Genomic DNA, 67,389 nt, shown 5'->3' with positions numbered 1-67,389 from the left:
TCGTGGTCTCAATGTCCTCCAAGTGAAACGATACCTCTGGGGGTGCTAGCACTAGGTAGCTATTAGCTCCTGGACTAGTTCTAAATTCTCATTAACTGTTCGATCCGGTGATGGTGCTGCCATCTATCGGTATATAAAATAATGGATGCAAGGCACTTAGTATGCAGTCCTCGACATAAATACAGTTGTAGTCAGTTGTGACTCTGAATAGGAATAGTCCCATACTATGGCTATGGTTCATGAATAATTATGTAAACAACCATGGTTGATAACATAAAAGTTGTAGATACTTTTTGCTTTTAATGTTAAGTAATGTTTCTCTTTATTATTGTGTAATCTATGTCTGATTGGTTGTTATTTAATGAAAAATAAATAATGCGTTTTAGAATGAAAATATTTTTAAAAAAATTAAATCATAACAGCCTTCTTATGGGTCCGTTCTTCGTATGGCCAAAATGTTCCTAAGAAGGCCAAACTAACAATTACCATCTATGACAAGCTTTTTTTTTAATTTAAAAACTAATACTTAATAAATGGTTACGCTACTTAATAAATGGTTTCTAACAGAGCGTCTTGGAATATTGAATGTTAACGCTGCAGCATTTGTATGAAGTTGATTATTTTGTACCGTTTCCATGGCACGTTTTAAACTATCTCCATCTCATGTACCTACTTCCTCTTTTTTTTTGGGTGTTGATCCTGACATTCTTGAAATCTGAAATTATGCGTAAAAAATTTAATCATCTATATCCATACTATTATCGACTTATTCTAATGACTACACTTAAAGAAATAATCTTTCCATAAAAGAAATTTAAAGATATATCTGTAATAAAATAATTTTAAAAAATATATCTATTCAGTCTGAGTTAAAAAGTTGAATAACCCTTATAAAAATAATACTATGCAGGGCGTTCCATTTTAACCTGAAAGACCTTTCAATAGCAAAAAAGTTCAAAATCAGATGCAGAGTTTAGATATAGAAAATTTGAAGTAATAATAGAAATAAATAAATAAAAAAAAATTAACTTTTTATACAGGCCCCAGGTCCCCTAACTTATGTCTAGAGACATAATCTCCATTGAAAAAAAATTCCAACACAAGAAGTTTGAAATTAGTACGACCAATATTCACCGAGATATGAAACACAGCTATTTGTGACTTACACCACTTTTCACTCACCGTCAATAACATTTTTTGGGGGGAAAATATAGCTGTTAACAAGTGTTTAAAAATATATGTATAGAATGTGGTTTTTCAAACTGTACGAGGCTTTGTAGTATGTTTCTGCGTATCATGGCATAACATTTGCATTTATTTTTGAATAACAATGAAAAATATGAATACCTTGTTTTTCTTACTTTGACGACCTGTTATTCTTCTGAAAGGGCGATAAGTTCCAATCTCATCTTCTGTATGGGCCCTTAAAATTTTGAACTGGAATATCTCCTTGAGTTTTGGTCGCACAAATGTCAAGTTTTTAGCATCAGTAATAGTTTTCAATTCAGATTATTTCCCTAAACATAAGTTAGGGGACCTAGGGCCTGTATAAAAAGTTAAATTTTGTATTTTTTTTATTCATTTGCTTCAAACTTTCAATATCTTAGCTCTGCATCTGATTTTGAACATCTTTGCAATTGGAAGTATACATCTAGAACTAACGGTTGCAAAAATAAAGGTCTTGCAAAGGTTAAAACGGAACACCCTGTATACATAAAACATTTTTTCAACTTTCCCAGTACGTATTTATAACCAAAAACTAAGTATTCATATTTCAATGATTTGTAAATGTTCCTAGCAAGGCCCATGTACCCTAGCAAAGCCAACTGTCAAATTTTTGATTGGCCTTACAAGGAATCACCGGCTTTCATAGGAACACTACCAATACTTTAAACTTGAAACAAAATTAATTTTTTCTTTAGTACGATAGCAAATCCTTATATGACAATTTACAGTTTTTTAAAAAATGATAATAGTTTATTTACACAAAAAAGGACCGTTTGGCGAGTGTGCGAATTACAATTTTGACGTCGACGATTGAAGTCTATGAAGCGAGGGACTGCACTAGCAAAATAGCGAAGCGAGAGACTCTCCGCCGCGTCTGTGTCTTTGAGTTTGATGGAGCTAGGTACGAGGGGAAGGAATTTGTCATCGCATGACAATAATTATAATTTTTTTAGTTGGCCTTCAAATGAGCATGGCCTTCCATGATCCACCCACCTTATCTTTAACCATATAGTCCTTCAAACCTTGTGAGAAATGTAGCCCAGGAAAAACTATATAATACAAGGAGCAGATTTCTTAAGAATTCAATCCATTCGGAAACTGGAGGGAAGAGGGCATTTTTGAACTAAGAAAAAACTTCCTGAGTTACACTTTCGATCCATTAAACGCGTTTACACGAGTCTTTTGTATCTTGCATTTCCCTGCTCCAACTCCGAAAAAAAACGGCTGGAAAATATGCTGTTCACATGCAAAAAAAACTTGCACCCAGGGGCGGGCAGAGAATTTTTGGGGCCCATCACAAATGACTTACGCCCCCCCCCCCTCCCCCAATATATATTTTACCCTTACCTCCTACACAGATTTCACTCATCCTTCTGAAAATTTTGATCCTTCTTCAGGCTCGAGCCGACAGGTGTCCCTTCTCATCCCCCCCCCATGAACGCCCCTGCTTGTACCCTGTATCCGAGAAAGTGGTTTTACCCAGTATCTTTCACTGCTATACCCAGCTAGTGCACCAACTCGTTTTGCGAAGTGCATTCTTGGTAAAACCCCGTTTTGACTCCAGTCAATAGCAGGAGGAAGAAAACTACACATTTCCCGGCAAATAACCGGAATGTAGTTAAAAGCAGGTTTTTTTCAGAGTAGAAAATGTCCATGCAAACGCGGCTATTGAATAGTTATTTTATTGTGCTTTCTGGGTTTACGTCCTTCTAATCTTTTAATTGTCACAATAGAGGAAAAGTAAAAATCTGAAAATAATTAGACGACATTTCTTGAAAGATAATTTTCATCTTTAAAGGTATGTATAAACTTGCAATCGATATACAGTAGAGTCTTGAAAATCCGAGTCCCAAAAGTCTGAGGTTTCACTTAATTCGAGGCGTTTGACAATTTTAGGGTATACTTTTTACAGATAAAAAATACTTTAATCTGAAAATCGAAATATTTTGCGATGTAAAACTTTCCGAACAACATACAATAAGGTAATAACATGATATTGAAAAGTTTATGTCAATAACAGTTGCCAAGAAATATTCATTGACTGTTAGAAATGGATTAAGAGATGCCTTGGAGAAAGTAAGAAGTTGGTTGATTCAAAAAATAACTTGAAATCAAAACATTGTTTTGCTTAAAAGAACAAACAAACATCTCTTTTAGAATATCCAATTGCAATTAAAAAGGGAAGTGCAAAACGGCGCTGTACGATTTGTATACACGAAATTTTCTCCCTTTATAACTAACGTTTTTGTGTTATGTGAGGTACTTACGCACGCTCACACATAGACACACGTCATGACAAAACTCATCAAGCGTTATTTGAGGACGATAAAGGGCATTTTTTGGTTTCCTGAAAATTTACACACACGTACATGCAGACATCAAGAAAGAAAAAACAATCAAGACTCGTTTAGGGTCAATTAAAACATCAATTTATCTTGAAATTTGAGTGATAAATTTTTCGAGGAGACAATATTTCCTTTTCATAGCAGCAGGAGTAACCAGCGTATGTCCTTATGTTGTCCATACTGTATCTCGAAACTTCCGAATCTCAAATTGTTCTTTTCTCCCATGAAATTCGAGACAGATAGGTTCGACTACTTCGCTTCAAAAGGATACCCCAAACCTCCTCTGCTACGTTCACCAAAAATGGGCTGAATTTGCGTTTTTAAAGATTTCAGTTTCGAATTTTTCTCCAGAAAGCCATCCCTCCTACATCAACAAAGACAACTTGACTTTTACGATTAAAATTTTGAGTGTTTTTCGGGAATGAGCCTCCGAATCCCCTAAACCCTTGAGTCACACAAAGATGGCCAAAAATATCTTTTTAATAGCACTGTTAAACAAAAATTTAGATTTTATTTAGTTCTAGTGGCACCCGCACGGCTTCGCCCGTAATAGAAAAATTAAAGGTCTTTTGGTTCGCTTGTATATTTACAAATAATGTATGGTGAATTTTCTCGCCAATTGGCTTGTACCGACATTACAGTTCCACGTTATGATAATTTCGTATCTCGCCAATTGGCTTGTGCCCATGTTACGGTTCCACGTTATGATAATTTCGTAATTTACAATAGTTTTTTTCTTAAAATTGGAATAAAAAAAGAACCACATCGAATTTTCGAAAAATCGCTTCGAGGTGCACACCTCCATGCTACATACTAACTTTGTGCCAAATTTCATGAAAATCGGCCGAACGGTTTAGCCGCTATGCGCGTCACAGACATCCTACAGACATCCAGACATCCTCCGGACAGAGAGACTTTCAGCTTTATTATTAGTAAAGATGTTTACTTCCTTTTACATAGTAAAAGTTAATATTGTATTCACAAAAAAAATTTCCCCCAATTATCAACCTAAATTTCCATTTTGTCACCCCTGAATGAATATTGAGTAGCTATTTCAACGAAGTAATTGGAATCTTTCCAGGAGCGGCTCGTCGCTATGGGCCAGGTGGTCTGGGCTCTCCCGGAAAAAGAAAAAATCCCAGACCCCCCCCCCCCCCCCATTACGCCACTGGCATTGATGTTTAATATGGGGTTCATGTTCAAAATATGACCAAAATGTGTCTTGCTACTTTATGACATTTACAAACTTGCAACACATAAAACCCAATGAGCTTATAAAAATTTATCTAATCAGCAAGGAAACACTTTTTATTGAACCTAATCATCTCCTAAATTATGAGCACACTTTTTGTTAGTACAAATGTTCATGGCATAAATTTATTCGGAGCTTGTTAAATGTCTATAAATCCTTTGAACATATTGCAAGTAAACATAGCAAGTTTTAATCTTCTACTTTTTTGCAATTAACCCCTTTTTGTTTGAACTTGATTAAAAAAAAAAGATTCTTCAGTATAGATAAAGTCTTTAATGCAGTAGAACCTCGATGATTATCCAAACCTCTATTAATCGAAACTCTTCATTAACTAAAGTCGGTTCCTTCCCCATTCCCCTCCCCCTCCCAATTTCTACTATCATCTAAAATATTTCTCTTAACAAACATGCATTTTTTCCTCTGAACTCAAGCTTTTTTAGAAAACTTTATAGAACTGCACAGCAAAGGATGGCCAATTTACACCAGATGAAGCTTCCATTTAAACCATTGCAAGGTTTTTGTTTCAGAATTAAATTTAAATTCATTCATAATTTTACTTTATTTAACAGTTAAAATAGTCATAATAACAATTCAATGACTGTGTTACATATTTAACCAGATGATGAATTCTTGATTATCAAAAAAATTCGATTATCTGAAGTAGGTTCGGTCCCAATTACTTCGGATAATCCAGATTCTACTGTATTTAGAAACTCCATTTTTTTTTTTTAATGGTGCAAAGATTAATATGTTTGAAAGAATGAACACAATGTGTAATAAACTAAAAAACGGAGAAGTAATAGATGAAAAATAAAGAATAGTCTGTTTTTGCATTAGCAATTTTTGTTCAGCTATTATATTTAAAATGAGCTATAATTTCAAAGTACTCAATGCTCAAAATTTGGAGTTACTTTGATTTTTATCATAATCTGGCTCTTACTCAACGAATTAATCAATTTGGGTAACTGTTAATTGATCGATGGCTATAAGTGTAGGGTAAGTCAAAATGTAGAAGTGAATCGGTAAGGAAAAATATAGTCAATAGGAAAGGATTCAATTTTGGCAAAATCAGGATTTTGAAAATATCTCTTAAAGTTATTTCAGCAGTGGCGTAGCCAAGGGAAAGGGGGGGGGGGGGTTAACCAGCACATACAAACGAATGAAAAAATTGAAAATGTTTTATTCTTAACAGTGATGAAAAAATACACATAAAAAACATATGAAGTTCAAGTGATTCACTTATTGCGGACATAGTTACGGCTAAAAATCCACTTTTTTTAAAAAGTAAAACGCGTTACAGTAGACCCTCGTTTTACGCGGGTTTATTTTATGCGGTTGCGATTATTTGCGGTTTAAGATTTGAAACCATTATTTTATTTTACGCGGATGAGTTTCGGTTTTACATGGATGCGCCAATGCAAAAAGATAAAATTTTCCCCTCTTTCAAAATCCAAACTTCTAAAAATTGCAGATAACAAGCAATAAACTGCATTTTTGGAGTTCTAATAATTGAGCTTGAGCCCTTGGAGACATTTTATGCGATTGGTTCCAGAAATAATTAAACTCACTGGAAGAAGAGCTTTTAGGAGTGACAAAGGAGGCCAAAACCAACGAGGATACAGACGTCGGTGATGCACAACCTAAAAGGTGAAAATTTTGAGCCATTCCTAGACAATAGAAATGATCCTTCCGATTTGTTAATGAAGGAAGATTCTATCACGAAATGACGCAAGTGATCATGGATGCATTAATGCTCTGCAAAGAACAACAGAGAAAAATTCTTGACTGCCGAAATACTATCATAGCCAGCTCCTTTTTATAAACAGAACACGAAATTAATTTGTTTTCTTTAAGCATGTTGTGCACAGCAGGGGCGGATCCAGAAATTTTTGTAAGGGGGATCAAGTTTTAATGGCCAACGTTATACCTCAACATAAAAATTTAGTATCAGTTCAGCAGGAGTGCCTACCCCCCCCCCCCCCCCAGAGGGATGGCGCACATCTGATATGCTACGGAGTATCCCCTCTCCACAAATAAGATCAAAACCCTTTGAAATGAACTCTCGTGAAGGATCATATTCTCTCAAATTTTCATCAAAAGTCATATTTCTTTAGGTAAATAAGCTGAACACATTGCTATAAGGTTTGAATACATTGTTCTTTTGAAAATGAACAAAAATATCAAAACAGCAACAGACCAGTAAACAAACCCAGTCAATCTTTAGAATTAAGATGCGCTAAGAGAAAATACCTTACAGAACCAAGCAAAAAAAAAGGGCTAAAATTGACTCTATGTACTTTTTTTTTGAATCTAAAATATTGAAATTTGAAAATTAACATAAACTTCATGCCATAGGAGGGTCAGTCGACCCTTTGACCCTCCCCTGAATCCGCCCTTGGTGCACAGAAATCGATATAAGTACACATTAAACTTATTATACAATTAGTCATCACTAGAATTAAGTTTTTTTTATCTACGGAACCTAACCCCTATTTTAACACTAATATTAGGTCTTAATTTATGCAGTTTTGATTTAAGCAGCATTTCCGAGGAACGTAACCCCCGCGTAAAACGAGGGTCTACTGTATATCCTTTTCTTTGGATGTTTACACACATAGTTTTTCATCCTTAAAGTTTTCGAAGTGTTTAAAACATGCAAAGTTTTCGCAAAGGATATTTTGCAGTTATACTTTTATATATATTCTAAAAGTAAGATTAAAAGGAAAAAACCTTGAAAAAAGACTTATTCCAGAAAAAAGAAGCAACATTTTTCTATTCAGAAAAAAAAAAGAATAAGCATTTCCTTTCTACTAAAGTTACTAATTTCCATTTTTGAGATAAGGGTACCATAAAATTCTAAATATGCTTAGATATAATGAAAATGACAATGCGTGTCGGTCTTTCCATATCATTAGTAATTGAATGCATGGTAAATTATTGACAAGGGCCGTGATGGCCTGATCGGTAAGGCATTGGACTTGGGGCCGGAGGGTCTCGGGTTCGATCCTTGCTGGTCGAAGAACCACCGTCGTCATTAACGACGACTGGGCGACATTAAATATGCTCGTGGTCACAATGTCCTCCAAGTGAAACGATACCTCTGGGGGTGCCGGACCAGAAAGTTATTCGGCTCCTCGGCTGGTTCTAAATTCTCGAACTGTCCATAGATGGCACCACCATCTATTGTGTTGTCTTTTTAAGGCAAGGCACCTGGCATGCAGTCCTTCATTGTTTGAGGGCCAGAAGTCCCTTGATAGTTGGTAGTTGAAATTAATGACAGGTAACTTATAGCCCTATTCCTTTGAACAATTAGACTGTTGTGTAAATTTAAAAGTGTTTTTAGACTGAAACTAATATTACTTTTCTCATGAAAATTTTACCAATTTTGACAATTAAGAGTAGGGTAACGGCACCAGTAAGACGTGCTTAAGAATCGCTCTCAGATTAACTCGATTTTCTAAGCCTTTTAATGTATTTAGTGTTTTTAAACAATTTTTATCTCTTGCAACTACTTCTCATCTAATGTTTGGCTGCTTCTGGACCATCTGAATTAGTTAATTCTGTTTTTATTTGCTCAATTTTGAAAAAAAGTCTGACCCCCAGTAACAGACACCGAAAAACTAATGATACTCAGTAACAGATAGGATGAGGAAAGAATGAGTAATGAAGAAAATTCCCTTTTTCTTTTCAAAATGTGCAAAAGTTCTTTATTTTTAGAACTAAATCCTTATTTAATTCAAAGTTACAAGCACCGACAGACCTCGTGGCGGCTATTCATAACCGTCCTCCACTACCTTGTAAATACTAACTTTCTCATAAAATTCACTCTGATAACACTAGATGGTTCCATCAAATTCATGAGCCACAACAACATCAGCTTTACTCGCCCAAAATTCTTATTATTTAAATCCAAACGACTGTCTGTTATTGGACCCTTGTCGGTTACTGGTGCTGTTACGCTATGTTGAGAATGACCATTCAGCTTTTCAAAATATTTTTGTTGATATGAAGTAAAAACTTCTTTGTTAGCAGCATTGTTATTCAATAATGCAAACTTCATTAGCTACGCAAGAGTATTCATACTTCAGATGAGTCAAAAAACTCGAAATTCCTACACTAAATGATGCAGGAAATGTATAACTATAGAAACAAATACAATACATTTTTGCAGACTAGTTTTTATTTTCTGCAAGTCTTTACAACATTTGAATAAAAATGTCAGCTTCAAAAAACAAAATACTTTTTTTTTGCACATAAAATAGAAAAATTAGATAAGTACTGACTGAAATACAATAAGCAAAAATTGCCATAATTATATTCTCAAAACTTAACCATAAAAAGAAAAGCAAAACAAACATCAGATTCATAATTGTTTTCAGAATGCATACAGCCATAAATTTACATTTTTTTTCCTTAATACATTAGCTGTCTAATTCACATATTTCTTTACATCCCAATGGTCTCATTCATACTTTGTTAGAGGATTAAATTGAGATTTGTTCTAATATATACATGTCTGAGGATGATGTAATTCCATTTCAAAGCAGTGAAATATAGTAAGCATAAAACACCAAAATTATAACTTATAAAGCCTAATGTTGTAGACCAATTATCTTAAAGTTTTCCAAATAAATAAATAGCAACAGAAAACCACACACTTTTTTCATACTAAGAGAAATCTTACTCATGTTGTTACCTGACAACTCCCCCTTCGCTCTGATTCATTAATTTATAGAATGCATCGTAAAAGTTCCCTAATTTTAGGAAAATCACGTTTCAAAACACCGTTTCACTCATTATTACACTATTACTTGTAATAAATTCCAAACAGCTTCAAGAAATTCAACCTAAAGATTTAGTACCCTAAATGTTTTACAACGATTGCACTGAAAATCATGTGAATCCGTAAGTGAATCATGTGAATCCTTATGAGAACCTGAGCTCTTATTTTGAATAAATGATTTATATTGTAGAATAAATTTTTGTGTAATGTAATAGAAAAAAAAAGACATGAAATTTACGTCTACAGAAAAAGATATGTTTCAAAATCTGATCCATTTAAATCAGATTTGATATGTATTAATTTTTTTCCTGGCAACAAATGTGCACTTCAAAAACATCTTTGGTAACTTAATTTCTTTATTACTATAAAAACCTATAGTGAATTTGTTTTTGCTTGAAACCCTGATTTCCTAATCACTTCAAAATTCTGGATGTAAAAATTTTATAAGAAAGGACTTAGATAATTGGCCCACTATTGAATATAAAAAAACAACAAAAATATTTTTTCAAAAAATTCTGCAGCTTAGAAATGCACAAACATTAAACTTAAAGCAAAATGTTACGACTGAAAGGAAATATTCATTCTTTAAATCCTGGGCTTGAACCAGCACCCCAAGGAATGAGCCAAGTTTTGACGTACAATTAACACTGGAGCACACCAAACCAATGTTATATGAAAATGGTTTCTTTCTTATTTCAAACCTGAATAAAATATAGATGAATATAAAGAAGGTCCGCTCTCAAAAAACGCCATCTTCTCAACTTCTGATGAGATGTGCACAAGTTACTGATGCAAACGTAAATTTCAGTTTTATGCCGGCAGCTTCAAGGCTTTGCCTTTAATGACTAGAAGAAAAAAATAATTAATTAAAGCTAATGCAAAAAAGCAAAATTATTCTTTAAGGAATATAAAGCTCAACTATCAGTGATTGGATGTGTTGGAACACATTGCAATTTCTTGTTAAATGTATACGAAAGATAATTTCCTTACAGAGCTGCCAACCTTATGAAAGGAAAAAAAAGGAGATCTACTCAAAGCTTTAAGGGAGAAAAAGGGAGATTTTAAACGATGCTATAATGAATAAAAAACACTGTTACATCAAGTATTTCTAGTTTAAAGTAGATTAATGTTACACAATGTGTTAATTTAGTACCATTCCAGTGCAGTTCTTTAAAAATTCATGTACTGTAGATTGAAAACGGTTGACAGACAGTTTGAAAAAATATAATGAATACAGATATAATCAATTGCTTAAGTTTTATTTTATTTTTTAAATATTCGCGACACTTATTCAAAATACAATATCATATTCTATTATAAGTTATTATTTTTCTCAATATCAGATAAAAGTTACAAAAATCAACCTTTTTTTTCCCTGTTAATGCAATTTCTATATATTATATTACATGTTGAATCTCAAGTTAATTTTTTTAAAGAATTTTTTTTTTAAAAATGTTTAATTTTTAAAAAAAAAGAAAAAAAAAAGAATTTAAAAAAAAAAACGGGAGAAATGGATACTCAAACGTACAACCGGGAGAATGGAGTAAAAAACGGGAGTCTCCCGTGAAAAACGGGAGAGTTGGCAGGTCTGTCCTTAAATACCCTTCTCTATATACTATTACTTTTGCGCGGGGGGGGGGGGGACTCAAACCCATTCTGGTATATTTTTTAAGTCGATATTTTATATTAGAAATTGCACTATCAAGTGGTTTGACAGAGATCATATTTCATTTGCGTCTGGGAGGTAAAAAATGCATTAGGACAAGCTGATTTTTACTTGTTTTACAAAGAATGAATAGTGTAAAATATAATAAAAGAATTTCACCATATATGGCATGTTCTTTTCTTAATTAGTATCAAATCACATAAAAACACATTGAAAAATCACATTGAAAAATAAAAATCTTCAATTTACGTCAAACTGGGAGTTTTAGTGTAACTGATCCTTTTCAAACAACATTTTATTATTTTTAAAAACAAAATGGTATCTTAATTAAGAATAGCGGAAGGGGTTTGAAAAATCTTACATACCCTTACATGGGGGTGAGGGTGGGGGCCAAAAATTGCCAAAATCATCCTTAAATAAGTAAGGAATTGCCCCTCATATTATTTGTAAACATGCAATGAGAGTTAAGAGATTAAGGGAAAGTAATTTATAATTATACATATTGCCAAACATAATTTTTAAACTCTGAACATAATATATGTTGTAGAGCTTAGAACACAAAAATAGTCAATATTAGGTTGAGCAAATTATCGTTAAATACTATTAAAATTATAACACCTAATTAATAATGGTTATACTTTACAGTAAGGAAAGAGCAAGGTCAATTACAGGGGCCGAAATTTTACCTCTAACATGAAAGTACAGTAGAACCGCTAGTGCCTTGGAGGTTAGAAATCTCGGTTAATAAAAGTTTTGTATAAAATCTTGTCAGGATTGCAAATTTTTAGAATGTATTAATTGAAAACACAATAGAATATTTTTAAAAGATGAAAATGAACATACAAAAAGCAACGTTTTACAGTAAATAAACTAAAATAGGAAAATAACTTGTAGTAAGTTAAACTAAAGTCAGACCAAACAACGTAAGTAGAAGCACAAATTTGTAAATTACAGCAGACACGTGTTTCGGCGTTACAGGGAACGCCTTTTTCAATGCAAAAAATAATAAGCTTATGGATGAAAAGACATCCGACAAAAGCCAAGAGCAGATAAGCATGCAGCTTAAAAGATAAAAACAGCGGATTAGCCAAACACCAATGACAAAGTTATAAACCGATCAGGAACCAATAGGAATGCAAGCAAAGGCTAGGAGCTTTCTCTTAGGTACGACCCAGAAAGAAAGAATTCAATTGGACAAGGATTAAGCCGAAGCTTCAACAAAAGGAAAAGAAATTGTCAGTAACCGTGAACCGCAAGAAAGGAAAAGCAGAATGGAAAACCATGAAATAAAATAAACAGAAACAAAAAATATTCGAAAAAAGGAAAAATAAAGATAAATAGAAGAAAATTGGGGGGGGGGGGGGGTCAATCAAGACAAAAAGGTAAAAATAAACAAAGGAAGATAAAAAAAAAAAAAGGGGGGGGGGGGGAATGGGGAAAGGACAGTATTAAAGATATGGGAGCCAAATGTTAGAAAAATATGGAACTGCACTAAGATCGTTAACTAAGTTAGAACTGTTCCTCAAAATATGAAAGGATTCCCAAAAGTCAAGATCTGATATCTCCCATATCTTTAATACTGTCCTTCCTTCCCCATTCCCCCCCCCCCCCTCCTTTTTTTTTTTTTTTTTTTCTATCTTCCTTTGTTTATTTTTACCTTTTTGTCTTGATTGACCCCCCCCCCCCCCCAATTTTCTTCTATTTATCTTTATTTTTCCTTTTTTCGAATATTTTTTGTTTCTGTTTATTTTATTTCATGGTTTTCCATTCTGCTTTTCCTTTCTTGCGGTTCACGGTTACTGACAATTTCTTTTCCTTTTGTTGAAGCTTCGGCTTAATCCTTGTCCAATTGAATTCTTTCTTTCTGGGTCGTACCTAAGAGAAAGCTCCTAGCCTTTGCTTGCATTCCTATTGGTTCCTGATCGGTTTATAACTTTGTCATTGGTGTTTGGCTAATCCGCTGTTTTTATCTTTTAAGCTGCATGCTTATCTGCTCTTGGCTTTTGTCGGATGTCTTTTCATCCATAAGCTTATTATTTTTTGCATTGAAAAAGGCGTTCCCTGTAACGCCGAAACACGTGTCTGCTGTAATTTACAAATTTGTGCTTCTACTTACGTTGTTTGGTCTGACTTTACTATTCAGCACAAAGGTATTTATTTATTTTATCTTAAGTTAAACTAATCTAATTTTTTTTTTACACTGGCAAGTTAAACATTGAAAGTTGCATTAAGAGAACCAAATTTTCCACAAAATATTTTTGTTTTTAATTTGAAAATCCATCATTTTTTTATTGAATTTACATTATTTAAAAAAGAAAAAAGACTTCATTATATGCTTGGTAAACAAAAACCTCCGTTAATCGAGGTTCTAATGTACTTATTGAAATAAAATCAGAATATTTTTCCTGTTCAACATTTTTCCATTTCATCTACAACAGCATATACAAAATGAGGAATGCTTTTTTTTTTTCTGCTTTATTAACAGTAATTTAAATATTCTTTTTCAAAGTATAAAACAACCCATAAAATGTGGACAAATCTGAGGTATTATTTTACGCTAGTTTTTTGAGTAAAATTTCACAAATTTCCAAAAATCTTAAATACTAATTGTTCTTTTTTGTATCATTCTACTAAAAATATAATTTATAATCTATTAATAACTATTAGTGACATTTCTAGCAAGGGGTCAGTCATCATAATGGGAGATTTTAATTTTCCAGGAATTGATTGGAATAATTTTTACCATAGTAATAGCAGAGAAGAGGAATTTTTGAAAATAATTGGTGACTGTTTCTTAGATCAAATTGTAACTCGGGGTACTCGACAGGACGCGATTTTGGATCTAGTTTTCAGCGACATGGAAGGCTCCGTTCTGGGGTTATGTGTAGGGGAACACATTGGAGATAGTGACCACAACAGTATTAGGTTTGGGATTAAATTTGATATGCACAAAGTAGAGAATTTTAGGTTTGTGCCCAATTTCAGAAATACTGACTTTGTGGCACTTCGGCAGAGTTTGAATGCAGTTTTTTCTTCTGGATTGGACAATAGTGATGTGAATCTTCAGTGGGCAGAGTTTAAGGAAAATCTAGCGAATACGGTTAGGGATCATGTTCCTTTTAGGAGAAAGGGTGTCAACACTAAAATTTGGCCAATGTGGTTCTCCAGGGAAACTAAAGACGCTCTAAATTACAAGCAAGTTGCTTTTCATAGGTTTAGAGAAACGGGTCATAGTGCAGATAGGCTCCAATATTGTAAGGCAAGGCGTAAATTTAAGTATTTGGTACGGATGCAGAAAAGAGAGTTGGAGCAAAGACTGGCAGATAACATAAACAGGAATCCCAAGAGGTTTTTTGCATATGCTAATTCGGGGAAAGTTCGAAATAGTCATATTGGGCCACTGGTTGATGAGCACGGAATTTTAATTCAGGACGATAGTGATATTGCTAATGTTCTTAATAACTTTTTTCGAGTGTTTTTAACGATAACTGTATCTCAACAGTTGACACCAACAGGACACAAGCTATAGTAGAGCTTGAGGACTTTGTATTTTCCAGGGATGACGTTTTACTTCATTTATAAAAAATTAAAGAGACTAAGGCTCCGGGGCCAGATAATATTTATCCGAAAATTTTAGTTGAATGTGCAGAGGAATTAGCAGATGTAATCGCAAACATTTTCAATGCTTCTTAAAATTCGGGGACAGTGCCAGAGGACTGGAAGTTGACTAACATTACACCGCTCTTCAAGAAAGGGTCTAAAGGGAGTGCGGGAAATTATAGACCTGTGAGTCTAACTTCAGTGGTTTGCAAAATTTTTGAAACATTGATGGAAATTAAGATAGCAAATTTTCTAGAGACTAATAATCTATTGACTAGTTTTCAGTATGGTTTCAGGAAAGGTAAATCTTGTGCAACTAATTTATTACATTTCTATGACAAAGTTGCCATGGCATTGGACAATAAGAAGCCTGTAGATGTTGTTTTCATTGATTTTCAAAAAGCTTTCGATAAGGTACCGCATGTTGCTCTACTTAGCAAATTAGCTGATATAGGAATAGGAGGGAAAACTTTCATTTGGGTAAAAAACTGGCTGACCGGAAGGAAACAAAGAGTAGTTGTAAGGAGAAATTATTCTAATTGGAGTGAGGTCTTAAGCGGGGTTCCTCAAGGATCAGTGTTAGGGCCTGTTTTGTTCATTGTCTTTATGAACGATATTCACAAAAATATTTCTGGGAACATGAATTGTTTTGCTGATGATGTCAAAGTTATGAGGACTAGAAAATGAAGAACAAGCAAATCAGTTGCAAGAGGATCTAGATCATATTACGGAGTGGGCTGATAAATGGGGTATGGCTGTTAATGTTGGGAAATGTCAAGTGCTACATTTAGGGCATGGAAATAAGTGTACAAGTTATTATTTGCAAGGTTCAGTCATTAGTCAGGCAGACAAAGTTACTGATCTGGGGGTCTTAATAAGTCAGGATTTAAAGTCTAGCCAACAGTGCAGCATTGCTAGCAACAAAGCCAATAAGATGTTTGGGTTTATCAATAGATCTATTTCAAACAAATCTAAAGAAGTTCTTCTGCCCTTGTATAGAAGTTTGGTAAGACCCCATTTGGAGTATGCTGTTCAGTTTTGGTCTCCTTATCTTAAGAAAGACATTAATGTATTGGAAAGGGTTCAAAGGCGGGCTACAAGGCTAATAAGTGGACTTTCCCACTTAGATTATGATTCCAGGCTTAGAAGGCTAAAAATGTACAGTCTTGAGCAAAGAAGAGACCGAGGGGACATGATTCAGCTGTTTAAATTTATTAAAACGAATGATGTTACAGGGCTAAAGTTTAGCATTGAAAACAGGACAAGGGGTCATTGTTTTAAGCTATTTAAATCTCAGGCTAACATGGATATTAGGAAAAATTATTATTTTAGCAGGGTAGTGGAACCTTGGAACAGCTTACCGGAAGAGGTGGTAATGAGCAAAGGAGTAGACAGTTTTAAGAGGGCCATTGATCTTCACTGGGGATTGTAAATTGACTAGGACCAGTCTAGCTGGGCCCAGAGCCTGTTGCTGGTCGTCACTTTTGTATTTGTATTTTATTCAAAACAATTATGAAACTTCAGAATATTTGTATAAATTTTATGAAACAAAAGTAAACAATTAAAAACATGAAAAAAGTTTTGGAAATTACACAAGACATTAATGTAAACTTTTCACAATCTAAACTTCCGGGAATGCAAAAAAGGCTGAAAAAGGAACCTCGCTCATACTTAGGCTTGCCAGACATCCGGTTTTCAGACAAAATCCCGGTGTCCCAGCCGGTTTACTTCACGTCCCGGAAAAAGATCAATTTGATCACAAATGACCAAAAAAGTCTAAAAATAATTAACTGTGATGGATTGTTTAGGATAATTTATTTATCATTTGTAGCGTTGATTTGTAAAACTAACACCAAACTAGCTCGAGAGGATTTTTATAACAAGATTAAAACCAGACAATTCCTTTAAAATGAAAAGTTTGTCTAAATATTGTCCAATTTTATATATATATATATATATATATATATATATATATATATATATATATATATATATATATTCCTCATTCAAAAGATTTTTTCTAAAATTGTAAATATTTAGATCAAAGAAGTTAAATGTTCAAATTTTCTTCTTATGTCATTTTCTATTATTAGTAATTTATAATTAGTACCACATTGTCATAGGACATTGAGAATAAACTGAACAATAAAACACTCAAAAAATCAGCCACAGGTGCGTACCCTTTAGAGAACTAGCGATGATGGGAGGGGGGGGATTCTAGTGTCCCAGTTGAACATTTCAGAAATCTGGCAAGCCTACTTATACTCAGTTTTTTAGTCCCTTCATTTAAATATTATATTAAAAGTAATTTTCAAGCAGCAATGAAGTTCAACTTTGTAGCATGTTACACTATGGGTGATGATGAAATATGAATTTTAAATTGAATTTTGCGGATTTTATGTATCAAAGATATGTCATTTTGAGAAAAATAATTGGTTCTAAAAACACTTTGTATCGATTTTTTTTTTTTTTAATTACAGTCAAACCTTAATATCTGTAACCTCTTTATATCAAAACTCTTGATACATCAAAAACAATTTACCCTGCATTTTCCATAAAAACGCTTATGTATTTTCCATGGTTATCTCGAAATTTTTTGAAACCCTTGATAATATAGAAAGTTTTCCACAAAAGCAAGTTTTAATTGTTGTTTTTCTTCGGCAATTTTTGAAGTAAAACCAGTTTCAGAGACAATAGGTTGAAGTTTTTCATCTCTTTTTTGGAAGTTGAGAATAAGGGATTGGGGCAAGATAATAAGGGAGTGTGATAGTATATGTAATAGTATATGAGGGTGAGCTGTAGTTCTTTTTATCTTAGTGTTTTCCCCAGAGTTTAGAATCTTCGTGCTACTCTTTGAAACATGTTGTCCACTTTGAGAAACGGGGGTTGATTTTTCAAGCGAAAACGGAAAATGTGTTTCTCATTTTCATCATTCTTTTTCCAACAAAATGGCTGCTGAAAAGTTTTTGAATGTGGGGGAAGGGGGGGGGGCTACTAGTTGAAGATAAAATTGGAATTTTTAAATTTTTGGGTATAAAAACAAAGTTGAAATTGTTCATCATTTCAAAATCTCACCCTGTACACTTTTGACAATTATAAAATTTCAAATCTAGTAAAATATTGAAGACTAACTTATTAATCATAATTCAAAGTGGTCCCAAAGTACATACATAAATGTATATATTGTATAAGTATGTAATTGTGCAAGTTACTAGAGTATTTTTTTTTCAAAACCTTAATAACTGCAAAACTCAATATCTTTAATTTTTTTCCCTCCTGAGATATTCGAGATATTGAGGTTGTATATAAATAAAATAAATGCTTGCCAACTCTTAGAAGAACAAAAAATTGTTTTTATGACTTAATGCAAAAATATTATATTAATGAGTAATAAATATGTTATAAAAATTCTCATGCTTAAAAATTGCCTATGATGTTTCCTATAATTTTATTCAGATAATTTTCAAGTTCACACAACGCAAATCAAATGCAATTCTTTTTTTTTCCCTTTTACGCTAAATTTTTAAAACAAGAAAAAAAAATTACAAATTCACCAAACTAGTTAAATATAAGACCGAAGATAAATTAACCTATCTTAATTTTTGTGCTTTCTTAACAGTCCATAGCAAAATTGAAGTTAGTGCATAAGCATGCATATGCAACATTCATATCATACACATGTATGACAAATGAATTATTTTAATGTTAAATATATTAGCAGTTGACAAGCTTTGAAAATTTAATGGAATTATTCACAAAACTTGTACCGCTACATTTCCCCTTATTTTGAAAAAAACATTTCTACATCGAAAACTCAAGAGAAAGCTGGCATCTTATAACTTTTCCAACAGTGTAATCGTTATTGGCTAATTTTTAATACTTTGTAATAGTATATTTAAACAAAATAATGGATGACAATAAACTATAATATATGAAGAAGCTTACTGGTCAAAATAATAAAATCATGGCCTGCTAGTAAATGAACAGGGGTAAATAGTATTTCTAAGGTTTTTACAGGTAAAAACCCCATGTCCTGATCTGATAAAAACCAGTTTTTCCGGGTAAAAACCCAACCCTGACGTGTGCCTAGTTGAAAACTAGGGGTCCTTCCCCGTGTGCCTAGTTGGAAACTAGGGGCCCTTCCCTTGAGAAGAAATGGCTCGGAATGAGAGCAGTTTAAATTTGGCAAGGTTTAGGGTTAGAGGGGGACCCGGTGACCAAATTGGCAAGGGGGCCATTGGCTCTTGGTGGCCCTGATTGTGCAGGTTGATAAGGACAGCAGCTTATGAACAGAAGGGGCTCATACTAGGTCATTTTAATAGTCAAAATCTACTTTTTGTTCATTTGAACAGTTAAGAAATATCAGGCTCATGTATGAGACTAAAAGGGCTCATGGTTGCACTCAGGTTGCACTAATGATAATGACATTAATAATTTCTTTTTGCAGTTAAAAGATGACTTTTTCCAGAAAAATCAAAGAAACTGAAGAAGACTAATCTTCACTCAAATTTTAAAGCGAACTAATTTCGAAATGGAAAATATATTTTTGAATTAAGAAATTGTTTCTTTTTAGAAAGAATTTTAAATTTTTGGTTTTATTTATTTATTCCTTTATTTTTATTTTGGGGAATATGCATGAAAACTGGGACCTACCATCATCATCTTCTTGAGCACAATCCAACAAAAACATGAATAACTTTAATGTATAAGAAATAACTTCAAAGGATAAGCGACTAGGCTAAACAATTAATGAGTGAAAATTCACACACACTGCAATATGAGCAAAAATGATTAAAGGGTTGTATCAAGCAAAGAAAGCTTGATACAACAATACCCTTAGAACTGTGAGCTTGATACAGAAGATTACTATTTGAAACAACGCAATTAGTACACATACAGCTTGTTTCAAATTTTTGTACCATGCAAACAAAATAAGTAAGCTGTAAATAAATGAACATAAATTATATGCATAAAAAAAGAAAGAATATGCAGAAGATTGTCTCTTAATGCTGTACTTACAAAATCAAATGAATATAACAGCACCAAAGTTATTTTTTAGAGAAAATGGCATTATAATAAAATATGTTTAGTTGCCAAAATTAAACAAGCGTATTTTCAAACCACGGACTCAAAAAACTAAAATATAGTTCAGCACAAAATGCATAAAAAATCTCATTTTATACAGCCAAAACATTGAAAATATAATTCCAACAAAAAAATCATAATGTAAATATTGACTTACCTTTGGTAATATATAAATAAAAGAAGTCACAATAGAGAACAGTCTGTACAATACCAGCGATGATGGCAATCAAATCATAGAAATTTTCAGAATAATAGCGATATACCCAATTCAAAATATAGAGGGCTCTGTAGGAACCCAAGCAAAACAAGTAATGGGAAGTGATTGTTTCAGCTTCACCTGTCTTTGATACCATGAACAGCTGTGGCAAAATCGCAACTGATTCTAAGTATATTGAGAAAGTCCAAAGAATCTAAAAATAATAAAATGCTATTAGAGCTTGATAAGTTACTGTCAAATATAAAATAACCAAACAGACAGACAAGAGAAAACTCGGAAAAAATGGTTTGTCTGCACAGCAGTATTAATTTTTTTAAGTTAATTCATTATTTTATTCAAACATGCATTCTTAAGTGAAAATTCAGTGATGCACAGTTTAAAAGGTTTTTGAAGAGATTGTATAAAAAAGGCATATTAATGAAACAACATATAACAGATATACGTTTATATGTAATAGATTCTGAAGAAACCAATTAAAAAACGTATAATTGATAAAAATGTATAAAAGATAAACAAACGTGGCTTCACTGTATTGGGCAAGCTTGTCTGTATTTGGGCTAGTACACGGGTAACTGACAGACATTTTTGAAGCAAAACAATACATATTCTGTAATATTCAACGAAAAATATACATTGTAAAAAAAATCTTTTCCCGTGGAATGTTGTATTTTTTTAGGCTGAATTCAGAGGTATAATTTGATTCTCAAAATACATTTCTAGAAAAGACCGTTTAAAGCATAATAACCGACTGACATACTTCTTTCATAAATGTCAGTCAGTTACCATGTTTTTAATAAACATTTAAAAATCTTCCAGAATGTATTTCGATAATTCAACTATATACTATTAAATACAGCTTTAAAAATACAATATTCCAGAGCAAAAAAAAAAATGGTTTGCACAAATTCAATTACCCGTGAATTTGCTCATTTACAAATCTCCAAATGAAATCATGTTTCAAAAATAAAATATCTACAGTTCTTCAGAGAAAATTAAGGAAACAATTTTAGAATCAATCAAAAAATTGAGCAAGTATGAAGTAATTTACGTATTTAGATTTTGTCCTCCCAAGGGAGATAAAGAGTTTCTAAAAATAATTTAGACCTGGTAAATTCCTCATAAATACAAAGTCGATCATTAAGCATTTATTGGTGATTAAAAATCAACTTTTAGTTCCGTCACTTTTTTTCCCCGGTTCCTTTCATTTTCAGGGAGACAGAAAGGACGATAGCCTTCTCTTTAAAATGTTGGTAGTTATTGTTGTTTGATAATGGGGTTGCATATTGGTTTCTCACCATTTGTAGACCTAGTGCATTGTCTAAGTGAGTTGACATCCAATCTTACATGTGGCATAGGGTGGTGCAAAATTTCGAAGGTGAAAATTTTTTTAAATCCTATTTTTTGGTTCCAATACATTAGAAAATAGTAGAACAAAATTCTATAACATTTAATTTGAATAATCTTTAGAGGTAGCTCAAAGTAGATGAAGTTTGCATTATTGCCTAATATATGTGACAAAGGACCAAACTAACCACAAATATGATTAATTATTCTATCAACAAAAATTAATTACATCATAAAATTGCTATGTTTATTCATTAGTTTCAACATAACATTAGCCAGGAAATATATTTTTTAAATATTCAAATGTTTTTTGTAAGATATTGCAGTTAATGCAGTTCTCCCCAATCCTTTGTAAGTTGACAAAGTGTTGCGCTTTGACCGAAGAAGCATCAATGCTGGTAAAAGCAATAGCACCTGTTTTACTGGTACAAAAAAAATTAAGAAATAATAAATTCTGGAATGTCTGCACCACATTATGGAATTGATTATTGGAATCATTTTTAATAAATGCACTTCTATGTAACAGATTCTAGGCCTGCTGGAAATTCATTAATAAGAATAAATGCATTACAAGACTCAATAATAATAGTACAGTAAAAACAGAGGTCGAACCCAAACATCCAAAAAAAAAAAGCTAAACCTGGTGCAAATTGTTTATTGCCCTCCCAATAAGAACAGGTAAAAAGTCCCACCCTATTGTGCGTCGGGTTTTGGAATGGGGGGCATCTAAAAATTGCTGTTTTGGGTATTTTTCCAGAATTTTTAGAATAAATTTAAAGTGAGAATATTATGTTTTACTAAATTTAAAAGCATTAAATTAAATGTGTTTGACCCCCAAAAGGGATGACATAACCCTCCAATGCTACAGAGCCCCTCTATCCCCGTAAAACGAAGCAGTACCCCCGAACCCCCCTCCATACATTTCATATGGAAACATTATTTTATGCTAAGTTAAAGTTAGAAATCGAGTGTGTCCATCTTCCAAGATCGATAGTGCACCTTCTCTCAAAGCTACAGCACCCCCCCCCCCCCCTTCGCCAAATAAAAAAAATCCTCACCCCCCCCCCCCCCACTTTTATTTCAAGTACAAGTAATATTTCATGCAAATCAAAAATGCATTAAATCAGGACTGTCAACCCCATAAGAACAGCAGCTGACCTCTCAAAACGAAATTATATACTAAAATATTATCCCCCCCCCCCCCCCTCTAATGGTGCACATTTGATTAAATGGCCAGAAAAATTACGCTGAACTGTTTTTGCTTTCAAATGATTTCTCCTAAGCTTGTAACAAAAAGTATTCGTTATCAAGATGTTTTTTGGAATCTAGATCCTCAGCAAAATCGTAATTGTTGCAACTATGTCTAACACACTTTGTGCATATAATTGAGCACTTTAGTACACTTTCACACTTTTCAAACATTCACTATATCCAATAAACTCCTCAGAGCAAGCAGAAGATTTGAGACGCAGAAAGTCTTCTAGAGCAGAAGGCTTGGCTGTTGTAATAGGACGCAGATTATCTTTCTGTGGTGGTTTGTTTGCACCCATCAAAAATGACACTAGCTTTCCCATACTTACAAATTACCTATACACTGCATTGCTGGCATATTTCCTTGAAGCTTACAGATCATTACCAAAAATATGATCAAGCAGGTATCTTCCATCTTTACATACGAGGCAGTGAGAAGCGAAGGGATGCAAGTGCGGCAAAATTAAAAATTTGGAGATAACCAGTACAAATGGTAGGTAAACTTCTCCTCTATCTTGAGGCAAGAGATGGTACTAGTAGACCTGGTAGTTGCTTCTATGCAGCATGATTTAGAAAAGAAAATCAATGAAAGCCTACCTAGGACCTTATCTTTAAACGCGTTTTATTCAAAACCTGAAAATGTCCACTTACATCCCTTTGCTTCTCACTGCCTCGTATATGACACCAGCTATTCGTTCTGTGATGGTGGATGAATCTTTTGCTTCAGATAATAGCACTTTAACGATATAAGATTTCTTTCCTTCTGAAACCAGATTCATCGAATACTGATGGAGGATCAGCGCATAACTCGTACCAGAAGTTTTTAACAATTTATTCCATCTTTACTGTTCATACCATTCGGTGTAAAAGATGGTCTGGGCTTACACATCTTTACAGATAGTAACTACTCTCGTAACAGAAGCTAAAGACATAACTGTTTACCTCCTTTACAAAGAAATGCCACAAAATTGTTTGCCTTCAATATCCTTTGATGTTACTACCCGAACGTTAGTTAAAGATCTCATCGCAACTCACCTTATCATCAGCGAGCAATACCACTACCAACTTAAGAGGGAAGAAACTTCTGGGGGTTTTAAAAACGCATTGTGATTTCCAAACTGGGAGACAGAAAGGTGTAAATATTTAGCATTCTATTGTTGTATTGCTCATTGCTCTCATCAAGAGTTGTTCTATCGTTGAATCACTACACATTCTAGACCACCTGAATTTGTCACTGCGTTAGATCGTTGGATAGCTGATGTTTTTAGCTGATGTTTGATGTCATTAAATTTTTTTTATCGCATAATGTACTCAAAAGTTTGAGATAGTGTTGAAAGTATATGTCTGCATATTTAGCATAATTCACATAACTTGCTGCGTAAAAGAGAGGCAGCTTGGTGTTTGCTAATGAGAACCCCCACCGACTTAGAGGGTGCAGAATTGCAGCATTGCCCGTCTCACTATTGGCAATTTCGGTTTTTCCCCCCTTACGGTGATGGCAAAAGATTGTAGAATAGTTAAGTTTGTCAATCAAGAAGAAGTAGGGAAACTTGGTCAATTTGGACTTTTTTTTATGCTGCACAGGAATTTTGTATTCCAGCTCTCTAAACAGTTTAATAACGCCAGTCACAAATAATTTGATTACTGAGCTCGCTTAGATCTTTTAGAATTATCATTCTGACATTACCATATCATTGTGCGGCATTTTGTACTTCGGAAAAGTTTAAATCAGTGATATTTTTTCGTGAATTTCGCTGCAATAGTTGATTTTAGAATGTAAATTCACGGTACCCCCCCCCCCCCCCCCCAAAAAAAAGCGATGGCGCACCCCTTAAGTGTGACGGAGTATCCCTCCAGAATAAAAGCCCTCAAAAAAGAAAGAAATACCCCTTGAAAAAACTGTCTTAAAAATTCAATGACGCAAAGCTGCTCCATGAACCTCCCCCCCCCATTCCCCCCCCCCCCCGCCTGTGCACCCCTGTTAATTAGAATTTTTTTTGTGTGAGAGTTTATTATTTTACTATTATAGAGTGGTTTCTGCGAGGTTTGAGAATTTTTTTTAAGTAATAGAAATTATTCTTTTTTAAATAGAGGATTATTTCTCCCCCCCCCCCTTTCCCCCAAAACCCGACGCGCAAAGTGCTGGGACTTTTTACCCCTTCTTGCTGGAAGGGTAAGAAGTAATTTGCAACAGGTTTCACCTTTTTTTTTTGGATGTTTGGGTTTGGCCATTTTTTGGCCTAATTTTACTGTACTATAAGGAAAAGTGACTGATGTAAAGGACTACAATACAATCTGTTAAACAATTGTTGTCTCACTACAACTCAAGAGATGATTATCGAGAATTTCTTGAACTGATTTTAGTATTTCAGCACAAAACCCCTTCTCCTGGAATCAGATTTATTGTACCAAGAGCTATGCACCATACTCAATGAATGTTAAAAATCTTGTACAGTTTAAAATATTAATGTTTAACCACTAGTTCACCATCACTTCAGTACAAGATATTGGATTGCAAAAGATATGGTATGTTAGCAGAAGACGTATATTTAAAACCTTGGATGACATCTTCTATACTTTAGAATGCACTATGCAGGGTTCGCTGATATGTATCATGATATATAACCAAAATTTATTTTGAAAATATCATATTTTGATATTTTTGTTATTTATTTTTCGTAATACATTTGCTATATAAAAGTTAAATGTATTAATCATTTAATATTATTTTTTTATTATTGAAAATAATCAAAAGTAATCAGGGGTCTGTCCAGGATTTTTCACAAAGTCCGTTTTTTGTGAAAAATCAAATAATTTTGTGAAAAACGAATTAATTTTGTGAAAAATCAAAAAAAAAAAAAAAAATTGCGAATTAATTTAATTGTTAAAACAAAATTTTAGAATTTAGAGATGGCACAAACTGCATCAAACTTAAAGTTGAGTGTTTTCCTTTAATATGTCGGGAATATCATTCTGGAGTGTTTTTCTGATATTTGGCGCGGGGGGGGGGGGGGGGGCATCGCTCTCTCAAGTATCAATATTTATCTACCATTCTACATTATGTTAAATTATACTAGAAATATTTCTGTACAGTATTTAAAATAAATGTAACAAAATAAATAAATAAATAAAATAAAATTCAGACAAGGGGGTTCAGCATTTAACTTTTTGACCCAAGAGAATTTCGTTTAAAACTTATAAATTCCATGATTTTAACAAAAATAAAAAGATATTTTAATTGTTTACCTCTTAACAAAGTGTAATAAACATCAAAAATTTGAAAAATCGGATTCCCATAGCGGATGCAAAGAGATCGCAATTCTCAAAGTGAAGGCATCAAAAGTATAAAAACGCTTGTAAAAGAAATATTTTTTATAAAATTATTTTAAAACTGCATTTTAGAGACCTATGATAAACATTTCATTAATATCTGTGGACACAGTTGAAGCAAAAAAAAAATTAAACCATCTATTCAGCATTTTAATTTTTGACTCATAAAAGAAAATGGAATTTTGCTTTAAAAACTTGAAATGCGAGTTCCAACAAAAATAAAGAGACTTCTCATTTATTTGCATCCTAATAAAGCGAAGTTAGCTTGAAAAAAGAACAAAATATGATTCTCATTTCGGATGCTATAAGATTGGATTTTTCAAAATGTAGACATCTAAAGAAAAAAAAAACCGTAATTAAAAGAGTTTATTTAAAGTTAATCATCCTTGTTAGCATCGAAAAATTAAAGCCCATATAATTTTCTTCTAAAATAACAGTTAAACATCACACTGCACACCGTACCTTAAAAAGGCAAATATTTACAAGCTGGTAAAGTGATGAGAATATTTTCTAATCAAGTCATTATGAAGATTTAAGGCCAGACTCGAAGTGATGATAATTTTGAAGTTGGTAACCCTATCTGAAACGATCATATTTTTTCCCCACCCTTACTATCCCTTTGAAGTTCTAAGTTCATTTCGCAGATATATATTATTATTGTTTATTAAATCATGAGTGGGGAGAAGAGTGCTCACCAATACCTTTTCAGAAAAGTTTACAACAACACCACTGCTAATTAGCTGTGATAAAACAAACAACCAGCGTTATATTTATTTGGCAGTAGTAATTATTCATCGCTTGCAGGAGCATCACAAGAGTGTCGATTCTTTTTTTTTTTCTTTTCAAAATTAGCCGATTTTGTATAAGCTGATCCCTCTAATTTGACTTCAGAAAAGGTTCCAAAAATTTATCGGTTTATACACAGAAATATGCGTTATTTTGCTTTCAGATTTGCTCTTTCAATAAACAATTTGTGAAAGATCCGATCTTGTTTATCAGAATTTTGTGAAGGGTCCGTTTTGGTTGGTCAGAATTTTGTGAAAGGTCTGTTTTGGTTGATCGGGATTTTGTGAAAGGTCCGTTTTAGGGCCAGACCCCTGGTAATGCATATATATATATAACATATTAATGTATCATTAATGTAAATGTATAATGTAAATAATATAAATATTCCTTATTTATTTTCTATTCATAAGATTATTATTAATGCAACAATTTTAATTGGTCAGAAAAAAAATGTCTAATGGATGTGTACTGACTATATTTATTTCTGAAATATATAAAATTTGTAGAAGCAGATTACCAAAGAAAAATGAGTAAAGCATCTAATGCTTAAGTAATTCAATTAAAATAATAGAAATGTATCAGTTATGCTATACAGTAGACCCTCGTTTTACGCAGGTTCATTTTACGCGGTTTCGATTATAAGCGTTTAAGATTTGACACCTTTATTTTATTTTACGCGGATGAGTTTCAGTTTTACATGGATGAGGCAATGGATACAGATAAAATTTTTCCTTCTTTCAAAATTCAAACTCCTAAAGATTGCAGATTACATGTTATTAAACTGCATTTTGGCATGCTAATAATCGAGCTTGGGCCACAGGAGACATTTTATGTGATTGGTTCCAGAGCTCTTTCAAAGTTATTAAACTCCCACAGTTCAGAACTCACTGGAAGAAGAGGTTTTTATTTAGGAGTGACAAAGGCAGCCAAAACCAACGAGGATACCGACAACGGTGACACCCAACCAAAAACGTTCACATTGAAAGTTTTGAGCCATTCCTAGATAGTGATGTGGATCGGGTAAATACCCAGTGGGTAGGTAAATATTTTTTGGGTATTTACCCAAGGCCTGGGTAAATACCCAAAAACTGGGTATTTTACAAAAAATGCAAAAAGTGAATGGGAATTTGTTTTTTAAATCTAAATATGAAATAATTAGTAAAATTGATACATACATATGTATTACACAGTTTATAATATTTTTTATTGAAAGACTTGATGAAATTATGAAGAAAAAGGATTGATTAAGTATTTTTATGCTAACATTTATGTTGTACTGCATTTATTTTTTTATTAAATTGTTTTGTTCTTTAAATTAAACATTGTAAAACAGCTGAAAGGTCTCTATTTTTTCTCCCACTCAATACATATGCTTGAAATACAATAACAAGTCAAAGTCAAAATATCAAAATGAAATAAGCGAACTAAGGACTGATACGTTATCACGGGATAGACCAGCCACTTCGTTCGCAAGGTCCATTCTTCAGAACATCTTTGTTTTGTTCCTTTCTATTTTTGAATTTTAAATGTGTCTGTATATTTTGTGTGTGCGTGCGTGTCTATTATATATATATCCGTGGATAGCTAATTATCGAAACTTGTTTTCCTAATTAGTCGAGGCGCAATCCCCTGCTATTAGTTTTAGGTTTGAGCTCTTGTTTATTGTTTATAGTTTAGCATGTGGTGCATTTGCCCAATGTTACTCTACATTGCATGTACTGGAGCTTAAACATTCTCTTTTAGTTCATAGTTAAAATTTTGGTCTTCTGATCATATTTAATGAATCCTCCACGGTTGATGAGCTCTGGATTCACACTTTATCATTTCTTATTTAATAGCTATTTGCAATTTTCCTTTTTATTATTATTTTTATATAATTTGTTTAATATTTGGAATTTGGCTTACTTATTTTATAAATATATATATACATATATATGAGATGCAGAATACGCCTGAACACTTGAACTAGGTTTGGAGGAAATTTCTGCAAAAGATATAGGTAAATAAATAGTAATAATAAATTGAGCAACATTTTGTTGCATTTTGATGTCGTGCAGGGATATATTACTAGGTTATAAAAGACTAGAACCTTAAAAAATTGATGCTTGCTTTTTTTTTTTTTTTTTTTTTGTAACCAGTTAAGGTTTTTACTTTTTGTAGGATGACTTTTTATATCTGAAATTTGGCTATCAACATTGATTAGGCATATCCAGCACATTTAATGTGAATATCATATTAGATTGCTAAGTTGTTTCACTCAATACTTCTTTAAATATGTGATCAAAAAGAATTTTTGGGCAAAAATTTATTGTTTTGTATAAGGTTGGTTATATTATTTTAGTTGAATATAAATTTTTGAAATAAATACCCGGGTAAATACCCACTTTGGGTATTTACCCGGGTATATACCCTGGGTATTTACCCCTGAAAATAAATACCCGGGTATTTTACATCACTATTCCTAGATGATAAAAATGATCTTTCTCATTTGTTAGTGAAGGAAGATTCTATCACGGAAATGACGCAAGTGATCATGGATGTGTTAATGCTCTGCAAAAAATTACAGAGAAAAATTCTTAATGACTGCCAAAAGACTATCATTGCCAGCTCCTCTTTATAAACAGAACATGAAATTAATTTATGTTTTCTTTACGCATGTCATGCATAAACACCCATATAAGTACTCATTATACTTATTATTACAATTAGACATCATTAGAATGAAGTGGGTTTTTTTTGTTATCTACGGAACCTGACCCTATTTTAACACTACTATTAGGTCTCAGCATTTCCTTGGAACATAACCCCCCATGTAAAACGAAGGTTTACAGTACTTTAGTTAAAATAGATTAAATTGTCACATTTTACAAATGATTGTAAATATCATAATTAAATGCCATTCAAATCAATGTAAATTTTTATATAAAATGTATATTTATGAATATAAATAATGAAAAAAAATTGATTCATTATAATAAGATAAGAAAATAAACAGCAGTTTTTTGAGGAAGCAGTTACTATTTAAAGACTTAAGTTTGCACTGATTGAAAATATTGGATATAGATCAAAGTATCCGATATTTTCAAACCCTGGCACTATGTAATGATTTCAATTTAATGAAATTTAAATTCCATAATTTCAAGATAAAAATATTGAAGAAGTAAGTAAAATTGCATGGTTCTTTTTGACAATCAAGTAACACACTTGAATGGAAGACAATTGGTAACTCAATATTCAAGGGGAAAAAATATAACTCATACCTTTTCAAAAGAATTTAAAACTCTTATATTTTCAAAATAAATAAATGAATAACTAATTTCAAACATTTGACAGATTATTAACAAGCTGTATTATTTAGAAACATATTAATTGTTAACAAATATATTGAAATTTCATCATAGTAAAAAAAAAATCTCAGAATGGATGCCTGAGAAGCACATTGAAATTGAAACACAGAAACTTCAGAGCACTTGAAAAAGTTAAATCTGTTTATGAAGGGTTTTATGCAGAAAGTTTAAAAAGATAAAAATCATCTGCACTCAATAAAAAAAAATGTTAATGATAAAACATTTAATCACTTACATGAATAGGATTAGAACACACCTATTAAAAGCAAGAAATTATTTGCTCATATTTATTTTACCTGAATAAATGAATATCAAATTTTTTATTTGCTTAAAATTCTGGTATTTTAATATTTGATTATGTTTCTTATAGTTAGTATAAAATTAGAGGAACATGTTGATTTGTAATATTTTCCATTCAAATACAAGGCAATTTATTAATTAACTTCTTATTTTAAATGCATTCTCAATACATTTAAGGGATTTAACAAAACAAAATAGCATAATTTAGAAACTGAAAAACTTCATTATCTTCTTTTTCATTTTACTTGTTTGTTGATAGTCAGAATTAAAAATCAATTTTTTTATTGATGGTTAATTCTACACACAACAAAACCAAGAATTTTAAAAATTCCTTTCAAACCAAAACTATGCTCTTTAATATACCTACAGTTCTGTAAATCCTGACAACTGATGTTAATAAAAACAAAGATTTAGTATCATATTAAACATTTTCTACAACTGACAAGCATATTTATAATTACTTGCAATTCGCATAACTTTCTTTGAGTGAAATGAACTTTAAAACATTTTAGCAATTAAGGTGAAATATATGATTACTCATAAATAAAAACTTAAATTAAAAAAGGAAGGTTTCATAATATCTTAATGTAATAACTTACCAAGCCTGTCAATCAATAAGAGAGAAATAATTGTTACTAGAATTTTAACAAAAGGTATTAATACTTTCATTCTACTCTTTCTTACTTATATAGGTAACTGTCATGAGATTAAATCTGTAGCTGACAGCTTGAGGAAAGGAATGCAAAGTGATTGAAAATGTTTTTTTCTTTTATTTTTTTTCTGAGAATGTTGAAATTTTGGTATTGAGCTGGTTTCAGGGCACATTACATATCACGACTATTATCATATATGCATAGTAAGATAAAAATATAAAGTATCTATGCACACAACTCAAAACTATCTCCAGGTATTTAAAGCAATATACATTGGGTAGGTTAAATGTTCAGTAATACAATGCTTATTTTGCTTTCAATCATGTTTCCATGAAAGCAAGAGATTTATTTCATTAATTTAACTACAGATTTACAAGATAACCATTATTTAAAATTGATATTTATTTAAAAATTTTGAGCAAAATACATATTTGCAGCAAATGTATCTGCACAGCGGCAAATGTATCTGTGCACGCCATGCGCATCTACATTATTTAGCTATGCATATATGGTTGGATCTGTATATCCACCAGTGATCTCAAGCCTTCTGTGTGTGGTTCAAGATTTAACAGACACATAACTTACTGCACTAGTTCTGTTATCTATTTTGGAAGGGCCATGAGAAAAAGAAATTTATGAAGATTTACAATAAAATCTTTTCCTTCACAGTGCTCAATTCATCCTCTCCTTTGAATTCAATGAAACTTCAAATTCAGTTGAAAGGTGAAAGAAGAAGATAAAGATTCAAAAAAGGTACTTTTAAGGCTAACTTCTTTGGGCCATTCCACAGAAAATGATAGTTTTATCCCACATACAATAAAACCTGTCTACAACAATACTGTTGGGACCCAAAAAAATATCATAATAGACAGGTTATCGTTATAGACAATTTGATTATTCATGCTGACATTTTGCTGGGGGCCAAAAAAAATAGTTATAAACAGGTTATTGTTGTAGACAGTATCGTTATACACAGGTTTCACTGTATGATGCTTTATACATTTCCTTAACAATATTAATTTAAAAGGATAATGCAGAAAATTTTGTTGCTTAATAAATCAGAGTTGTGTGTGTGACTTTTTGAGCAAAAAATTTTGTCATTGCCTTTAAAAATTATTTCTTTCTTATGAAATATAGGAACCGTCTCATGCGGCTCTTTTTTCAAGGGTTTGAATTATTATCTCTCTAAATGAGGTATGTTTCCTCTACGTTGATACCTTAGCCTTCGAAACCTACAATTTGTTTCGTCATTGCTATATTGAAAGAGCAACTATATTAAGTAATGCATGCAACAAACTATAAGAGGTTGACTTTGGATGTCCCAAACAAGACGACCGCACAAAAATCAAATTTTACATAACTAAGTTATAATACTGTGTCAGACGTATCTTCGTATCAAATATAAAGATTAAAAAATGTGCTCACTCCTGTTCAGTAAACGTATTAAGATCTATAACAAAATGTGGGCGAAATTATCGAGTCTTAATTGCTCCGCACGTGAACATAGAATGGCCCATATTTTAAGTTCTGAATACAATAAAAATCAAGTTTTACTATTTAATGTTTCCCCCAGACGCTTTTAGGAGGGAAATGCACCCTGCCCCCTTTCAAGCAACCTTCAATGTGCCCTGCCCTCTTTTCTTTCTTTTTTTTTTTGCATTTCCCAATGCGCTTTTTTCAAGTTGTAAAAAATTGTACACATAATTGAATAAGTTAAATATAATTTTAAAATGTTCCTTACTTCAAGTGGGCTGAAGTCATGATTTACAAGTAGAGCCAAAACAACAACAGGGATGACAAGGAATTCAATGCGAAAGGTGTCGTGGTTGCGATCGTAGGTGGCCTTGAATTTCACATAGATCAAATACAAAGTAGCAAGAGATGTTCCAATGAAAAATACTTTCATTACTGAGTTATAAATAGAGATGAAATTGCTGAATAGATCCAAATAGCGAGTGGTATAAACCAAGCCAAAAAGAATTTGGCTCCTTCCCGATATACCTAAAATTTAAAAAGGGCATGAGACAATGTATAGCATTTGTTAAACAGCATGTAAGCATAAAACAAGTTTTGACAAGCACTAACTATGGTTTCCAGTTGTTCACTGTTTAAATCGAGAGTCAACTATAATCACACTAAGTCCTCCATTTCTTTTCTATACAAAGCTTTACGATAGAAGTACAGTAAATCCATGATAATTTAAAGCCTAAAAACTTGAATATTCCTTAAACTCAAGTTTTCATTGGGTCCCAAAATAATTCAATACTTTCCAATGCTCAGTTGTCTTTTCATCTTAAATATGCACATAAGTTGAAACAAAAGTTTTGTCTAGCAATCAAAATCTTCTACTTTGGTTTATAAGCTTTATATAGGGGTGTGTGGGGCTTGGTGGCCTGATCGGTAGGGCATCGGACTTATAACCAAAGGGTCTCGAATTCGATCCCAGCCGGTCGAAAATCCTCCGTGATCGTTAATAGTCACTGGGGCACGTTAAATATGTTTGTGTTCACAAAGTCCTCCAAGTTAATCAATACCTCTGGGGTGCTGCACCAGGGATTGTTTGGCTTCTGGTCTGGATTAAAAAAATCAGAGTCGTCTTCAAAGCCCCATTGAAAAAAAAACCAGTGAAACCACAAATAATGGTAACTATGGGGAAACCCTCGAGTCTGAAGCTTGAATGAGAGGGGGGGGAGAGAAGTAAACTCATTTAGAATACTGCTCTTTAGCAGTATTCTCTCTCTTCATGGATCTGACATGAGCATTGTGTCCTTTCCTGTCTACACATAGGGAAAATTAGGATTTTTTTACAAACTTAGATGATGGGCAAAAATGAAAGTTCTCACTTGCGTTTATGAAATTGAAACAAACAATGTGTGAATCCTTGTTAGACTAAGCAACTGTGCAAGCTTTTCGTGAGAATTTGCTTTTGCAGATTCGAATGAAAATGACGAGAAGAATCTTGAATACCTCCACATCAACAAGCATACAGACGTCAAATATTTTACTGCAGAGCCTAGAAAAGTCGGAAAATGGGAAAAGGTCGCTGTATGTTTACATGTTTAGCGGCTTTTTAAGATGCATATAACAAATATAAGCATTAAAAAATAACTTTTCCTTCCGACGTAAAAACCGTTATAAAACTCATTCTACACACAAAAAAATTATGTTAAGTACAAAAAATTATCCACACTATGATCGTTCTTCTATCTATCATGCACATCACAGCTCATTTTAAATTTTAGCGATTATTTCTCATTTTATTCGTTGTCGTCGTGCAGGCCCACTATATAAATTTGCTCTTCATAATCATCTTAAATTCATTTGGTTCGGAAATCGAATTGTTACTTTGAACTTTCCCAGAAAATGAAATATCCTATTGCTCATTTTTCCGATAGCACGAAACAGTACAAATATTTATCAGGTGCAGGACAAACCGAAAACCTTCAACTGGGTGTACAAATGTCCTAGCAAGAAATGCAAATAATGTCAACAGTTCCCGAGATTAAGATCCGAAATTTCTAAGCAACATAATAAGAGGAATTTATTAAATTAGATTAAATTCGCACAACCTTTAGAAAATGCTAGGATTACAAAAATACTGCGAAAATCATGGCGGGTTGTTGATCTCAACACTAAGCCTAAACACTAAATTCCTACCATTATTTATGTTAAGATAATGAGTCATTTTATCGAAATTCTTTCGTTGATTTATAGTGGCATAAAAGTTACAAAAAATACAATAAAAATATCATAGTATGTATACTGCAAAATGACATGAGATTTAAAGAACCCGGTAACCGGCTGATTTTATATTAGTTGAAAAATACATCTTTGAACGATTGTGAATGATTACCTGCACATGATCTCGTCTTCCATATTTTAAGCACTAAAATTATGATGGCGAGAAGGTGGGACAAATCTCCCGCTAATCGAAAAACATTCATTTTTCCTTTTCTATGAATTTACCAGCACTCAAATCACTATGAAGAGCTGGCATTCGCTACAGTGACGTGGCCTGACGACTTGACATAAACAAGGATTATGGGTATGCATACAAACATTACCATGCTCGCCAGATGGCAGCATTTGATGTGAGATGAAAATCACTTCATTATATATATTTAAAATTCATTCAATAAAAAAAATCCGCATTACTTGAATAAGCACTAAGTGAAACAATATTTCTTCATGAAAATAAGTAACTGTTTTCAATCGGAATATGTTGAAACATAAGTTTTGTATATTTAACAAATTTATTGAAAATATAAAATAATGCGAAGTAAAAAAAGAAGAAACGCTTTTGCCGAATATTTTCTATGCAAAAACGAAAAACATAATTTTCAACAAGAATATTAAAAAAACTTTTCTCTTTCTTTTTTTTTTTTTTTTTCTTTCTCTTTTTTTGAGCAATCACGATTGCTTTTGCTTTCATTTGACGGTCCTTGGCGTTGCGGTTCCTTTTTCAGTTTGGACCAGGCACACCAGCATCACCTTCCACCGGCCTATGCAGGCGCGGCTCCGCGCACTGCCTCCTGGAATCCGTTTTTCCTGGTCGATGGCGTCCATGTCCTACACACACGCGTGTTCATACACGCACACGCTCATACACACAAGCCTTTACACGCATACACACACGCCTACGTGCATACACACAGGTCTACGCACACACACACGTCTACACATGCACGCACGTGCGCCTACACATACATGCACGCCTGCACACACACACACAATTATACACACGTAACCGCCCAGGTGGAGGGGTAGGCTTGTTGGGGGGATAGAAGCTGTTTCTAGAAACAATAGCCCCCAATAAGTAGGGCCCTGTCGCAACTCCTGATTGCGAAAAACATAATTTGAATTCAAGATGTCAAAGTTCAAATTATTATTATTATTTTTTTTTTTTTGGCTTGACAAAGGTAAACATTTCAACGCAAAACAGAAGTTCGAATAAAACGAAAGTGACGACCTTTGGAGGGTAAATTTGCCATATCTCTCCAAATTTGGCACAAAAAATGAGGTGTTGCATAACTGCTTTTCGTAGATATCCTCAAATCTCCCCTTGGATACGCCCCAGGAAGGAAAACATGCTAAAGCTACCTCAGTTTTGCGTTTAGGTTGACATATCAGAAAGGATCATCTTGCATTAATGTTGCCTCATTACAGTTATGTTACTCCCTTTATGCTGTCAGCAAACTGCCACAATATTGTCGGTTCAGGACCTGGACAGACAGTAGACTGGACTACAGGTATATTCTGCAAAATATCAAGGTAGAGGCTGCGTTTGCAACGCTGCATACATATAGTCATGGCAGGAAATTGACATGACAGTGTGAAATCAATCTCTAGGCAAGATGAGTTTTCTTTTGTAATTCTGCAGGAAAATGACAGGATATATTGTCATGACTTTACGAAATCAGTAGTTAGGCAAGATGTTTTATTTATTAATTTAACTATTTATTCAACTATTTTTGTTATTCTTCAAGACTGATTAATTTTCTAGCCTAAGAATATTTTCGTAAGTCTGACACAGTATCAGAAATTCATATAAAGATATTTTGTTCTTATACATTCGCAATTTAATTGAACGTCCGAAACGTCATGGATAATTTCCAGTTATGTTCCGAGATTTCACAGGTTTCCACCAGTTTCCTTTGCAAAAAGTTTCCCGAATTGCATTAATGCATTTCACTATAGTGAAAAACATTTTTATCTACTTGTGCGGAGATATTCTTTTGTTCATCTTATTTACAGCTTGCAGTTTAGTTGCCGACTTTCCAGACTGACTGAGCCAGGGGCGAAATGTCAACCTTGACTCCTAGAAAGCGCATAAAAAAATGAAAAAAGAAAAAAAACGAAAGCGCACATGTTTGAGGGCGCATAGAAAAAAGAAAAAGGGGGGAAAAACGGAGGCACACAGGTTTGAGGGAGGGGGGGGGACGAAGCTGCACAAGTTAGAGGGTGCAAACAAAAAAAAAAGAGAAAAAGAAACGAAAAAAAAGAGTCCGAAAGAAAAACGAAGTCGTTTCAGGCTTGGCGGCGCAAACAAAGACAATGGTGCTCAGGTTCCAGGGCACAAAAAAAAAAAAAAGAGCTAAGGTGCAAAGGTTTCAGAGCGCAATAAATAAATAAATAAATAAATAAAGAACGAAAAAAAAATGGAAATCGCACAGGTTTGAGGGCACAACAGAAAAACAACGAAGGCGCAAAAAAATAAATAAAATAATAATAATAATAATAAATAAATAAAAATTATAAATAGACAGTCGTGGGACTGCCGACAGAGGTGAAAATGTAAAAAAAAAAAAATAAATAAATTTTCTGTGTGTGTGTGGGGGGGGGTGTTTAATTTTCATTTAAAATTTATTGCAGTTTCAAAAATTAAAATTTTATAATTCGTAAATTCAAAATATCAGCTACAGTCTAGTTTTTACGTTTTCCAGAAAACCGAGCATCACTTACATGCATTTTACTTGGTATGGTCTATTTCAGTTCGTTTATAACGTAAACGTTCCAAATTTCCAAACTGATACTCTTCTAGGTTTATGGTAACTAAAATAGGAAATAAAAAACTTTGATTCGAATCTATTTAATGGGGTCGTTTTCAAAATTTTAAAAGTATTTTTTTCTGAAAGAGCATGCTAAAAAACATAGGATCTGACCATCTTTTAAATACTTTGTTTAAGTTTAATATTTTTAAAAAATTACTTAAATCGGTATGCTTTTATTGTTTATACTTCCGCCGATGACATCACAAATGGTGAAATGCCATTCAGTGCTGCCATTCACAGTGCAAAATATTTAATTCGCATCTTTACTCACGAGTATTGGCAACGATATGGTTGATAGTAAGCGTAGAGCGCAATTTTAACTCGCTTCTTGATTATCATAACGTGGAAACGTGGTAGAAAGATGCGGCAAAGTGCATCATTTGTGACGTCATCAAGACCACGCCTTTTTTGAAAAATCGGACATTTAAAAAAATTAATTAAAAAAGAACTGTCTGGAAAATGAAAGTATTTTCTGGGTCCATGCCTTTTTTTTGAGCAATTTGAATTGCTTATTGTTCTCATTTAACCGCTGTTGACGTTGTGCTGATTTTTCAGACCATACATTTTCTACACATACAAACACCTCTCGTTACTTCCGTAGAATTTACGGTTCTCATCTATTAATTCCTGTGATGTTCGGTATATTTTCTACGATCTTTTTCCCTGTAACGCATTTCCTTTGAAATGTTTCATGCTTTGTTCTTCATGATTCATGCTTCGTGTTTCATGCTTCATTCTTCATGCTTCGTGCTTCATTCCTAATGTTTCGTGCTTCTTGCTTCATTCTTCATGCTTCGTTCTTCATGCTTCATGCTTCGTTCTTCATGCTTCATTCTTCATGATTTGTGCTTCATGCTTCATGCTTCGCTGGCCTTTAGGTATCTCCTGATATTTGTATCGTACCAATGAAATCTGGTCCAATGGTCTTAGAATAAAATCCTACGTCTTCTAGAATGTGTTTAAATGCCTCTGAATTCAACTAATGTTTTTGATGCTGTTTCCATCATGCATTGGTCCATGGTTTTTGATAACTGATCATCTCTGGGATCATCTAACGACATCCGGAATTCGCCCGAACGCTGAAGCTAAGATCCTACAGGTATTGCAATTCAAATTGCGAAAAAACTCTTTTGAATGCCAACTTGCCAGCATTCAAATGAAAAGGGCCCGAAGTGTCCATCGCCCAACGCACAAGTTTTTCTTTCTTTTCTTTTTTTTTTTTTTTGCTTATTCTATCAATTTTAGTGACAAAATGTACTACTTTTGTACTTTTGACTGAAGAAAACAACCTATCAACCTCCCCCCATCTTGCAAAGACTGCATCAATGGGGTAGTTTCCAAAATTTTAAAAGTATTTTTTTCTGAAAGAGCATGCTTAAAAACATAGGATCTGACCATTTTTAAATAATTTGTTTAAGTTTAATATTAAAAAAAAAAAAAAAAAACTTAAATCGGAGCGCTTTCATTGTTTACAGCTTCTGCCGATGACATCATAAATGATGAAACGCAATTCAGTGACTGTGACCATTCACAGTGGAAAATATTTAATTCGCATCTTTACTCACGAGTATTGGCAACGATATAGTTGATAGCAAGCGTAGAGCGGAATATTTAATTCGCTTCTAGATTATCATAACAAGGAAACGTGGTAGAAAGATGCGGCAAAGTGCATCATTTGTGACGTCATCAAGACCACGCCTTGTTTGAAAAATCGGACATTTAAAAAAAATTAATTAAAAAATAACTGTTGGGAAAATGAAAGTATTTTCTAAGTCCATGTTATTCTTTTTTTTTTTTTTTTTTGCTCCTTCTATCCATTTCAATGATTAAAAGAAGTACTTTTGGCTGAAGGAAACCACCGCATTGTACTTTTATATCTCGTTGTGCTAAAAGTGTAATCTTCGGACATCGTTAAATTTTATTCTGTATTTAAAAATTTAATTAATTGTAGATTTTTATCATCTGCAAAGTTGATGTTGAAATCCCTATTAAAAACCATTGGTAAATCATCAAAGCTCTTCCCTATTTTATTTTATTTTTTTTTTAAGAAGCGTCTTTAGAAAAAATAAATAAATTTTCATTCAAAAATTCTTGTATTCGTTCACAGACTTAGCCGGTGAAATATAAACGACAAACACATGTATCACTGATATCAGAAACAGTATTATTTTTCTCGTCTCAAAAAATGCCCAAAGCGTCTAAAGAAGTTTTCACTTCAAAAATATTATTTTAGCTTTAAAATGTTTTCTTCTGGAAAAAAAATGCAATGACAAGGGTGAGGATCGAACCCTCGCTCCTTGAGCTTTCTTAATCAAGAAACGGATTAATCGACTCAAGCGCTGCTGCCTGCTGAGGATCGTAACGAATGCAACGTTGTAAAGAAAAATCCCACCAAAAACATTCTGTAAAAAACTAGCCAAGTCTCGATGGAGCTGCTTGTTTATCTCTAAAAAGTAGTGAAATCTAGACAAAGTCATGACAAGTCTAAGGTTCCTTACTGCGATTTCTTTATTATTATAGTTAATGTTGTGTGACTTGGCCGTTAAACATTCTTTATACGTTAGTGGGTACAAGTCAATTTTGTTTACACGTTTTCCAAGTGGCAATTTTCCATCGTCAATGGGTAGCGGTTCTGGCGAAAGATTGGTGTAATGGTGTCATGGAGCACCTGGTTTTATACCCTTGTGTACCCTTTAACGGCCAAGTCACACAACATTAACTATAATAATAAAGAAATCGCAGTAAGGAACCTTAGACTTGTCATGACTTTGTCTAGATTTCACTACTTTTTAGAGATAAACAAGCAGCTCCATCGAGACTTGGCTAGTTTTTTACAGAATGTTTTTGGTGGGATTTCACTTCTTTTTGTAGAAACATTTAATTTGTGTAATGTTCGAGTAGACTAAAGTTAGGCTAGATTAAATTAGAAGATGTGTCCCACTACGCTGGACTTTAGCAATGACAGTCGATTTTTTTATGTACCAATAGTAGAAGGGGGCAGTACCATATCTCTAATACACCTGAGGGTTCTTCATTAGATACTTCAGCTTTCGATTTTTGACATCAAATGAAGCGGCCCGCCAAGTTGAATATTTTTTATAAAGGCGTTATGTCGATCTCGAATAGTTTGGTTGGGCTCTTGTGTTTTCTAATCAGGGTCACTCGAGATCTTCAATTAGCCTAGTTTTTATAGTTTTCCCTTTATGTGGCCATCAAACCCTAACTCTGTACCAAATTTCACCTCTCTGAGTTTATGGGAAGTACTAGTTCTATTTTGATGATCATGAGTGAGTGAGTGTCATAAATGCGAAACTTTGATTTCGCTTAACTTCGGAACTAAATGACCTACAGACTTGAAATTTCGGATTTTAAGTATGTGATTATAGCTTACTGGATGACGAAAATTTCTGCGTTCTAGTCTCACCAGATGGTTCTCAAATAGGGGCCCGAAAATGCGGCGAAATGGTTCCAGTAAAGATGGTACGGCAGTGTTTGCTTCGCGCTCGACTTGGCGGGGGCACTGCCGTGCCCCCAAATAAGAGAAGTCGCGCATGCGCTTTATTCCAAATGTCAGTGAGGGGAAGGTGTCGCGAAATGAATGGTTTTTCCTCACCTCAAAAATGCTCAAAGCGCCTAAAAAAGTTTTAAAATCAAAAAAAAAAAAAAAAAAAAACCCGAAAGCGCAAAAAAAAAAAAAAAAAAATCTAAAGGCGCACAGGTTTGAAGGCGCAGGAAAAAAAATGCAAAGGTGCGCAATTTCAAGGACGCGGGGAAGAAAAAAAAAAGGAAAGAAAGAAAAAAATGTCGCGCATATTTGAGCGCTCAAAAAAAAACCGAAGGTGCAGAGAGGGCGTTTGAGGGCGCATATTCGGGAGGGCGCATCGGCCCGTGTTTCGGTGGGCTGGTCCGCCCCTCCTGAACTGAGCGCTAAATCAGGGAGAAATGCAGTCTTTAGATACTAAACCTTTGCAAGAGTTGTAGGCAAATAAACTGCTTGGTACTTGCTTGCAATTGCGCTGTTGTCTGTGGCTAATGGCTGCTGTAAGAGGTAAAAGCAAAACTCATGCCCACTTACGCAGGATATAACCTGTCCAATGAAACACTGCCTTTGTCCGAACAAAATTGAAATGTTTTACCGCCTGAGATAGAATGGCAAACATTCGGTTTACAGGCGCAAATGGACACATCTATTAGTTTACAGGGGTGCCAACTTTTGCAATGCGTGTTAGCCACCAAATTAAACACAGTCATATTGAAATGAACGAAACATGAGTATCGAATTTTCCCTCTTTCCCCTAATTCAGATAGACTCATCTCAACTATAACCATTTGCCAATTTCAGATTTGGCTCAAACTTGAATTACCGTGACTATGTATTTAGGATACCAAAATATCAGGGGGGGGGGGAATTAGAGGCTGCAAAATAGAGATAAATATTTTTGCTTGGTTGCGCCTTCATGAAGGCTGCTGCAGGTTTTGGTTTCGTTGTTGTTTTGTTGGAAGGTTCCATAACATGGTTTTCGATTCATAATGTAACGGATTCGGTGCGACTTCCACTTTCTTGAAATGAAGACACAGTTCTTGATAAAAGCACAGGAAATTTATTTACACTATGTACAGGAAAGATCGTCAACAACTGCAAAATTATTCATCAGCAACTAAGCAATTATCACGCAACACCGTAAACTCAACGTTTACACACGTATTTACTTCCAAATACGAAAACAACACAGCGAAATGCCTCGCTATAAACAGAGCTAATACACACCCTCAGTTCGAAATCTGAATCGAAACTCCCCGTTTATCCATCGCTAACGGCTTTTATAAACATCCAAGAATTTTCTACAACATTCTTTCTGCTTCGAGAAATGCGTACACCGTTATCAAACTTTATCAATGAAAATAAAAAGAATAGGGGTTGTATACTTTAGCCATATGTTAAGGGGTTGTATATTCATTACGGGAAACTATTTACAGGTTACGTTCCTACAATAATTACTATTTACAAGATTTGTAACATTGCCCCCTTCCTAAGGACTGCACGTCCCGGGCAGTACAATCCCCAGAAAGGGTGCCAAACTTCTATCACAAGTTTACAAATATACACATTAATTAATAACTAACAGATACAGAAAACACAATAATAACAAGAAATATTACTAAACATTAAAAGCAAAAAAAATTATCTACAACTTTTATGTTATCAACCATGGTTGTTTACGTAATACTCATGAACTATGGCCATAGTATGGGGCTAACCGATCATAATGTACAACCCTAGGTTTTGCATTAGGTGATTTTTGGATCCTCACTACGACGTCATTTAGTCGGTTAACGACTTTGTAGGGTCCATCCCAATGCGACTGCAATTTGGGTGAAAGACCTTTCCGTCGGATGGGATTCCATAACCAAACCCTGTCGCCTTCGTTGAATTCATGTCCAGTAGACCTTGTGTCGTATCGGGTCTTCATCTTCTCCGCCGCGATGTTGATTCGCTCTCGTGCGAAGTTATGAACGTCTTCCAACCGGGCCTGGAGATCCTGGATGTACTCCTCAGGCGATGCAGGCGCATCCGGAGGACGACCGAAGACGAGATCACAAGGTAGCCGAAGCTCTCGTCCGAAGAGCATCTGAGATGGGGCATATCCGGTAGTCTCGTGGACAGCACTGCGGTAGGCCAGCAGGAACAAAGGTAGCTTCTTGTCCCAATCCTGTTGATTTCTGGATACCATAAGCGAGAGATTATTCAGGATTGTGCGGTTAAATCTCTCCACCATGCCGTCCGATTGTGGGTGTAGTGGTGTTGTCCTAGTTTTCTCAATTCCGAAAATTTGACATAGGCCCTTAAACACAGCAGAGATGAAATTCCTCCCTTGATCGGAATGAATCTGCAAAGGTGTTCCATATCTCGAGATCCAGTGTTGGACTAGAGTCTCTGCGACGGTGGTAGCCTCTTGATCTGGAATGGGATATGCTTCCGGCCATTTGGTGAAGTAGTCGATGGAAACAAGAATGTATTTGTTCCCATCAGCAGTTTTTGGTAGAGGACCCAGGATGTCGATCCCAATTCGTTCGAAAGGAGCTCCAACGTTGTACAGATGTAGCTTCCCTCTGCTTCTCTTCTTCGGTCCTTTACGAGCAGCACAGGCGTCACAAGAATGGCACCACTTCTCCACGTCATCCTTCGCCTTGCTCCAGAAGAAGCGCTCCCGAACTTTATTGAGAGTTTTCAAGACACCAAAATGTCCTCCAGTCGCACTACTATGTATTTCTTTCAGAACATCTGAAATCCTGGATCGAGGAAGTAGTAACTGCCACCTAGATGTCTTGCCGTCGTCAGATTCCCATTTCCGGTGTAGCACGCCGTTCCGTAAATGGAGTGAGTTCCATAAAGCCCAGTATCTTTTTGTTGCAGGACTGAAGATGGAAACGTCCTGCCAGCTAGGGCGTCGACTGTCACTTTCCATGAACTCTAAAATTGGTTTTATGTCGGGGTCTTCAAGTTGATCTTTTCGAACTTGGTCATCACTCCATGGATCAGGTTCTGATGATGTTGGAGTCACTGTCACCTGATAGGCGGTAGGGCTAGTCGTTCCATACTGTTTCTCGATTCGGGAACAATAGTGGCAGTTCTCAGGACAGGGTCTCCTTGATAAAGCGTCAGCATTACCGTGAGATAACCCTTTTCGATGCTTGATCTCCATGTCATATTCCTGGAGTCGCTGTATCCATCTGGCTATCTGGCCTTCTGGATTCTTGAAGTTCAAAAGCCAAGTTAACGAGGCATGATCTGTCCGAAGCAGAAATTTTCGGCCGTAGAGGTAATGATGGAAGTGTTCTACAGCTTTCACTATGGCCAGTAACTCCTTTCTGGTGACGCAGTAATTTCGCTCCGACTTTGATAAGCATTTGCTCCAGTAAGCGATGACATGTTCATTTCCGTCAATTTCTTGGGATAAAACAGCTCCAATTCCCTCGTTGCTCGCATCAGTGTCCAGGATGAAGGATTTTTCAGGCTGAGGATAGGCGAGGATAGGCGTTGATGTTAAAGCCTCCTTCAGTCGTAGAAATGCATCTTCGCATTCTTTGGACCATTCAAACTTTTGCTTGCTCTCCGTCAGCTTATGCAAAGGTCGTGCAATGTTGGAAAAACCCTTCACAAACTTCCTGTAGTACGTGCAGAGCCCCAGGAAACTTCGCAACTGATGGATGTTTTCGGGACGACTCCAACTCCTGACCGCAGATACCTTCTCTGGATCGGTTTGCACACCCTCCGAAGAGATGATGTGACCAAGGTAGTTCACTTCCCGGCGGAACAAATTACATTTGGACGGGCTTAACTTCAGATTGGCTTCCTTAAGCTTTTGCAGCACCTTCCTAAGATTTGCCAGATGTTCTTCGAAGCTGCGTCCCACGATGATGATATCGTCTAAGTAGACCAGACAGGATTCGTAAGAAAGTCCTCTTAACACTGTCTCCATAAGACGCTCGAACGTAGCTGGTGCATTGCAGAGGCCGAAGGGCATCACTTTAAACTGCCATAAGCCTTGTCCAGTTGTAAAAGCTGTCTTTTCTCGGTCATCAGGGTGTATCTCAACCTGCCAGTAGCCGCTCTTCAAGTCCAGGGTCGAAAACCACTTGTGTCCGGAAAGAGTGTCCAAGGTGTCGTCTATCCGTGGAAGAGGGTAACTGTCTTTCTTGGTGATTTCATTCAGTCGTCGGTAATCGACACAAAATCTGGTGGAGCCATCTTTCTTTCGGACCAAGACGATGGGAGAGGCCCAAGGACTGGATGAGGGTTCGATTACATCATTCTCCTTCATCTCTTTCAGAAGGGTTTCAACCTCTTCCTTCTTAGCGAATGGTAGTCGTCTTGGATGCTGTTTAATAGGGGGGTGTTCTCCAGTGTAAATCCTATGCTGCGTTAAATTCGTACGGCCAACATCCTCCGATGTAGATGAAAACAGATGCTTGAAGTCGTCCACCAATTGTTCCGCAGCAGTTCTTTGATCCTTCGATAAGGGTGCACTCCCAATTAACTTCGATGTCAAGGACTCAGAAGACACAGTCTCGGGGGAATTGATTCTTCTAATGATGCAGTTTACGGGAGTACAAGTTGCTAACACTTCGCCTTTCCGGATATTCCTTGGCCTTTCACTCACGTTGGCGACTCTCACAGGAATTACATCCTTAGAAAGGTCCACAAGCGTAGATGCTACCAGCACTCCTTTTAGGCTATTGCTTAGGTTAGGGTATTCAATGAGTCCAAATCGAAAACTATTGCTTTCTTCAAGGGAGCCAGGTATTAATGATTCTGACCTTGAGGGAATCGATAAATCTGTTGGAGCTATTATTTGATGAGCGGATTTTACATCACTCTCTGCAGGGAAAACGGCTATGTCTTCTCTCATCGAGTGCAGCTCATTAGTCTTGAAGTCAAGAGTGAAGTCATATTTCTTCAAAAAGTCCAATCCGAGAATGAAGGGGTCCGTGATATTAGCGACGAATGCCGTATGATGGTAGGTGGCATTCCCAAACACTATTTCCAAGTCCACTTTACCGTCAATCTCAATTTTGTCACCTGTCACAGTCCGGAGACTTACGCGTGGCGATGTCCACAGCAGTTTCAATCCAAATTCACGAGCCACATCTGTCCTAATGATTGTCACATTGGCTCCAGTGTCAACAATCAGTCTGCAGGGGTTCCCATTTACATGTGCGTAAATGAAAAGTCCATCACTGCCACTACTAGAAGAGGAAATCTGCAGAGCTTTAGTGGTGGTGATTTCCTTCCCTCGCGTAGCTTGGCGAGCCGGACAACTCCTTCGCAGGTGTCCTTCACTACCGCATTTCCAACACTTCTGCTCTTGTTTCTTTTGGTCTGTTATGCTGCTCAACTGTCTTGTCAAGTCACTGAGTTGTCTCTCAAGTTCAGCGAGGTGGGACGACCTGGAATCAGACTCATCAGCTTCCAGAGTTCGGATGGGATGGCGATTCACACGGGTTGCTTGCTGGGCGGCCTCGTATCTCATCGCATACACAACAGCAGAATTCAGGTCTTTGACATCCGCCATCCGTAGAGCTTTCTGGATTTCCGGATCTCGAACCCCGTCGATGTAATAGTTGAGTGCCAGGTTGTCTCGAACATCCGCAGGACAGTCGCAAAAAGCAAGATGAGACAGTCTCTCGATGTCCGCCGCAAGCTCTTGCAGGGTTTCCCCAGTTTTCTGGAAACGGGACTTCAACTGGAGTCGGCTGAAATCTTTCTGGCACTTCTCACCGAAGCGAAGCTCCAACGCAGATGTGAGGGCGGCGAAATCCAGGCGCTGGCCGTCCGGAAGGGTCTGAAGAATGTCCGCTGCATCAGCTCTCAGGGATGCTGCAAGATGGCAGGCCTTGGTAGCAGAGTCCCATCCGTTCGCTTCCGCCACTATCATGAACTGAGTTTTGTAAACCTGCCACGAAGTTTTCCCATCAAAGGTGGCAAGTTTAATGGACGGTCGAGCAACCGATGTGGGAGCGCCAAACTGTACAGAGCTGCTTTTCGCGGTCGCCAATCTCCTTTCCAGGTCTTTAAAGATGTCTTCTTTAAGTTGATGAAATTTTCTATCTTCTTCTTCCAGTTTATTTTCTACAGCATTGCATCGGCCTTCAACGGAACTTAATTTTTCTTCAAATTTCTCTTCGATTTTATTTTCTACTGCGATGAATCGGCCTTCAACTGCCTCAAACTTTCCTTCAATAGCATCAACTCGATGCTCTATCTCATTAAATTTATTTTCCATCACAGTCTTTACCGAAGTAAGATCGTTTTTAATTTCCTCTTGGTTAGAAACTAGGTCATTTTTCAGCACCGTTAAATCACTTTTCAATTGGTTTTGATTAGCCGCCATATCATTTTTTAATTGTTCTTGATTAGCTGCCATATCATTTTTTAATTGTTCTTGATTAGCCGCCATATCATTTTTTAATTGTTCTTGATTAGTCGCCATATCATTTTTTAATTGTTCTTGATTTGCAGTAAAACTTGCAGTCAAATCACTTTTTAATTGGTCTTGATTAGCCGCTAATTCATTTTTAACAGAGTTGATTGCATCAAGAAGTTGTTTTAATTGTTCATCCATTGCGCGAGTAATCACCATAAAATAAAGTCCAAATTCAAAAAGTCTTTATGAAAAAAATGTCCAAAGTCAGACTTACTCCAAGAAAGTCCAGAAGAAGCCCCACGTTGGGCGCCAAATTGTAACGGATTCGGTGCGACTTCCACTTTCTTGAAATGAAGACACAGTTCTTGATAAAAGCACAGGAAATTTATTTACACTATGTACAGGAAAGATCGTCAACAACTGCAAAATTATTCATCAGCAACTAAGCAATTATCACGCAACACCGTAAACTCAACGTTTACACACGTATTTACTTCCAAATACGAAAACAACACAGCGAAATGCCTCGCTATAAACAGAGCTAATACACACCCTCAGTTCGAAATCTGAATCGAAACTCCCCGTTTATCCATCGCTAACGGCTTTTATAAACATCCAAGAATTTTCTACAACATTCTTTCTGCTTCGAGAAATGCGTACACCGTTATCAAACTTTATCAATGAAAATAAAAAGAATAGGGGTTGTATACTTTAGCCATATGTTAAGGGGTTGTATATTCATTACGGGAAACTATTTACAGGTTACGTTCCTACAATAATTACTATTTACAAGATTTGTAACAATAACATTGAACACAAAAACGGGGAACACAAGAACAGCTGCGGGGGCCGCATGTATGGCCAGCAGCGTATGTTGGCCACCACTGCCTTTATCAATGCATAACTGAGCTTCGGGATAGTAATCTGAGAGAAGATTGCTTTTTACTTTCCTCATTTTATTGCAATTCTGTTAAAATAAATAAGCTGAATGCTACCACATTTTCGTCCTATCAGCTGTATAATTTATAAACCAAGACCATTCATAGACAGGAGTAGGAAAAATGTTTTTCTTCCTTAAAGTTCTTCTAAAAATTTCCCGTTCGTGCTTCAGACATGTCAACTTTTCGTAACTTTTTAAATACCTGCATTGAATTAGATAGAAAGTCAGAACTACAAGAACAATGACTTTCGAACAGAGAGAGAGCATTTGTTATAGACAATGTAATCAACAAACAAATTTGCAACAGAAAAATGAAATGCATTGTTGTATTTGCCATTTTAATGATGCTTTTTAAGAGGAAAGAAGACAAATTCGACGGAAATGTTTAATTTCAATAGTATTGCCCCATGTATGACATTTTTAATGCTCTTCCAAGCAAGAGTACTGACAGAGAAAGGTAAAATATACATATAGTTTCGCTAATCGGTTAAGCACTATATTTCATGCTGTTTTGTAAATTAAGTACAAATTAAAAAGTCATTGAGCAAGGAGGCGATCCGAAGCTTCTTTCGGCAATTGAGGCGAATGGGGGGGGGGATGGGCAATTCTCAATTCAAATAACCTATAGGAGGAGCTCAAGGTCGGATTCAAGGGAGGATCAAAGCGTCAGTTGCCCCCCCCCCCTCCCCGTGGCAAGAATTTGATAGAATTATCGTTAAACTTCAATTTTTTTAGATAAAAAAATAGTACAATGTCAACCTTTTTTTGCTTGTTTCTGTAAGGTATTTCTTCTCAGCTTGTCGTAATCTAATGGAATGTTTGGGTTTGTTTATTGGGCTATTGCTCTTTTGAGAGTTTTGTACATTTCAGAAGGTTAACTTTTTCCAGACCACTCTTCCATCTCAAATTACATGCCGCGTGTTGTGTGTGCTTTGACCAACAATTTTGCCCTTACCAAAAATTTCTGGATCCGCCCCTGAAGGAACTGCAGTCTCTGGCTGATGGCTAAAACAAGGTTAAACCAAGGAAGGTTAAAACAAGACCGACACACCATACACAAACGCAGGATATGACCAGTCCAATGAAACATCTGCAAAATTGAAATATTTTACCTCATTTTTGGCTAATTTTTTAGGGGAATTATCATAACGTGGAACATTTGGCGAGTTTTAAAAATTTTTCAAGCTAGTCAAATAAAAGCATTTATCTGCTTTTCAAGCGTTGCCAAAACAATGCAATGTTGCTGAGCTTTTACTTTTTATTTTTTCTTTTTTTTTTACAAAATGAATTGTTCAACCATTCGCAACTCCAACAAACTACAGGGGGTGCTACAGCCATTGTCTAATGGCGGATGAAAAAGGTAAAACAAACGCATGCCGTAACTTATAACTTGCTTTGACGCTTAGTGAATGACAGTAATTTTTCATCGTGTTTGTGGGAAGCTTTATTTTCTATTCTTCTGAAATTACATTACACCACAAACTGTCTGAAGACTAATTTACCCCAAAGAAAACACGTGAAATGGAATGTTATATCCTTTTCTTTAGTATTATTAATCACCGCAAGGTAGCGTATTCGAGCTCTGGAGTTGCGAATACTAAAAGTTACATTTAAGTGGTCAAATAACTTTTATTCATGAAAACAGAAAATGATCCGAGGAATAAATAAAAACAAGTCATTATCTAACAAAAAAATTCCATTAAACCGTAAAATTAATCTATAAGCAGCAAAAATATTCAGTTATTGCAGTAGCTAGAAAATCGCCCGTTAAGGTATGACGGGTGAAAATTGCTTCTACGTTTGAACGAAGTCATTGCCTTTTTGGTGATATTTTGATAGTTGAAATTGTAACCCTAACTGCAGTGGATTAACCCTAAACTCCAGAGGTAGCGTTCATTGTTGATCAATTTCTCGTTTCTTCATTCCCCTGAAATGACACCATCTTACCAGTAAAACAGTTAAGTGACCGGATCCAGTTCAGCCTTGTCACAATAAAGCCTTTCCCTGAATGTTAAACATTACCAAAACATATTATCAAATTATCATGCCATGGCGCGAGTTTCATTGTTGAAACTCGCGGGTTACTCGATCACTGGCTATTATATATATGAAGATGGGATTTATTTGCCGGTTTTTTATGTTTTACGATATCAGAATCACCTCTCCCCCCCCCCCCCCATTTTCGTCTCTGACTTGCCACTCTTATCATTTCGGATCAAAATAGAAGTCGCAATTTTGGGAAGGGGGGGAGGCACATTTCGTTGAAGTATTCTTCACCGTGATTTGTGACTTTCTGTGTTAATAACGTTATTGGCGCTCTTCCACTTACCCTGGGTATTCATCTTGAATTTAGAGGACCCAAGCTCAATTTTCAGGAAGGGTCATTGGAATAAACCTACCAAATTTCTCTTTATCATAATCCTAACGTTTCAAGCTAAAAGGTAGGGAGTTGTTGGGGAAAAGGTGTAGGTGTCAAAAAAACGTTTGTTTGCGCGAACTGGCGAGGGCATAAAATTACTTTCATGTGAACATAAGCCTTACCTATTCTTCTGTGTTTGAGAGGAATAGCAGAATTTTATTTAAGTAGTGGTATCTATAGTTGGAGCAAACCTAACCTGTCAGCATTATAAAGAATGCGCTTATCCTAATCACAGCATTACGACGCTGCCAGTTTAGGTTTTCCCCAACTATACAAACTGCAATTTCAACCTTATTTAGAGCCATGATGCTGGAATAGCCATCACAGATTAGGTAGTGTTCAAATCATTACACTGTAAAAAAAATTCCGAAACATTACTGAGTATTTCCGTGAAACGTTTCGGGATTTCAATGGTTTTTATCCACTTCCTGGAAAAATCAAGTATCCTTGTCAAAAAGTTTCCTGAATTGCTACAAGTGGCACAAATGCAGATTTCTCACTGTCGTAAAAAATATTTTTAGCTCCCAGTTTCAAAGTTATCTGATCGTATTTATAAAGTGTATCCACTTCAGTTCGATTGCGGTTCGTCCAGACTGATAAGGCGTCCAAAGGATGCAACTCAGTCTATGGACGACGTAACTTTGTAAGAATTGAGCTCGAGTAAAATTCTTGATACTTACTTGCAAATCTGTCTTAGCTTTGGCCATGTTTGCAATACTGCTTTTGGACTTTTGGAGCCTTCCTCAAAACGCAGTAACGTGCCTAATTATAATAGTATGCCCACCTAAGTTCATTTTAGCATTCCAGAAATACGGCTGGCTTTAAACGAGAAGAATTCTAAATATTTCAGGAAACTTCCAAGATAATTTCAGTAAGGTTACTGAATTTTAGTGGAAAACGTTCCTGGTTTTTGTAAGATATGTTACTGGTAGAAATTGGGCACGTCAGCTGCCCATTATTTTCTAGGAACGTTTCTGAATCGTTTTTACAGTGTACCATACCTACTGTTATCTTGAGCTCTGTTGTGGCAATTCCAGACTGATGATCCTCTAAGCAAGGATGAAACTGCAGTCTCAGTAGACGTTAAATCCCGGTTATCACAAATTTGCCATTTCAACTGCGCTTGCGCGCGGACTTGGCTTTTTGGGCTTTCTGTTTAATGTTTTTGTGTTGCTTGTTTATATTTAGGCTGAGCTACGAGAGTCCCAACAAATTAATGAATGCGATTAGAATATTTTCACAGCGATTTCGTGACATATTATATGAAACTACGGATATGAATACCTTATAATCTTTATAATGTAAAGGAAAAAATGACACTTTAATACTTATTGGTTTGAAAATATTTACTTAACGTAAACGTAAAGCACGTTGTGTACTTCAAAAATGATTGGAATATGAGTACAGATGTCCGTCTTTTGCGGATATTTTACGCTAGGCGTAAACAGCAGTATTATACATTTTAATTTCGGTTGATGGTTCGGCTTTGTATTAGAAGTGATGCTGCAATTCTACTACGCTCTTCTGAGGTTGAAAATTTGGCCCTGAAAAGGCATAGGAGCCCGGCATAGCTCCCGGCATAGGAAATGACTGAGCTGGAGGTGGAAAACCTCGAAAGTAAGCCAAGAGTGCCAAACAAACTGGTAGATGATATAGAATTAGCACTGACCCAAACGAGTGACCGAAGCAATGGTTCGGTTCAACTCGAAGATTGAAGTCATATATGTCTCAATCATATATGTTGAGTCATATGTGTTGAAGTCATATATGTTGAAAAGTTGAGTCATATATGTCTCAATTTCTCAAAATTCATAGTTCTAAACTAACCCTTTCATCTTCTATTAGCAGATATAAGGGTGGAAAACGGAACTGCCACAGAAACACTTTTACATGAAAACGCAACAACACAAAACACACCAACATCAGAGCCGGAGTTAACGAAAACTGTGTGGAATTTAACAGCACTAAACGCTTCAATAAACGACACTCATGACGAAAACCGCAGATCAGTTTCAGAATACGAAACAACAAACTCGAAGAGCAAAAATGGTGAAATCTCTCTGCAAAAATATGTCATTGCAGCTCTTGCGGGTGTTTTTTTTCTCACTGGTATGTTCATGACTTGCTGCTGCTGTTTTTTCCTACCTCCAATATCTAAATGTTTTTACAAGAAAAAATCGCACAAGGATTTTGAACTGAACAAATGGTGGAATGAAGAAAATAATTCAGGCAGATTGACTCGATTCCTGAAACGACCATCAACTTCAAAAAATGGTGTTTATTACAAGTACGTAAGACTAGATGGAGATGACGAAGAGAAACTGCTTATCTTGAAGAGATTGAAAAATCCTCATCGTCATTATTAAAAATAAAATCAAGTACCTGACTAAATTGTGTCATTTTCAGACATTTGAAACGAACACTAACTGTATTGAGTAACTATAAATTCAAACGCTTCTCTAATAAAATGTTTTAAGTTTCTTCAGCCGTCAAAGAGACTACTTACTTTGTTTCGTTCAATGAGGTCCTTACTGTTTGACCGCGCATTGTATGTAATTTGGCAGTCTGCCAAGTAAAGACTATTCAATCTGAATGAATCTAGCAGGGGAGAAGGGAAAATAACGATGGTATTTTGTTGCACGCGTTTTATAATGTCATTAGTGCCTTATTCATTTATTGCATTCTCGAAAATAAAATAAGGGAAAACAAAAATAGTTAATATGGAAACAAAAAGAAAAGAAAATATTTTCATTTCGTTCAGGAACGTAAAAGCAAAATGGTAAGCTCAAAACTTTGTTGTGAATAAATTAATCAATTAAATTTTGCCGTGAGAATATAGATCCATATACTTCAGATTTTAAAAATGTTGCTGAAAGCAAAGTTTCATTTTTACAAAACTAAGGCTAAATAATAGAGAGGCAAAAGTGCACATCTGTAATAAACCAACAAATACCCCTATAAGTTAATAGATACGTCCATTTCAACAGGGTATTAAATGGACGGGTCCATGAACCGGATATTAGCCTTTCCATGTAATCGATGGTCAGACAGTATAAGCTTGAGTGATATAGCTTAAAACGTTTTGCAGTAGAGTACGTATTGTAGCACTATTTACTGCATTGTACGCTATGTACATACATGTTGAATAACCATTTTATTTTATTAACTAGCATACCATTTTTCTGAGCGTTATTTTCTTGATTATTTTCGAAAATTCGAACAATTTAAAAATCCAAATTACATAAGAGGTGGGGAGAAACAAAGATTTATCAGTGCCAGAATTAAAAATTTGGAGATAACCATATTACAATATAAGTGCCAAAATTAAAAATTTGGAGATAACCATATTACAATGTAAGTGCCAAAATTAAAAATTTGGATATAGCCATATTTCAATGTAAGTGCCAAAATTAAAAATTTGGAGATAACCATATTACAATGTAAGTGCCACAATTAAAAATTTGGAGATAACCATATTACAATGTAAGTGCCAAAATTAAAAGTTTGGAGATAACCATATTACAAACAGTAAGTGAACCCCTATACAGCATGATTTAGAAAATATAAAAAAACTAAATGAAAGCCTACCGAGCCCCGCAACTTTAAACGCGTTTTACTATAAAAAAAAATTACTATTAATAAAATAGATCCTAATGATTTGTAAGTTTTAGATAAAACTTATTCAAAAGAGCCCACACTTGCTCCAGTACAGCAGTGATTGGTTTCTTAGGTTTTTAGAGTTTTGAGGATATATAAAAACCGAAGAGAGAAAAGGATGAGGAATGAAGAAAAAGCATTAAAAAGGGTAAAAGTATCATTGCAACTGATAAACCTGAGAAACGAATTTTATAAGAAGAAAACATAAAAACTTGAGAAATAAAAACAAAATTTTCAAAAATATAAAAAAACGAGGTGATGTGTGCATCACATGACTTCCTTTTACTCCAATTTAATGTCATTTCCCCATTGTTGGCATTTTTAATGTGATTCAATAGGTCACTCTCTAAATATCACCAACAGTGGCCAAATTGAAACCAGAAAAAAAAAAAAAAAAAAAAAAACCGCCAAATTTGTCGCCAAGTTGGCAACAAAACTGGGTGACCAAAAGACTGGCCGCGATATATCGCCAAGTGTCCGCCAAATTGTAATACCACTTGAGTTTACATCGAAATTAACAATGATTTCCCCCCAAAAAGGGGCAGAAGACCCCTTTAGAAACACCCGAATGCAACCAAAAGGGGAGGCGCACAACTAGACTCCACTAGGAGTCTACGTACCGAATTTCAACTTTCTAGGACATACCGTTCTTGAGTTATGCGATATACATACGCATATATGTACATACAGACGTCACGAGAAAACTCATTGTAATTAGGTCGGGAATCGTCAAAATGGATATTTCGCGTGTCTGTACGTTCCTAGGCACTTATCCACGTGCTGTCGAGTCGAAAAAAAAACTCAACATTCATTCGGGGTTAAGTAAAATGGAAATTAAGGTCGATTTTTCAGTGAAAATTTTTTCGCGAATACAATATACTTCCTTTTTTGTAAAAGGAAGAAAAATGTAGGCTAATTTGACACAACTTACGAGGAAGAAAAAATTAAATGGGGAATCTGATTTTTTATCAGACCATGGTGACGTGTGTAAAAATCTACCTTCTGGGTTTGAAGAGCTAGGTCGTGAAACACTTATCGTAATTTCGTCCACCGTACCCCACGCATGGGCTACAGTGAGACAAAATTTGCGTTTCCTTTTTTTTTAATGTTACAGTCGAGTCTCTACGATGGGGATGCGCTCAAAGACCCCTCGCGTAAGTCGAAATTGCGTGTTGGGAAAAATAGTTTGCATTCATTTCTTTAGAAACAGACCAAATTCTTTCAGACACTTAGAAACACCTTAGAGCAGGAATTAGTAAATGGAAAGAGCAAGTCCAATCGTTTGCATAGCAAAAGTTGAGGTAAAGCCCCAAGTCACGTGACTCAACAGCGACGAATGGTTGACACGTTTTGCGTGAAACTAGCGAAAGAAACCTGATTTTTTCCAATTCTTTCCTTAGAAAACGATCACGTGACTTGGGATCTTACTTTTACGAACGAAAGTGATCACTTCCTCTTTATCCTTCTCAATGAGAAACATCCCTCAAACTGCTTTAAACTATTCCTCAACTATACATATTAGTTTCTTACATAAATAACTGAACTTTTACTGTATTTAAAAAATTTTAAAAAGCAGATTCGTTCAACATAAGATACAGTTAAGATGCACAAAATGAATGATCGATGGGATGGAGAGACATAAAATAAAACAGCACGGTACGTACAGTATGTAGTAATACTAAAATGCTGCAGTATGAAATATAACAATTTAAATTCAGATTAAAAGTGCTTAATTTAATATTAAATGTTGGTCAGAAAAAAAGAAAATGTCCTATGACATGTGCACCAACTAATACATATTTTTTATTGCTCAAACATATTTTAAATGTGTAAAATTAGCTAACAGAAGGAAAATGAGTAAAACAGCTAATGCTAAATTAATTCCATGAAAACTGATTAAAATGTCAAATGAAATGTTAGTATAAATAATAAAAGAAACCTTAATTTTAAGCCTACATATTGTAATATAACAATATAAGAAAATAAGAAGTGTTTTGAAGATGCATTTACTATTTTGAAGACTTGAGTTTGGGCTGATTGAAAATATCGGATATATATATCAAAATATCGGATATTTTCGATATTTTTGAAAATATCATGATATTTTCGAATCCTGGAAACCCCCCTCCCAATTTTTTGACCTCGCAACGGCCTTGTTAAACGAAATTGCCTTCATTCACTTCATTGAAAGTTGAAGAAAACCAAAACCTACACTCGCCACTGTTAGCGCGCAAGAATTTTGAAAGTGCAGAAATGTATGTTTTACATTATTGTATGTTTACCATTATTATATTTCTGCACTTATTGCAGAAATTAAGAAAATATACATTAAGCTGAAATACAATATTTTTAAGCACCTTAAGTTATTATGTAACATATATGCAATGTCTGCACAAACACACACACGCACACACACACACGCACACACACACACACACACACACACACACACATATATATATATATATATATATATATATATATATATATATATATATATATATATATATATATATATATATATATATATATATATATATATATATATATATATATATATATATATATATATATATATATATATATATATATATATATATATATATATATATATATATATATATATATACATTGAAACCTCAATAAGTAGTCGACCGGTTAAGTGGTCGTTTTTCTTGGGTCCCGAAAAGGTCTCATTCACAGTAATGTAAATTGATCCTCCTTTACTGGTCACCAAATTTAATTTTACCCGGTTAACTAGTGACTCAAAAATTGTTTTCTAAAATTCCTTTTCCTTATCGGATCTTAGAAAATAGTGTCGGACTTAGTTGAAAGGCTATTTGATAGTCATTTTTCCTTGAAATCTCGATCCTCCTTTCTGGTCATTCAAAGCATACTTCTTGCTGTGACTCTGCCGAGTGCCAAGAGTATGATGAATCAAACTCCTTTCAGCAAGACATACAAAATCTAATACCTGGAGAAAGTTAGTCAGTATTTAGCATCCGTTCAAGGAACTACAAACACAGAATTTAAAGCTTGATATATGTTAGAAGAGATCATTCTTTTCCGTAAGCAACAACTTCATGAGTCAACATTGAAGGATTGTAGTAATGTACCGTAACTACATTAATATAAGTTGTTGTTATTTAGTAATGTATAAGTAAGAGAAAATAAAACAAAGTAACTATCATTAGTATTTTTCCCCCTTTTTAATATTTCCACTAATTTATAGACATTGATTACATAAGCTACTGTTTTTCTCACAGAATTCTACTGCTATTCATGAATATTTGTAAGGTTTTTTTTTTCTTCCTTAATTTCCCACTCCAATAAGTAGTCACTTCGCATAAGTGGTCAAAAATTTTTGGTCCCTTGAGTGACGATTTAACGAGGTTTTACTGTATGTATATATATATATATATATATATATATATATATATATATATAAACAAAAAATTTGAAGAACATGTGCATTAAATGGTTTTTTATTGAATGCGTCATAAAAATTTGTATACGTGTATTGCAAAAACGGTTTATAAAAAAAAAGCAATCTTTGCGGAGAAGTCCATTCTTGAAGAAAGCAGAACATCATAGTGTTATGTGGTAAAATGTCAGAGAAAAAATACAAAAATCTTCGGAATAATAATATCGATCCTCAAGTCGCTGAGCAACACTACGAGACACATTTAAGGCGTCTAGCAGCATCTGCCTGCGAAAATCCCATTCCCATACATCCAACTGCCCGCCACCCAGTGTTGGGCATTAATCAATTATTTTTTTCAATTGCCTTGTTAATTGATTAAAAAAGAAATTGCAATTAAATTAATTACAATTAAACTATTAATTGTACTTTTTCAATTAATTTAATTAGATTAATGTACGTTAATCGCTTTTCACAATTAAAATAATTGCAATTAATTTTTTTAATTGTTTAATGAAACAATTAAAACTAACAATTAACTTAATGCATCAATAAGTACAGCGCAGCATACAGAGTTCAAAGTATTATTCGAATTCGTATTTTCGTTCAGTGTTGATTGATCGCTCGCCGCGTGAACTATTCTCGTCTTGGCAAGTTTTTTCCACACTTAAATGTTTGCGTTTTAATTGTTTTAAAATTGTGCAAATCCTTGTTTTATAGTTTAACCTGTAACAGGGGAAATCAGAAAGAAGCGCATAACAGGGGACGTAAGATCTCAGAGACCGCTCTGTTTATTTATTTATTATTTTTTTAAATCGTGTAATTAAGATGCATTTCTGTAATTTTCCTCAGATGTTCTTCAGACTTTTACTAGTACGGGGAAAAAAATTTAATTTTTAATTGCTGGATCCGTAAGATTTTTTGAGAAAAGTCATATGCAGCAGTAAATAATTTATTGCTCGTAATAAAGTTACTGATACATGAAATACACCGGCAGCTTAGTCATTTCCAGCCGAGAACAGCAGTTTCGTGGGTATTAGCATTCACCAGTCCGGCATGAAAAAATGACTGAGCTGGAGATGGAAAACTTCTTAAGGAAGCCAAGAGTGCCAAACAAACTGGTAGCTAATATAGAATTATCGCAGACCAGACGAGTGACCGAAGCAATGGTTCGGTTCAACTCAAGTATTTCATATATTTCTAATTTAGCCCTGGTTATTGGGCGGTAATTTATTGAAAGTTACTGATATTTTATTGATATTTTATTTGTTGCTAACATTTGTATTTAAATAGTTAGATAGTAATATGGTACCCGTTTAGCGTCCACGTTCCAGGTAGACTTGTCGTCTGTAGAATATATTGTACAAAACCAGTAATTTTTTTAGGAGTTAGTTTTAATTAAAATTCACAGAACAATTGACAATTGTTGATTGTAGTAAACTACAATTGACAGTTAATAAACTGTTAACTGTGGTAAACTACAACTAAAAATTAATTAATTGTTAATTGCAATTTTCCACAATTACAATTGATCAATTGTTAGTTGTTGTGGTTACGTTTACCAATTAATCAATTGTTAATCTTTAATTGTCAATGCAATTAAAATTTGCCCAACTCTGCCTCCACCTTAACGAATCGGGTAAATGACGTCTTTGAGATATTTTCTAAACTCTATTGACTATTGTCATGGAAACTGTCAACAACGGTTGAAATTCAATACAACTTTCACACAAAAGTACGAAAGCTCGATATTTGCATGTTTTTTCTCAGTCGTAAAAATATGTTCTTTTCTATAAAATAAAAGTGGTAGCAATTTTTTTTTTTTTTATATATATAAATAGTTGTAAAATTCGTTATTATCATTCATGCAAACTAAGCATTTTATTGTTACAGCCACTTTTTTTTATGGTGAGCTTCGAAAAACATGCTGAACCTTAATTTTTTGAGGCCAGTGTAACTTGGAAGTTCCAAACGATTTCGATCTTTCGGATGATACCAATGACCAGTTCTTTTAATGCGCGAGCGAGAGTGATCGAGTAAAGGCAGTTTACGGCAACCCCCCAGGCACGTCCATGCCAATAAAATTGGGCTAACTTGCCTTTGAAACCAAAAAAAACAAATTCTTGAAATGAAACTTCGTAATTCATCTTTTGAACTTTATTTCATATTTGCACCTTCATAAAGGTTTTAGAATTAAAAGCTTAAAATATTAATACATGTTTATTTTATGGACATCAAACTAGTATTCATTGACAAGTTTCGTTTTTTTTTTCCTTAATGCAAAACGTTTAAAACTTATCGTTACGAAAATTCAAAATCAATTTATTCATTTATTTTTAAAAATTTAAGTGATTTTAGAATTATTGAAAACAGTTAATGTTATGGGCTGCGTGTCTGAAACGTACTCTCTGTTATCCCCTACAAACTGAGACACATGTTTTGCATTGCTTCCCATCACTTGTCCTGCTTATACGAATATAGTAAGCTTTTTATTTAAATTCTTAAAAGCCTGTATTGAATCAAAAAAAAAAATCTAGAACAATGATCTTTAAATAGAGATAATACATCTGTTACAAACAAAGTTATAAATAAAAAAACAAATTAGCAACAAACGAACAAAACCCTTTTGTTGCATTTGCCATTTCGACGATGTTTTTAAGTGAAAAGAGCAAAAATTCGAATAAAATGTTTAACTTCAATAGTATCATTATGTGTTTGATTTTTTTAATGATCTTCCAAGCAAGAGCTCTTACACAAAAAGGTAAAATATGAACTTTTGCGAATGAATTAAGGTAAATGTATCTATAATGGTCCATATACCTATAACTTGATCACCTCATTTGTTTGGTGGAAAACGAGTCTATAGACACTAGTGGAAACAAAAGCTGGATGATTTAAACTCATCCTTTAAGTTTTACAAAATAAAAGAATAAGTTACCCGTTATTGTGTGAACTATGCACAGTTGTTTCTACCAAGTAGAGGAACCAGCAGGCTTTAGGGCAGGAATTAAAATGGAGATATCAATCATCGACTAAGCAAACGCTTGGGCTAAGAGCTCAAGTCACGTAACTCAACAACGACGAATGGTTGACACGTTTTGTGTGAAACTAGCGAAAGAAACCTGATGCTTTGCTTTAAAATCTATCACGTTACTTGGGGTCTTTCCTTCCCAAATGAAAGTCTTCACTCCCTCTATTTTATCTATTCTTTATGCAGCAGGCCAGTCATTTCGAATTTAGAAAAACAGCAAACAGGTACGTCTCATGAGTTTTGGAAAAGAACAACCAAATAACAAACAGCAAGCTACTAAGGAAAAGGGTGCAGGGTCAAACTGCAATCTCTAGCCAACATCGAGAGTTTGTAGTTTCACCCTTGTTTGAGATCATGAGACTGAAGCAGTTATTACAGAGTTGGGAGTACATTACCTACCTTCTCTTATCTCCAGCTTTGTTTTGTAGACTAGAGAGAGAGGTCTCTTAAGCATTGTGGGCCTTGGGCCTCACTTTTAGTTAGTCGGGCTTTGGCAGAATCACAAAAACTCGGAATAATGTGGACCGAAGAGCGGCCGAGTTTCTGAAAATGCCGGGTTGTCGGGAATGCGCGCGCAAAAGGTTTTCGCACAAAGTTTCTTTTGTTCTCCAAAGGTGTCTTCTGGATTCGGCCAGGTTATAGAGTGCCCAGTTTTTGTTTTTGTTTTGTTTTGTTTTTTTTTTTAGACTTTACTCTACTTGCTTGTAGTTTTACCGGCGTTTAGACTAAGGAGTTTAACTTACTGCTTTTGGAAAACATAAACTTTGAGAGCTCACTTCCTGTGATATTTATAGTGCAATGAAAATCAAACAGTTATCAAATTTTTTAATCACAAATTTACACTAGCGAGTCATTGGTAGTGCCGGTTTTTCAGATTTTTTTTTTGAGGCGTAGTAAATCTTTAAAATATCGCACTACAAGTTTTTGTATCGAGTTTCCACAACAAATCTTAGAAATAGGGTGAATTTACTGTCCCAGTATTGCCACATGTCGTCCGGTCTGAGGACCCCGGATTGCTCTTCCCTAGATCTGGAACTGGTTATAAATATCGAAGAAGATTCTTCTGTCTTTATACCTATAGAAGTTTGGTAAGACCTCATTTGGAGTATGCTTTTCAGTTTTGATCTCCTTATCACGGGAAAGATATTTCTTTATAGGAAAGGGTTTACAGAAAAGGGTTTCTAGAAGGGCTACTAGACTAGTGAGGGGACTTTCATATTTAGGCTTAAAAGGTTTAATATGTATAGACTGGAGCAAAGGAAAGTCAGTTTGATTCGGTCGGACCTGATTCAGTTGCTTAAATTTATCAAAATGAAAGATACTAATGGGTTGAATTTTTGTATAGAAAGCAAAACGAGAGGTCATTGTTTTAAACTATTCAAATCTCAGGCTAACCTGGAAATTAAAAAAAAAAAAAACTTTAGTAGAGTTGCTTACACTTGGAGCAGTTTACCGGAAGAAGCTGTAATCAGCAAGGGGGTAGATAGCTTTAAAAGGGACATTAATCTTCATTGGGAACTAATAAACTGGCTAGGACCAGCCTAGATGGATGCAGAGCCTGTTGCTGGTTGTTACATTTGCAGTTGTAACTGTCAATCTCAGCTTGTGGGATTGATAGTTCTATACTAACCCTTCTTTTCTTTTATTTTAGATACAATGCTGGAAAAAGGAACATCCTCAGAAGCACTTTTGCATCAGAATGTTACCGTCTCGAAAAGCAAAAATGGCGAAATCTGTGCGAAAAGATCTGCTATTATAGCTTTTGCGGTTGTTATTTTTCTAACGAGTATGTTCATGTACTGCTGCTGCTGTTTTTTTCTGCCATCAATATCAAACTGTTTTTCCACGAAAAATGCGCATAAAGATTTTGAAGTGGTGGTCCGACGAAAATAATTCAAGCAGATTGACTCGATTCCTGAAACGACCAGCTACTTCGAAAAATGGCGTTTATTACAAATACGTACAACTAGGTGGGGATGGAGAAGAAAAAATTGCTTATCTTAAAAGAGATGGAAAAATTCGCATAACCTTTATTAGAAATGAAATCAATTATCTAAACCGTGTTGTTTTTTAGACATTTGTAACTAGAACTAACTGTATGGATTTACAAGAAAGTGAAACGCTTCTATTAAAATATTTTTAGTATCAGCCTCAAAAAGTCTTATTCTGTTTCTGCTGATAAAAAACAAGCTTTTATTGCGATGTCTGCTTCAGAAACTTTCTCATGGTTAAAGTAACCACCCCAACGTCTCCATTAAATGAGGGTAAGGCCCCTATATAAAAAGGCCCAATATGTAGGCTCTTCATGAGGGGGAAGGGATGTTGCATTCAATATGTTTTTCTCAAATTTAAAAATGGCAAATGGGAACCACACTGATTTAAAATTAAAAAAGAATCTTCCCGAAATTTTAAACTTCATATTCAAAAACTTAGTCCCGCTATGAATAATATTTTCTGGTTTTCCAAATGATATCCTGAAAAATGATCACAATAAAAGCAATGGTAATGGTTAAAGTTAAATTTAATGCATTTCATATTTATTTTAATGTTAAGTAATCATGAAGTATCAATGAATTCTTATACATACGTATAATATCAAAAGAGAGAGAGAGAGAGAGAGAGAGAGAGAGAAATAAAAAATACTCAATTAAAATTTTAATCTTTGTCGCAAAAGTTACTAGCATTTAAACAATCTTCAAAATCCACAAATGGCAATTAAGTTTTGCTTAATGTCTTCTTATAAAGCTTTTCGTGGAGGTTTTTAAATGCTGTAAGCAGATACTTCAAAAAAGATTTTTTTTCACTATCTTCATAGAATCTCCATTTTTAACTACCTTCTATGGCAAAAAACATGTGATATTCCATTTAACAACGATAAATATATGACACAAAAGAATTTTTTTTTTTTTTTTTTTTTTTCAGTTGGTGAAGATTTAAGAAAAAGTAGATGCGTAGAGGATTTTGAGGATCCCTACAGATAATGTGTGTTGCTCTTTATCATCTAATGCAGTGAGACCCTGAATACGTATCCCCAGGGAGACAGAAAGAGTTTAGAGTGTACGCAGTACCCCCCCCCCCACACACACGGAGTAAGTATGCATATAATTACTAGATGGGTACCATTGAGTGATCTGATCGGTTTGGTTTGCCTCAACCATAGAGTAGAGTTGCAAGTGAAGGGTCATAGTTTCGAGCCTGCCGGTAACGCGGAGTATCTTCGAGCCAGAAGGCTCGAAGACACTCTAGGAATATACCGTGCCGTACACGCCTTCTGGCTGGAAGATTCTCCGTGTACGCTAATGGAGACTGGTTCAAATTAATTCTGCAGTGGTGCAGTCCCTCAAAATTCCCATTCCGAATCAATACCTCTACACTGTAAAATAATTCTGAAACGTTACTGATTATTTCCGTGTAACGTTTCAGGATTTCAATGGTTTTTATCCATTTCCTGGAAAAGTCAAGTATCATTGTCAAAACGTTTCCTGAATTGCTACAAGTTGCACGAATGCAGACTTCTCACTGTTGTGAAAAATATTTTTAGCTCCCTGTTTAAAGATTAACTGAGCGTATTTTTAAAGAACATCGGCTTCAGCTCGATTACAGCCCGTCCAGATTGATTAAGTTCTCAAAGGGAGCGAACAAGTTCATGGGCTACGTAGCATTGCAGGAGAGTAAAATTCTTGATACTTTCTTGCAATTCTGTCATAGCTTTGGACATATTTCCAGTACTGGCTTTGAACTTCCTTGATAAATCAGGAAGATGCCAAGCTGGTATATTATACCTACATAAATTTACTCTGAAGTTCCAGAGACTCGAAATAGCTTTAAACGGGGGGATTTTTGAATTTTTCAGGAGGCTTCCAGGATAAATTCAGGAAGGTTACTGAATTTTGGCGGAAAACATTCCTGACTTTTTCAAGATATGTTACTGGCAGAAATTGGGCACACTAGCAGCCCATTATTTTCCAGGAACGTTTCTGAATCGTTTTTACAGTGTAGGAGTGCTGAATCGTAGATTTCACGGCCCCTGGTATGAATCAATATATAGAGCTTTCTACAGGGCCACGTCCAACTTGTTAAACCTGCATTTAAAATGCCGCTTAAATGCAGGATAGTATGGTAACGGTTAGTTTCGGTCATCAGGATAAATCCTACCAATTTCTTCATTTTTATGTGTCACATTCTATTTTCTGATTTCAAGTTATTAAATTAACTTGAACAATTTTTTTAACACATGAAATCCCTTTTATTGTTGAGAAAAGAATTACGTGTTGTACTTAGCGCTAACTTTAATCAAGAGTAAGTTTACGAAGGTAACTTGAATCAGTCTAATGAAATCGAAGGTTTTCAATTTTTTCTCCCACCTTTCGTAAATTGCTAAATTTATATTTAAAACTGAAGGTAGCAAAAGACTACACCATATATTTACAAACCTTTCTTCATTTTTAAAAACGCAGACAAGATTTTTTTTTTCTTTTTAATTTTTCTTTAAATTTATTGCAAACTAGCTGCGTTTCCGGGTTTTATCCGATCCACCTTGAAAATAAAAATTGTGCCAAGTGACGTATATTCAACAATCAGGTTTAAATAAATAAATAAAAAAAAAACATCATGCAAAATTTCCCTTCCAAACAATGACGACAGATATTAAAATAGTACATACGAAATTAAATCGAAAAAGATGAATTTAAAAGGCGTAACCATGGAAAAACAAAATAAAATAAGTTTATGAAATTAAAATGCGAAAGAAAATGGTAAACAATTTGAATAAAAATGAGGTTTTTTGAATTTTATTTAAAAAGGCATGTAACTTTTTTTTCCTTTCGAGATAGAAGTTTAGTTTTTCGACCTTAGGTCGAGATGGATCTGGAGTAAAAAATATCGCTTTTTTCAATGGTGTCAAAAAGAAAACTGTGGGAAAATTCCTTCACTTTTTATTGATAGATTTAATGAAGAAAGTAGTGCCTAAATTTCAGCTAAACCTAAAACGAATTGAGCTAAAAACGCAAATAACTCCCGCCGTAATTAAGTTAAAGCATTGAAACAAATTGCGTAGAACTAGTGATGTGGATCGGGTAAATACCCAGTGGGTAGGTAAATATTTTTTGGGTATTTACCCAGGTATTTACCCAAGGCCTGGGTAAATACCCAAAAACTGGGTATTTTACAAAAAAAAGCAAAAAGTGAGTCTGCATTTTTTTAAAAAATCTAAATATGAAATAATTGGTAAAACTGATACATACATATGTATTACACAGTTTATAATATTTTTTATTGGAAGACTTGATGAAATTATGAAAGAAACATATCATGAACCAAAGAATCTTTCTTTTCAATGTCATAATTGGACAAGTATAAGCAATTTAATGATGAACTTCAGGATTTCAAAATCAATCTATGTTAGTCATCTCCAAAAGGGGGAAAAAAAAGGAAGCATGAGGGATGCTTGGAAGAATTTACTAAGAAGCTATTAAGACTATGATGTTATTTATTTATTTTATTGTTGTTTAAGTGATAACGTGGCAAATATAGAAACAGTTTTCACATTAATAAGCAAAAAAATATATATATTTTTTTTTCTGTTGCCTTGCTCATTTGCATTTGCTCCTGGGTACTTCATGATGAAAATTTATTCGAACTATTTTTAATACACGCAATTAGTGATGTCCGGTGGGAAGGTAAATATTTTTTTGGGTATTTATCCAAAGGCAGGGTAAATCTCTTAGTAATTGCACATTTTGCCAAAAAAAAACTTTAGGTGGTATCAAAAGGTGATGATTTTCTTTTTAAAACAAACTGTAAAATGAAAATTTAAAAATATAAAAATTTATATATTATAATTTCTTTAATTAAAGGCGTAATGAAATCTTATCAAAAAAACTGTCAGAATTTAGAATGAACTATTCTAAAACTTAAATAAGATGGCACGATAATTAAATTTTTTATGGGGTAAAGCAAAGGGATATAAGTTTAATTTTGTCACATAGATGGCGTAGCACAACTTTTCATTTTTGATTTTTCATAATATCATGCTACCAGTTAATTTTGGCTTTGAGTTGTAATCAGTTTGTCCAAAGCCTCCTAAATACTAAATGCCTATCACATTTGTTTAAAAGTGATCCTCCGCCAGTGCACAAACAACGCTACTACCTGATGGCAATACATGGATGGTGTTGCTATGATAATGGATCCAAGTAATTCTAATCAAATCGTTAATTGGTTAATTTTAAAATTTAAATTTAGAGCTTAACCAATTGT

At 34.5% G+C, this 67,389-nt stretch overlaps 1 protein-coding gene across 1 annotated transcript; it reads right to left on the bottom strand.

The window, feature by feature from the left end:
* Positions 1-10,152: 10,152 nt before the first annotated feature.
* On the bottom strand, positions 10,153-35,225 carry LOC129228305 (ER lumen protein-retaining receptor 2-like). Its single transcript, XM_054862980.1, has 4 exons — positions 35,040-35,225; positions 32,928-33,187; positions 20,116-20,368; positions 10,153-10,452 (listed from the first exon to the last, which is right to left on the bottom strand). Exons 1-4 carry the CDS (start codon positions 35,128-35,130, stop codon positions 10,418-10,420), a joined length of 639 nt encoding a protein of 212 aa, XP_054718955.1. The 5' UTR covers positions 35,131-35,225; the 3' UTR covers positions 10,153-10,417.
* Positions 35,226-67,389: the final 32,164 nt, after the last annotated feature.

This window comes from Uloborus diversus, chromosome 8 (assembly GCF_026930045.1).
Source record: "Uloborus diversus isolate 005 chromosome 8, Udiv.v.3.1, whole genome shotgun sequence".
Taxonomy (NCBI): Eukaryota; Metazoa; Arthropoda; class Arachnida; order Araneae; family Uloboridae; genus Uloborus; species Uloborus diversus.
This window is presented reverse-complemented; position numbering and strand designations above follow the sequence as displayed.

Bases quoted from the DNA above. Each gene is read 5' to 3' on its own strand.
- LOC129228305 (XM_054862980.1), bottom strand. From the start codon at position 35,130: ATGAATGTTTTTCGATTAGCGGGAGATTTGTCCCACCTTCTCGCCATC. The intron at 20,369-32,927 runs GTAAGGAACATT...TATTATTTTTAG, and splicing joins ATGACTTCAGCCCACTTGAA to ATTCTTTGGACTTTCTCAAT. The intron at 10,453-20,115 runs GTAAGTCAATAT...TTTTTCTTCTAG, and splicing joins TTATTTATATATTACCAAAG to TCATTAAAGGCAAAGCCTTG.